At 44.1% G+C, this 69,626-nt stretch overlaps 3 protein-coding genes and 1 long non-coding RNA gene across 5 annotated transcripts; all 4 read left to right on the top strand.

Moving 5' to 3' along the window:
• The first annotated feature begins 24,485 nt into the window (after positions 1–24,485).
• LOC142034139 (uncharacterized) lies at positions 24,486–26,119 on the top strand. The gene is made up of 4 exons (XR_012651472.1): positions 24,486–24,974; positions 25,542–25,676; positions 25,775–25,918; positions 26,008–26,119. It is a non-coding gene; the product is annotated as an uncharacterized LOC142034139 (long non-coding RNA).
• A 4,843-nt stretch (positions 26,120–30,962) lies between these two features.
• On the top strand, positions 30,963–39,256 carry LOC142034850 (uncharacterized). Its single transcript, XM_075036673.1, has 15 exons — positions 30,963–31,056; positions 31,956–32,072; positions 32,472–32,621; positions 33,467–33,682; positions 34,521–34,625; positions 34,717–34,861; positions 34,976–35,190; positions 35,275–35,374; positions 36,101–36,267; positions 36,447–36,680; positions 37,127–37,224; positions 37,878–38,055; positions 38,561–38,788; positions 39,001–39,096; positions 39,182–39,256. Exons 1-15 carry the CDS (start codon positions 30,963–30,965, stop codon positions 39,211–39,213), a joined length of 2,175 nt encoding a protein of 724 aa, XP_074892774.1. The 3' UTR covers positions 39,214–39,256.
• Positions 39,257–41,210: 1,954 nt separating this feature from the next.
• Positions 41,211–49,044, top strand: LOC142034849 (uncharacterized). Its single transcript, XM_075036672.1, has 11 exons — positions 41,211–41,260; positions 41,660–41,877; positions 42,439–42,690; positions 42,799–42,990; positions 44,836–44,979; positions 45,114–45,217; positions 45,679–45,896; positions 47,524–47,744; positions 47,940–48,086; positions 48,782–48,946; positions 48,989–49,044. Coding segments are annotated over exons 1-11 (1,719 nt in total). The 5' UTR covers positions 41,211–41,258.
• Positions 48,489–66,378, top strand: LOC142034135 (uncharacterized). Of its 2 annotated transcripts, XM_075034823.1 has the most exons (27): positions 48,489–48,526; positions 48,782–48,946; positions 49,183–49,334; positions 49,561–49,729; positions 49,985–50,093; positions 50,654–50,799; positions 51,173–51,298; positions 51,719–51,898; positions 52,076–52,300; positions 52,816–52,942; positions 53,272–53,471; positions 54,239–54,451; positions 55,407–55,552; positions 56,101–56,228; positions 57,108–57,240; positions 57,564–57,696; positions 58,184–58,336; positions 58,733–58,859; positions 59,066–59,277; positions 60,024–60,186; positions 60,584–60,666; positions 61,467–61,627; positions 61,857–61,998; positions 62,357–62,553; positions 62,652–62,730; positions 63,252–63,383; positions 65,747–66,378. In XM_075034823.1, the coding sequence occupies exons 5-27, from the start codon at positions 50,035–50,037 to the stop codon at positions 65,767–65,769; spliced, it is 3,288 nt and encodes a 1,095-aa protein (XP_074890924.1). In that variant the 5' UTR covers positions 48,489–48,526; positions 48,782–48,946; positions 49,183–49,334; positions 49,561–49,729; positions 49,985–50,034; the 3' UTR covers positions 65,770–66,378. The 2 variants fall into 2 exon arrangements, with proteins under 2 accessions (XP_074890924.1, XP_074890926.1); XM_075034825.1 differs by lacking the exons at positions 48,489–48,526; positions 48,782–48,946; positions 49,183–49,334; positions 49,561–49,729 and having other exon boundaries at positions 49,973–50,093.
• The last annotated feature ends 3,248 nt before the right edge of the window (positions 66,379–69,626 follow it).

Below are 69,626 nucleotides of genomic sequence, written 5' to 3'. Positions count from 1 at the left end.
CATTAGCTTGGTTTGGTAGCTAAGCACTGGCCCTGTTTCTCTGGGTTCATTTTCTGAAGAGTTTACAATCCAATCATTCTGTTGAAGCAAGAAGCAGTAGTGCTAAGTCAACATCAACGGTTACATTTTTGTCTATTTATTTACTTTTTAGCAATGCACAATACACATTTGTTAAGCTACCTCCCCGTATGCTTTCCAGCAATGTTGTACCAGTGGAGACTTCAGAAGGCAGTGTTAGCTTTTTGGTGTGATTTCTGATGTCCTTTTTGACAACAAATCTCTGTGTGGTGTTAATGAGGCTTGGGATGTGGAATACACAGAGAGTTACCATTGCTGCTGGGCACAATTGGAAGTGAAGGGTTATGGGCAACAGAGATGAAAAGGGACTTAACCTTTCCTGTACCCTTCTCTCTAAGGACAATACAAAGAAATAAGAGGTCTTCAGCTGTGTCTCACCAGAGTATAATTTTCATTAATTGCAGTATAATTATGTAATCACTTTAACAAATGCTGCCTGAATCTTTTTGGGCTGCAGCTATCTACGGTGGCACCACCAGAAATATATCCTGTGATGAAGCAGGCTTTACGAAAATTTGGAAGCATTGTCTGCCCTGTGACGATATCCAGGGATAGCCCTGGGCTGTGTTTCTTAAGTGTGTGCTCACCAGAAAAAATCAAAAGCTGTGGGAGAGTATGCTGAGGCGAGGGTTGGTCTGTTCCTGCCCAGTTGCTTTGACTCATCTCATAATACAAGCATTTTCTGCTACCCTTGTCAAAGACAGGGTAGTGGGATAAATGCTCTGACCTGGCATACAACAGTTATCAAAGTGTTTCAAGTTTGATTTGAGGTAGGTCAGGAGACAATTATCTACTCAACAGGCATAGGTACAGAGCAGACCAAGCACCTCTTACCTGTTTGGGAGAAATTAATTACTATGTTTTTATCAATGTTTTTCACTTAAGCTATGAGCATCTGTGGTTAACACAACTTTTCCCAGCTGAGCCTCTTTGCATGAGTGCCTTTGTCTATCTTTGCTGCCTCTGACACTCTGTGGTTGTACTTGAGTGCTGTAAGGTTTGTTTGATGCAGCGACTTTTTGTTATTTGTTGTTAGTCCCACCAGTCTCTTTCAAAGTTGAATTTAACATAAGCAGTTTTGATATTGGGTGTTTGCAGTGTTGTGTGATTTCTTAGACTTGTAGAAATCTGGGAATGTTTTGCTGTTGATTTCTCTGGACCCAGGATTACTCCCTTGTTTCCTGTCTCCCCACCTATTCCTGCTGCTGCTTTACACTCCCCTAATCCATTGGCCATCTATGCCGTGTCTGCTGGAGATGACTGGGAAAAACTGTACTGCATCTTAATCTAAACTTGTCTGAAGATCTTTCTGGTTTTCTGTGTCATACCACTTAATTTGTTTCTCTCTGTAGGTTTATTGCCTTTATAAATTCAGCATTTAACTTGGTAAGCTTGGTAGGGATAAAGTTTAGCATATAAAGCTATGGTGTAATTTTATACTGCTATTTTACTGTTGCTGTTTCTTGCAGAAGGGGAAAAACTTTCAGTTACCTGGGAAGGATGGCTCACTGTTGTGCATGTGTTGGCACCCTAGCTGTGAGGGTGCTTGCATATTTTTAACGTGTCGCTGAACTTGGTTGTCCCATATTAAACCCCCTATTTTTTGTTGTCAGTGCTCAACTTGCTCTAGGACTTTAGAACAGGAAAATAGTCTCTGTATTACTGCAGCATCTCTCAGTGTATTTGTAGGTTTTGTACTGGCAAGTGTTGTTTTGTCATATTCAGCCACGTCTTTCTCTCTGAGGTGTTAAAAGATCATTGGGACGCATGTATAGGGGAGCACTACAGCAGCCCATAAGCCTGTGGTGAATGCATGTGGTTCACAGGTATCATTAGAAGGGACTTGTGAGGTTGTTTTTTTTTATGAGGTGCATATGTATGCATGCGTATATATATATATATATGCATGCACGAAAGATGTAGCCCTGACTTTGCAGCTCTAAAAGTGGAATTGTAATGTATTACTCTGCAGACTTCCGAGTAGCACTATCTTTGTAATAATAATGAAAAAAGGAAAAAAAGAAAGGGGGAAACGGATGGGAGGAGGCACCACCCTTAGCCCTCACTGTCATTCCTGCCCTTTTATAAGACCAAGTGGTGGCTTTAAGTTGAAACATACTTGCTGTTTCTGTAAAAGCAGAAGTTTCTTGGTTCAAAGTCATGGATCTTTTTCTTTTGCGTTGAATAGAAATCTCTATAAGCTGTTGGTCCTATTAAAAGTTATATCTATACAAATAAGTAACAAAACTATTCCCAATGTGATTTCTAACTCCCACCTCCCCCAGTTTTGAGTTTTCTGTGCTTCCTTTCCCCCCTTCCCCTAGAAAGATTTTCTGTAGGTAAAATGAGATGTGCAGTTTTGGGTATTTGCATGTTTTTCGTTTAGAAAATGGACGTTTTATCAGGTTTGATGGCTGAGGAAAATTGCCTGTGTGGAAATGGTAACTAATTTCAGCGTGACTGATGGTAGCTGTCTGCAAGGTTCCAGGTTGTTCCCATCCCTTCTGGTGCATTCACCACAAGAGGGCAATCTTCCTGCCCTAAGGTAGGTAGTGCTGCTGCTTCTAAGACACCGGGGAGTTTATTACTATTGGCAGTGAGCTGAGCAGAACGGTTTTTTTTGGTGTTCAAATCAAGAAGAACAGCGCCTTCCTGTTTTGTGAAGGACTACTAATATTACAGGGCTGACTGGTTTCTTTAGGACTGACCAAACAGTTCAAGAAAAATAGGAGCCTTTTCAAACACAGTCAGGTCTGCTGAAGCAATAGTAAAGTCATTGGTGGAGGGAAGATGAGTGTGTCAGTTCTGGAAGCTAAGCTATTTTGTATCCCAGAGGAATGAATATGCTGATACTTGGTAGGCCTCCAACGCCTGCAACCCAGAAAAGGACGTGCCTATTTATTTTCCTTGTTGGAGTCGTCTTCTCGTTTCTGTGCATTGCGTCCAACAGCCTAGATTTATAATTCAATCTGTGTCTATTTGTTTCTTGACAGAAGAGGATGAAATAATAGCGAGGCTCTGTTTTCTTTATAGCTAAGAATAGGTAGCTATGGCTTACCGTCAGTGTAAACTGTACAGGGTTTTGTGACGTTTCAGATGAATGATGCTACTGCTACATGAAAGTAAATCGCAGTGTCCTGGAGTGACTCCCAGGTTATTCTGCTGTTCTTGCAGCAGTTCATTTCTATAGCAGTGGACTTAGAGAAGTACATCAGGCCAGATTCTTCTTTTTTGCTATCACCAGGAGTTACTGTGGCAGAGGCAGTGGAAGTGGTCATATTCAAAATTGGTGCAGATCTAGTGGATGTTAGAACCTCTTTTGAGAGTTTTAGAGTTCAGAATTGGGAAGCCTCAACAGCTGCATGCTTATTCTAGTGGGGTGCATGACATACAGCAAATCACTGACCCACTCAGAGCTCCAGTTCAGCTGATCAAAGGAAGGACCATCTTTGAGCACAAGGTCAGTATTTCATCCCTCAAATGAGACTGCAGTTAAATAGCAGATCCTTCTTTGCCTTACTCTAGTATGTGCCACAGGGGTGAATTTGACGTGTGAGTTACCTCTGCATAAATCTGATAATTCCATAATTAATTAGGTAACTGGAAACGAGACAAAGTGAATCTAACTGTTTTTCTTATCTTTTCTGCATTCTATTGCGTCTTCCATCTTTTCTGAACTTTCTGAAGTACAAGGGACAAGCAGGTCGAAAGTGGGAAGAAAATTAAAAGCGCTTGGCCTGGTGCCTGCCTTTACACTGTGTTGATTAGGTTTTAATTGGCAATTCTTGTCTGTAATATAAGATAATTGCAGAGATTTCTAGGAATTGTTTGTAGAATAGGAAGAAACAGACATATCTGAGTTCTACTGGAGGAGTTTAATTAAAGACTTTATAAAGTGCAACAGATGGTGCTTTGCTAGTTAAGACGACAGGCGTGAGGTCTCTTTGCAGACATTCAGCCATGATGGTTAGAGCTTCTGCTCCCTGCTGGCTAGAGGTGCTCTGACGTAATCTTCCATTAGGGGACTTGAACAATTCCAAAATAACATGCACTTTATGTTCTGGTCCAAAGTGTGAAGATCGTTCTTCAGAAAGTGAAGTTAGGCAGCCATAGAGTGAAATTCCTTGTGTGTGTGGCAGGACTACCCTTCCCAACAGGAGCTTTGCTTTCACTGACCTCTGCAGTTGTCCTCGACTCCCTTCTGAAAGGCTTGCAGAAGTGAGAAGGCACATCAGTAGGTGTACAGTGTGTAGACACTCCAGTGGCATGGAGGAAGAAGGATCTATTTGGTTTTCAGACAGCAGTGCTCCCCAATAAGTTCGTGTTAGCCAACAACCAACCTTGGACTGGCTCCTGGACTGGAATTATGTCAGTGTGAAACTTGGAACACAGAAGAGCATCCCCCCCACCCCCCTCCTAGTGCCAGTAATCAAACCATTTCCAAAGCCCTCATTGGTCTCTGGCTTCTAGGAAGTTATAGGGAAAGTGGAACAAAGAGAGGGTACTGTAACTTACAGAGAAAAAATATCTTATCTTTGTAGTCTTTATTGGAGCAGGTACTGAACCTTGTGTTTTTCATGTTACTTCTAAAAGCATGAGAGTATGTTGAAAAAGAAAAATTCTGTTCTGAAGTTGCACATTCGTGAAATGGTTTCACGATACAATCTGATTGTTTACTATTGCAGTAGAATTATGATTTCTGTTTGCTCCTTAGCTAGTGGATAGTGGATGATACAAAGGAGAATCCTGTTTTATGAAGAGTTCATCTCAGTTTTTAAATTCCAGGAAGAACCTAAAATTGCAGAACAAATAGCTGGCAACCAGGGAATATTTCACCTAGATGTTAAAGAAAAAGAAGAAATTTGTGACCATGCGGGGTCCTTTTCATGGGGTCATCTTGTTGAGCAGCCAGACAGATCTGCAAGATGATAAGTATACTTTCAAGGTCCCTGCCTAGCAGATGCTTGAAAGGTATACATTATCTCATGTTTAAATGAGTTTTCTCACTTTTTAGCATCAGTAATGCTGCAGGGGAGTTTCCATGGGATTAACTCTTTGGCCATCTTTTCTTTCTGCAGTTCGGTGTTCATTTCACTTCAGGCTGTATTGGAAAGTGATTACCTGGAAGGGATTTGGTTACACTGGGCTTCAACAAAGGCAACACCAGATGCTCAAGAAACATTTTAAACATTCTGAGCTTTTTTTTTTTTTTAAAAAAAGAACTGTTTACTAGCCCCTATGGCTAATGCTTGGAGTTGGCTGATTTTGCTGTGTAGCCTTAGGATTTGCCTGAGAGGTGAGTGGGTAACTTTCTCATAGAGCCAGACTTCTTTTTTGGCTTGGTTTGGTTTTGGTTTTTTGTAATTAGTGCTGATACTGTTACCTTCTAAAAGCTATAAGATGTTAGAGATGGCAGTTTTTTAGCTCGTTCTGGTCATAAACTGATGAGTGTGGTTGCCTTTCTTTCAAAAGCACAGTCTTTTTTAGGAATTTATTCAGGGGAGAAGACAAGTAGAGAAGGGGTTGCATTCACCAGGAGGTTTTAATTTTCTAACGACAGAAAAAAAAGTGCATCAGTGTTTTCAGGTAACAATAATAATATCGGGGTGCTTATTTGAGTGTGGAACAGATGGGAAAAAAAAGCCTGGAACTCTGCTCTCCGCATGCTCATTTTTTGTTGCTCTGACACAGGCACACAGAGAAGCCCTTCGTGAGGAACTGCATGTGAAATCCTTGCAGTTACCATAGTGAAGCTCACTTTTTTAAAAAAAAAAAAAAAGGAATTTATTAGGATAGTGGTGTACTAGAATCTACATCTGATACGCTTGCAAAATGAAAGTAAGAAAAGCAAAAAGGGAAAGAGTAACTCGGCGTTTGTTCTATTCTTTAAGTTCAATTTCAGGTACCTTACTCTTTGTCAAGTATTTATCACCTTTCTCTTATAGAACATGATGTGAAGAGACTTCCTAAAGAGGGATGGGTAAAATTGCCTTTCCTGTGTAGCCTTGATAACTGAAATAGAGAAAGAAGAAGTATCTTGGTTGAGATTACACAGCAGTACAGTACCTCCTTCATCTCTTGGCTCTTTCCATCACACTGTGCTGTTTGCACTCTCTTGAAAACTTAGGTCTTCAACTTTCTGGTAAACAAAATGTGACCTTTTCAAACGATGATAAAGACATGGAAAAGGCTCTCTGCTACCTACAGAGGGTAGTTGGTTTAGTTTGATAAAGCATCTGAAATTGGGATTTCCCCCAGAATATTGTGCTCATAATATTTACCTAGAAATCTTAAAGGAACAGATTTTCATTCTGGAAGAGAGATCTTTCTTTAATTTCAACCACCAAAACTTAAGAATTAATGTGATAAAGGACAGGGAAATAGCGTTGATGAATGGAAAACGCAGGAAGTCAGGTTTATTTCCACTTTTGGTGCACTCTGTGTGGCTTTGAGAAGTCAGCTAGTTCATGTAAGTGTAACAGGAATAATGATAACAAGGAGTTTATTTGAGTGTGGAACATGAGATTTTCTGATTCTTAACAAGACAGGCTTAGAATATTTCCAGTTTCTTTTTTGGTCACTACACTGCTGGGATGCTGTGTCCCATTCATAAACACCACTTCTCTATAAAGGCAAAGCATTGTTCTTAATAGTAAAAATTATTGTATTAATAGTACTAGTGCTATTAACACCAGTGACAAAATTGTGCAGATACTACATTATGGTGTAATAATAACTGGATGTTTAACTTGGAGTCTTGAATTTTTGTTCATTGTACCTTAAATTTATTTCTTTTGCTTTCTTTTAGGGACCTCTTCCCTCTCACCAGATTGCAGCATAGACTGCCAGACCCACTGTCTCATAGACTGCAGACAGGGACATTACTACGCAGCTGGCAACTGCTTGGAATGTCCAACGGGTTTCTAGTAAGCCTCCTTCCTTCCCTTCTCCTCAGCAATTACACTCCTGCAATAAGAAAGTTAAACATTTGGGACATCATTTTTACGTTCAGAATATCCTGAGAGCTATCCAGTAATGCAGATCAGGAGGTGGGGCACAAAGCGTAGTGCCAGTCCCTTATAGATGAGTATTCAGCTGACCAGGAAAAACACTACCTTTGTCTTAAAATGCCATCCGGGGCTCTCTGCAGCAATTGACACTCACAGTTCCCCTCGAAGTCAACAGGAGAGATTCTTCTTCAGCACAACAGTCTCAGTAAAATGTGTGACATTCTCTGTGGGCAATGTACAAAACCCCATTCCCTTTAAGATTGCTTAGGACAGATTTTCTGTAGCATGTCTTTTGTGTAGTGTGTATTTGGGAGGGGCAGGAACGTTATGTGTATTTTAGCAGCAGCAAAAATTAGGCTGATTTTCAGCTCAGAGGAAAGAACACAAGGTGTCTTTGGCCCCCAGTGCAGGGAATCTTCCCCTGGAAAATTCATTCTGTGTCCTGGCTACTTACTTACTGATGTGCCAGTCAGAAAATGTGATGAAAGCTGGGCACAGAATGATAACCTGAGAACAGAGAAGGCTGGGTACAAAGAACAGTGAGTTGCAGGGGGTAGGTGGTTGCTTTCCAGAGGTGCTGAACCCAGCACACAGACTGCCAGCCGGCCTGGCTGTGTTGCAAGCAAGACCTCAGTGAGCCATTTTTGGTTGGAAGGCTGTCCTAAACTCTGGTGTATCATCGCCGGCATGCTCTGTCTTCCTCAGAAGAAAATCATTAAGACGTCTTTCTCTGCCACACATGGCTCACTTTAAATGAAAGTAGAAATGGTCATTGTGGAGTTTTCAGACACAATCTCAAACCAGATTAAGATGGGTTTTGTACAAACTGTCTTGAACCCTAAGGTCAGGTTGCCACATCTTCTACTGCAAATTCTGTCCTTGTGTGTGCAATCCAAGTGATGCACCTTGAGCTCCTATATATGTGTTAGCACCCTCAGGTTCTGGAGGGATCTGATCTGAATCCGTGCTTTTGTGGCTCTGGAGGGGTCTGATGGGAATCTGTGCTTTTGTGGCTAAAAGCATTTGTTTGAGCAGTTGGTGAGGGGGATGTTCCTGTATCTACACAACACCCATGCTGGCTGGTAGGGGCTGGAATTCCCAGAGAAGTGGAAAAATTTAATTTTTTAACTTCGCTATTTTTGATCCAGTTGCCCTGGGGGTCAAGCAGCCCCAAGGAAATGCCCACTGGGAACAGCCAATGAACTTACTGCTCAAGCAGACATCACAGCTTGCCAGGTAAGCTGAAGGACGGGGAAGAGATCAAGGATGTGAAGTAGTACTTTTTGCCTCTACTCCCATGTATTTTGAATCATCTGATTTCAGGCTTCTTTGCAGATTTTGTAGTCTGCTTTGGAATTTTTCAGGAAATCCCTGCATTGAGTTTGGCTCTGATTTGGCTCAGAGAAGGCAGGTTGTCCCTCCAGGTAGACAGCAAGCAGCACTCCCTCCATGCATTGTTTGTGCCGCTCACAGTAAAAAGCGTATGTTGGGACCGCTCAAGAGTACGTAGGCCAGATTTTGAAAACGTTCCAACATCCTTTCTTTCTGTCACTTGGGCTGAGGATGTCTAAAACTGCAGTTTTACATTATTCATACAAAGAATATGTTTCTGTGGATCTGATGCTCTTTGTGATCTCACTGCAGGTTTGTCCCAATGGCTATCTCAGCCTAGAGAGTGGAGCTGGGTGCCGTGCGTGTCCAGATGGCTACTCATGCGATCCACATAGTGGTGTGCAGAGGAGCTGTGGTCCTGGTCAGTATTCGCTGGAGGGAGAGTTGGAGTGTCAGGAATGTCCAGAGAGATATGTCTGCCCAGATGGACGGAGCAGACAGGTACTGAATGAGTGTGTTACTCTCCAAGGGCAAATTTTCATTCTTCTGGACAGGCAGGACCTGAACATGAACGTGTTGTCAAAAGAAGACAGGCTTCCCTGGTTTAATAGTAGGATACAAACCTTTCTTCATCAAAGAAAAGCATTCAAAACACTTCAGTGGTACAGTAGATCTAAGACCTTCCACAAGTGGCCTGTATTAAGAGAAATAAATATTTCTCATCTAAACTCTGAGAATGTTAGCGCTCAGGTTATCTGCCACCACTAAAACCCTCAGGACTCAAAGAAGCTTGGAGTTTGAAGTACCATTTTTGCTTCTAGAAATTGTCCCTGGAGAATAGAGCTGAAGAAGTGCTGGGAAGGCAGGAGAGGGCAGAGAAGGAGGAAGCATGAGATAGAATGCAGTACTGGGCTTTTTCCTGACTTGGGTCTGCCTGGGACACAGCTTTGGGCAGCAATGGCCATCAGACCTTCTGGTGGTATGAATTTGTGTTTCTTCCCCTTAGCGTTGTTTGGCCGGTCAGCAGCCAAATCCAAGCCGCACTCATTGTGTAACCTGTGCTCCTGGTTCTTTCTCAACTGAAGACACTCTGCTATGCCAGCCCTGCCCAGCAGGTAAGTACGTCTCACAAGCATCTTCTGTAGTCATTAAAACATAGAACTTAAGGTGGCTGAAATGACACTTTTCTCTGGTAAAACTTAGCTGGCAGTATTGGAACAGAGATAGGCTCCTTGTGTCACAGTAAAACTGGAGGTTAAAAAATAATTCCTGAGATAAAGCAGATGCCATTCTGAAGAGTTCATGAAAAGCAGAGAATGAAAATGAGAGAAGACTGAGAATCACAGTTGGTTTTGATAGTCATCGCACTTGCTGGATTTATGGGTGAGGTCCAGCTGATACAGCCTTGGGACATAAACTACTATGTCCAAATGTGCAAGTGTTGCTGAGTAATGAGGGAAGCTTTTCTTCCTCTTCCCACACAGAAAGCAGCTCTCTCGCGCTGTGATTTTTAACTGATCATCTGTAAAATTGATTCACGCACAGTTATAGCTTTCTCCACTTTAGGACCTTGATTCACTGGCCATCACAAATACCCATTTATATTGGGTGCTGTAGGCATTAGGAATCAAATAAGTGCACGCTGTGGTTTTCTTACCCAATTTCTCTTTGTGCTTGATACTCTCAAAGAACTCCAAATAAGCCCACGTTTAGGAATTTGCAGTGTGTTGTCTTTGGGGCTGTCACAAATTCCTCACTGAGATGCTGATGCAGAATTAGGGAGCAGGGGAACAGACTAGGAGGGACTAGGGTTTTGTTGCAAAACAATTAACTTTTGAAATTGACAGGTATGGAATGTCATTTCATGTGATTAATTAGCCAAAAACATCCATCAAAGGAAGTGATGGAGTAACTTGGGAAGCCACCTTAAGGTACATTCTGTGAGTGTTTGCTATTTGGGAACAATCCCAATACAAGAACCCAAACCTTTGTATTTGCCCAGGCGGTAACCTGCCACTCTTCAGCGAGAGTGCAGGTGAAGGTGTTCTAGTACTGAATGGCCGCTTGGTATAGTTTCCCCATAGAGAGTTTTCTGCAGCATTAAAATCCTGGCATGTGCCTTATACATCCCAGAGAATGAGTATAAGCCTAGTGAGGATTTGGTAGCCCAAGGTTAGCTTTCCGTTGCACTTGTTTCCTGTGATAAAATGTGGTGCTTTGTTATCCCTCTGAGGCCCCCTGGGTGAACTCTTTTCCATTCTTTAATACAGTACTTGGTAATAGGGAAAGTTTGGTGCTGCAGGTAGGAGCAATATTACCAATAATTCCCTCCACACTCCCTCAGACTTTAATTCACGTTTTTTAGCCCACCTGAACCCTAGCAAAAACGCCTTATAGGGCATGGTGTAGCTGTCAATTTGTAAAAGGATGTGTAATGTCACTACAGGAATGCAGTTTGCAAGCTGCAGTCCTACCAAGCTTTTCTCTCTCCTGTAAGCCCTGTACTGCATGTGAAGATGAACTATTTAATGAACAGCTCCAGGTGCCTCCTGCAGAGTCACTAAACTCAGTAACTTGATTCTTATGTCTGTAATTAGAATCCCTCTTACTAAATAATGAAGAGTTCCTGTACTCTGGGTACCTTATGCATTGTCCAGTAGAAGGAGAAACGGAGTACCTAAAAAGAGATCATGCCTAGACCATGATCTCAGTAGTTTCAATCCAGTTATAATACATAGGTGAGAGAATAGAACAGAGAATTTCTCTTATTTCCAGTGCCTGGGTTTAGGTATGAATAGCAAATAATTTTTCTCTTGCAAGGTCAGTCACACATGGGAAGTAATGGTGGTTTTGTGGATGTTTATCATATTACACTTACTATTTGCTGTGCTCTGTAGAGGGCTGGGGAACTAATTGAGGCTCCGTAAAAAAAAAATAAAAAAATCAGGAAACACTGGCTTTTTTGCACTTAAGCAAGTATTTATAAATTGTACTTACCAAATGCTTGAACCAGTGAACAGACACGGGCGTGTTACAGCATGGAGTTTAGAATGACAGATTTGCTACTGTATTATTATTTTTTATAGTGCAAGATCAGCCAAAAGCTGCAGTCAGGTTTCACCTCCATCAACCACAAAACCTGGAGAGAGCAAGTGAAAATCTCCAAGTAGATGATCAACAGGTTAAATATATGCAGAGTATCTCATGCTGAAATTCAATGCTTCCATGTTAAAATTAGTCCCTCTTGTGTTCTTAAGTATGAATAAGTTATCCAGCCCAACTGCAGAGCCCTTAGATGATAAGAAGTTTGAATACCATCACAAGCAGGAGAGGCTTGAGAATTCCCAGCATTCTTTTTCACAGTTTGACTGACTTTAATTATATATAATCTGTGTACTTAGTATTGCGTGCGTGTGAATGAAGCATCATTGCTATGCTGATACATAGCAATATATTTCAACACAGCAGTGGCAATTCCATGCCACACAGTTAAATCTTGCCCGCCCCCCCCCCCCCGTCACTCTTCAAATATCCATCTGGAGTTTAGTAAACCACTTGATAATCAAGTTCTACAAAATCTTAACTTGGAAAGAATAATTAATTCTAGCTGGATAGGAGCATTTCATTGCTAAATGTACAACTGGCAGAAGAATTTTAAGATGGTGTATGGAATTGGGGAGGCCAGTGTGGTCCTTAAAGCAGTAGCAGGAATACTTTTGGCTCATCTTTTAAACCCCATGATCTTGAAGAGAGCAGAAGAATTGGAGTAGCAAGAGAGAACAATTAACTCTTAACAATGCTAACTAATAAAACTAACTTGGATATTTAGCTTGAAATTTCATTGTATGTTTTGAATTTAAAAACGCCGTGACACATTAAACATTTGAATTTTCTCTGCCAGCTCAGTTTTACAAAACGAAGAAACAATTTTAGATGGGAAATTCATGAGAATTTATTTTTCAAATCTTGTCAGAATTTCCAAAGCTGAAAGATTTGGGCTATCTGTAACGTGGTGATTTTAAATAAAGTGACCTGCTGTTTTCTTCCGTTGATTATGTCCAGGCATCTCTGCTTATATTGCAGAACCAAGGAATTTATAGTCTTCACAGCACCTTTGTTTGTATTCCTGAAATGAAAATGTTTTTGGAAAAAAACCCCAGTCAATCATTTAAATGACAGCCTTCAACAAACAAGAGCTGACTGAAATGCTATGGAAATTCTAGATCTCAAGGAAAATGTTTATTCAAAATTAAGCAAACCCAGAAAAAAATGTAAAATTCCATAATGTGCCCCCCCTTTTTCTTTTTTTTTTTTTTTTTTTGCAACTTACCAGAAATGCTTAAAATGATTTGCAAACTTGAATATTTGAAGTTTGAAAATGTTACTGACTTTCAGAACTTTGTTTTCATTTTCTGTTGGTTAGCTTTAGTAGAAAGCAATGCTCCTGGACTTCTGCCCTGTGTTTCTTCAGCTTTGTGTTTTCTCAGTGTAAACACAGCAAAACCCTTTGACTGTCTAATGCAGCGACCTTTTGAAAGTTCAAGTGCTTTAAACATCACAAAATGTCTTTTCTGGAGCAGGTTCCCTTGCTTCTTCCGGATAGCCCTTGGCCCCAGTGCAGGACAATTTAGTTGCTGACATATATTGACTTAGTGAGTAAAAGGTTTGGAGTTGGAGGGACAGACAGACATGAATGGGTGAGGCTTATCCATCTTCTGACTTCACCTATTACTTGATTTTGCTCACTGCTGTGAAAGACTTTTTTGAAACACAGCCTACTAGAATGGCCTCCTCTCCGTTCCTTTAAATGATTCTGGCATCTTACTACCATTAGGTATAAAACACTGTTAACGTGTAAGTAAAGAAAGTGCACTTACCGGCCAGCCATCCTATGCAGGTTCTAGGCTGTTTTCATCAGTAGTGGACCAGCTTACCAGGGACCTTCCTGGATTTTGCTGCTTTTGAGCACACAAAGCTTAAACAGCCTCTGGGAAACTGTGTAGTGCTGTATTGCCTAACACCTGTTTTATTTTAGGACACTACTACCATCTTAGCTTTGCCTTGAGCTTGTGCTAATAAATCCTTTTTAATTGGACAGTGTCTTAGCCTAGACTGAGTAGCATGCTGACACAACTGGTTCTCCTGTTCTTACTTTGGAGGTGGTTTGTATCCTGCCGGATCAGAGCACATTCATGTCTGCCTTCAGGGTGCAAGGTTCATACACCCTGATATGATTTAGCCAGCAAATACTTGTCCTTTCCCATTTGTCCCCACAACACACACACACGTCAGCATGCAAGAGACCCATCACCACTCTAAGTCCAAGTTGTCCAGAATGTCATTTCTGAACCAGATGTTGTTTTCTTCTTCTCCATAGGTCACTTCTGTTCCAATGGCCTTGCAGTCCCTCCATGCGCAGCAGGGAGTTTCAAGCCCAAAGAGGGACTTCGTACACCCAGCAGCAGCTCCTCATGCTTGCCAGGTCTGTACCATGAAAGATCTTCGTTTTGGATGGGGGGGGGTAATAATTCTCACTGTAAATCACATTAAGTACATTCTCACGAAGGGGCTGGCAGTTACAGTACTTATTTACTAGTCTCTGGCTCGGGCAGTACTAGAGCTGGATGAAAGGAACACCTGTGGAATCTCCTATGAGTCACCAGACTTGTGTTGAAGCATTCAGGAGTTACAAAGCTGTTGCATCCAGAGGTGCTTACTATCCACTTATTTCATTGGGACCGCCTTTATGGGTATGGACCCTGGTATTTAGATATCTGCCCTACGCAGAGATTTCAAAGAAGTTGCAATGGAGGGAAAAGGTGGTTACTGTACTTTCGGTAGAAGGAAAGAAAGTCAAGGAGCAATTTGAAATTATGCGCTAAAGTCATCCAACCGGTCAGTTGTGAAGCCGAAGTCAGCAACTGGCCTGTTGTTAAAGCTTAAGGAAGAAACTTTTTATGATGAGGGTGGTGATACACTGGCACAGGTTGCCCAGAGAGAGGTGGTAGATGCCCCATTCCTGGAAACATTCAAGGTCAGGTTGGACGGGGCTCTGAGCAACCTGATCTAGTTGAAGATATCCCTGCTCATTGCAGGGGGGTTTGGACTAGATGACCCTTAAAGGTCCCTTCCAACCCAGACAGTTCTATGATTCTTATTCAGTGCGTCAGCTTTGCACGCGAGACACTTCTTAGCACTATTAGTCAACTTTGAGGAGATGTGCTATGCTGTAACACAGTCTCATTTTCAAGCTCTTTTACGAGTGGAACAGAAGAGTAACATAATTAAAGTAAGTTGACCATACATATTCTCTTTGGGAAAGGGGTTCTTTATTTGTATGTGTTTGAATCAATCACAATAGTCCCTGGCCCGCTTTTGCAGCAAGGGGAAATTGGGTTACAGATTAGGCAAAACTTTTTTTATTATAACAGTAAAAAAGCACTGGAATTTATACTTTCAGAAGCTGTAGAAGCCCTGCCCTTAAGAGTTTTTCAAGTGCTAAGTAGATGAAGCAGCGTGTAATGTTCTGAAATGCATGCAAGGAGGTAGGCACAAGGCTTCCACAGATTTCCAGCTCTATTTTCTGTGATGTTTCCTTCTAAATATTTTTGGTTTGGTTTGGTTTTCTAAATCAGTAGAACTTTGTTTTGCATGTGGTAGGGCTGAGTCACACTAATGATTGGGAAACCTGTTGGAAGTGACTAGATTTTGCAATTTAGTAATGGATAAAATAATTTAAAAGGACATAATAATAGAGCTTTGCTAAAGTCTTCTCTGCTGCTAAATCTTTGCTTAGACAGGGAGAGGGAAGACCTGGCTTTCTGCTACAGTAATCACATGTTGCTGAGGCTAGCTCTACGTGTTTTTGAACATTTCCGATATCTCCGTGTGTGTCTGTGGTATAAAAAAATGCCTCTGTCTTCTTAACAGTGTTACACAAATGGGAAAATAGAGTCAGGGGCAGATTCAGGGAATGAGCTCAGTTCACTAAAGTAAATTTTGGCCCAAGTCTGGAACGTTTTATCCAGGGTCACAAATCACCAGGTGCACTGCTGGGAGCAGAAACCTAGAGCTCAGTTGCTCAGTCCCCCTTTACATCTACTGGGCTCTTCCCCTCAGAGAGGTAAATGTGCTAAGAAAATAATTATCTCCTTCAAATCAAGCCATACATTTTTCTATTTGATCATTTCTTTTCTAGCGAATGACTCAGCTGCTAAAGCGTCTTGACTGTTGAATGATTTTTTTACTCACCAGCTAAGTCTAGGAAATTGCTGCTTTCCACCCACTTCTGAAATTAAAACCAGAAGTGCATTTACATGGTGCAGCAAGGAGCAAACCTCACATCTCATCAAGACAGCAAAATTCCAAGAGACAGGGCCAGCGGCACCTGAACAAATGCTGTAGAAGCTGCAAAGTAAATTAGAGTTTAAAAACTCTTTCAGTTTAATAATGTAAGCTGTTACGCTATGCCTGTACTACTTTATATAATGATGTTGTCAACTCTCCTAAGGAACACTTGGCAAAGGTAGGACAACGCCTGCTGCAAAATAGGCAGGGGACACGTGAATAAATGGTGACAAGCCATAACATATTTCAAGTGTACTACCATGAGGGAGATACGGCTCGTGTGGTATTAGCCTGTGTCCACCATCTGCACTACAGCGTGTGAAGTGTGACATACTTACCCCTCAGTGAAACCAACTTTGCCTGCATCACATCTATTGCACAGCAAGTACATGGACTAGCCTGGTCCTGCAGAATAGATAATATGCTGTAAATCTGTGCCCTCATTGATCCGCTATAAAGCGTCCAGGCAGCCATGCTATTAAGTCCGTTCTGAACTCCAAAGGGAAGCATCATCTCCAGAAAGTCAGGCAAGAACTGGAAATTTTATGTCCCTATAGTCAAGTCACATAGATTCTGGTTATATAAAATGCCAGTCCCGCTGGATTTGCTGGGGGTGCAAATCCACATCATGAAGCTTTTGACAGCATAAGGCAATTTTTAAAGAGTCCCACAACTCCATGAGGTTGCAGCCCCCCTCAGGTGTGTTGATTCAATTGCTGTGCTCAGAGCTGTGGAATTTTATAGTTTTGGGAAATTCAAATCTTGTTGTGCTGAGGTTTTTGAACCTTGTGTTCATCCATGCCATGTGCAGTAAATGTAAGGGGAAAATAATAAGCTTTTTCTGAAGGGTGGGAATGAGCAACTGGGTGGAAGGCAGGGGGAGAGATGACCTTTAAACTTGCTTTGCACTCTGAGGAATCCTAATCTGGACCTGCACCTTCAATCCGTGGAGAGGAAAGCCTAGTAGATTTTAATAAATCCTGATCATTCTGAGGGTGCTGTAAGGCTCTATTCCAGCCTGCAGAGGCACATACACACTAGTGTATGCCTGAGCCTTGCCTTGACAAGCATTTGGAAGGGAGCCAGGGGTTCAACCTGGAAGTACTCCAGGGAGCCATTATCAGCAGCCAGAGTTTTCCCTTCTTCCTGAATTGCTCTATTTGCTTTGTGCTGTTGAAAGGCCTGACTCGGGAGGATAGCAGCTTCTCCTGGGCTAAATTTGTGTTTCCTTTTCACCAAGTTAAATGTTTGGGGACATTTTGTAATGAAATACACTCTCTGAACGTGGTAACGCCAGTAAGGTATTGTTGTTTTATTATGTATTGATGTTACTAGTGTTCCTTTAAGTTACAATGCAAGCATCTTTTGTTTAACACGCGGGATTTTAGAGACGATCACGGCTCGAACTGGTTGTCATTCAAGCAGGTATCCATGTGTTTGTACTGAGAATATCTCCAGTCTGCGAAACCCGTTCATCTCTCTTTGTATTCAGAATGCAAACGTGGAAACAGCTCAGCTTTCATGGAAACCCCAGGCTCTCTTTACAACTGAGGCCTAAGCATCGTGATTATTAAACATACCTGCATCTGAGTGTGTTTTAAGGCTGATACTTTTGTTTATTTTTTAATGTATCTCATTCCTTGTATTATCAGCTCAGAGCACAGTCCAGATGGCGTTACTGCTTCCGTGAGCCACTCAACCCCAGTAACATTCAGCTAATCCAATACCACCACCTTCTGGCTTTGGAGTAACTTTATTGTTGGTATGAATGAATCTCCATCATACTTTCTTGCTGTAGGTGAAAGCAAAGGAATCATATTTCATAGGACCCTCTGTTTTGTCAGCAGGTCACGCTCCCTTTGGGACCTTAAATGTCTTCTCTCTCTTTAGGAATTGGATTGTGTTTGAAGTGCCCTGCTGGGTATTTCTGTCCTGCTGGAGCAAGTTATCCAGTCCCATGCCAGCCAGGTACATACAACCCTCTCCAAGGACAGGATGAAGCTGCTGATTGCAGAGCCTGCCCAGCAGGGAGAGCTTGTACTCAGGCTGGCTTAGCCCAGCCTGATGCAGAGTGCTTACCAGGGTAAGCCTTGTTGTTTTCTGTGCTTCTATCTATGTCTGTGCATATATTTCACCTCCGTTGTTTTTGCTTTGTGCATAGGGCTGTGCAGGTGGCATCCTTTGCTATGTCAAGATTTTATTGCAGTTTCTGGTAAATCAGTGTGGCATAGACTGTTCTGGTGGAAGGCACTGCTGCCTGCTATTGCGACAGGATAGGTGGTAAAAAGAGACAAGAATGAAGCTGGGCCACACGTCCCATGGTTATGAACAAAGTGACCTGGCTAAATAACCTGCTTTTCTTTTGGTGAAAAATGTATGACACAACTAGTCCACTTACAGTGTTTCATTTTTGGTATTTCTGCATTATCAGTTTTCAGTTACATTGCTGTCAGCCACAGCATCAAGTGCTTCAGCTTTTTCCCAGCTGCAGCATTCATCCTAATATTCTGGTAGGGCACAGAGTTTGTCTCCCTCTTGCATCAAAACATTTGTCCCAGCTAGCCTGCTGTGTTCTGTTAGGTATGTGTGCCCAGCGGGGTCATCCAGCCCTCATTTTCCCAGCAACGCCTGTCCTCCAGGAACGTTTGGCAATGACTTCAGCCTCTTTGATAAGTCCCAGTGTGAAACGTGCCCCGCTGGATTTGTCTGTGTGAGAGGTAGGTGGCTTTATGACAAAGTGAACTGTGTTCTTTGGTACCCCTTATCACAGAGCCCACTATTAAGTACTAGAGTAGGTCAATGAGTTATCACAATGATGGTAAATGGGCAGAAGTTGCCCTGCAGAAACTGCTGTGCCCACTGGACAAGTTGATTTTAATTGTACTCCGGAATTTCCTCTTTATGCCACCCATGATTACTGTTTTAACTTCATGACCTGGAAGCAGCCAGTTTTTACAGTCTTCAAAGTTTTTAGCTTATTGGTGGCTTCTTCACTTTAATGTCTATGCTAGCTTTGGGCAGGGGCACCATGCAGGATACTCGAGTTGAAGAATAATTGTTTTAGTAACCGATTCTGTGATAGAGCCTCTCATCGACAGAGGAAGTAATTATCGTTATTAAGGTACAAAGGCACAAAATGAGGAGAAGACTTAACTTGAGGTTATCCAGCAGTGCTGAAAACAGAATGAGGGAACTGGATTGTGTGAAGCCAGTATGGTACATATTAGCCTACATTGCTTCTCTTAAATTTGTCATTGTGTTTACAGGAACAGGTGGGAAACAGAAGCCTCCCACTCCATGCCCAGTTGGCCACTACTGCCCACCAGGCACAAAGCACCCAATGCAGCACAAGTGTGCCCCAGGCACCTGGAGCAATAGGACAAGCCTGACCTCGGAAGATGAGTGCTTTCCGTGCCCCGCCGGCTGGTTTTGTGTAGGAGGAGCCCCTGTCCCTACTGGGATGTGCAGCTCAGGGCACTACTGCCCTCAAGGTAGGCAGCTTTTTGCAGGAATGAAGGAGGTTTAGTTTATTTCTGTCTTCGGAAACTTTATCAGCGTATTTTTTGCATCGAAGTATTTCATTGTGGAGCTGGATAGCAAACTGTCCATTCTGTATAGTCATACTTTAAATCTATACTGTTTGAACTGAGCATGTTGGTGCCATTATTTTTTTTCCCCTTAATTTGCAAAGAATTAGAATGCACAATCAAGTGTCTGGTACAAGCACAATTCTAAATTTGAAACTTTCTGCAAAGATTCTGCAGTATGTACTAAATTATGATATTTTGCTGTTGTTCTCAGAGCTGTGAGCAGTCATTTTTATATATATGAATATGTATTTACATGTAACTCATGTAAATACTTAATAGCAATGAAGAACAGGGGGCCTTATTGCCTTCTGTCTTCAAGGCTGTATTAAGAGTTAGCATGGTTCTCTCCTCTTTTTTTGGAAAGGTACGTGGAGGGGCACACAGTACCCCTGCCCTGCAGGAACTTACAGTACCAGGGTGGGAAATGGCGGAGTGGAAGATTGCGCTGCCTGCCCCACAGGAGCTTTCTGCACCAGTGGGACCTCCAAGCCAGTTCTATGTCCGGTGTAAGTACACTACACGTGCTGCAGTAGTTGTGCAGGTACAAAAGAAAATATTTCTACACAGCATTTTGGAACACTTGTGATTTTAAGTAATACCTTTCTGCACCAGAAATGTTAGTGAGTTCCTTTCACCTTGCTTGTTACTGGGTGGTCCAGGCAAGTTTTTTCTGAATCGGGCAGTTTCTTGGCTCCAGAAACAGATTTCCTCTATACCAAAGGCTGAGAATGCAGACTAGAGGTGCACTGTCCTTTTCTTGGTCACTTTGCTGCTGTTTGTGACTCTCCCTTCTGCTGTATTTTCTCCTGCAGAGGAACTTATCGCATGGAACTTGGCGCAAAAGTGGCTGCAGACTGCACCCCTTGTCCTGGAGGGTATTACTGTCCTGAGCTTGGCACTGTTACTCCGCAAACATGTGGTGCTGGCAACTTTTCAGTAAGTAGCAATAATTTTATCCTGTCATCTGTTCAGTGTAAGGACTGAATTTTGGCAGAAAAGGGAGCTTCAAGGGGAGGTTGAGGCTTTGAGTGCCTCGGAGAAGGAGCCCATCTCCTTGCATGATGAGTCTGAGTGTTTGGGGTGATTGTGTACTGTGTGTCAAATAATATCAGCCACCTGTGCTGACCTTACAAGTAAGGAGTGAAAGCGCTGGTCCAGAGAAGTCACTGAGAATATTCCTATGCAATCAGGTTTGGAGCTGCTCCAGACGTGATGCTAGAAGTATTTATCACATGTGCAATACTGCTCCTGCTGTTATTCCCACACCAGAGGCTTGCCGTAGCACTCTAAGTACATCTGTCACGTGTCTGGCCGTGGGCAGTTGGGTAGATATTTTGGGTTTTCGTGATGTATTTTACCCTGGCAGAAAGCAGACGCCTGTATTTAATTCCTGCTCAAAATGAAGTATTTGATTGCAATGGAGCTAAACTAGCACTTGGCTTTGGAAGGTAAAACAACAAGATGGAGCTACAGAGGGGAACAGTGATGGCACAACTATTCTCACAAGCAGGTGCTAAGGCCTGTTTCTTTTTTATTTGCCCCCAAACTGTAATGAATAATTCTAGTGGTAGTGGACTGTTTTGTTTACTGATAGGGTCTGCTGTAGAGTTGGTTGCATTCGTTTCCTTTGTTTTGTGCCTCAACACAGCTTGCCAAATGTGCAAGGATTCTTTTGCTCTCTAGAAGTGGAACTATGTGCCTTTCATGTTGTAGGACCAAGGTTCAGCTTCCTGCTTGCCATGTCTTGTTGGACATTACTGTGCTAGTGAGAACACTAGCCGGGAAGTGATGCTCCTCGCTATGATTTGCCCAGCGGGTCTCCTGTGCCCAGAAGGACAGGCAGTTGTTCCTGATGCCAGTGCAAATGCCTGCCCAAGAGGATACTACTGTCCCCAGGGAGATACTGTAAGTGAATCTGCTTTGGTCCTTGGGATTCACTGTTCTCTCATCAAGTCAGCTGTACGGTTACAGTCTGTACTGGGATTAGGCTTGCTAGGGGAGCCTTTCCTAATAATTTTTTTTTACTGATTTCTGTACTCTTTTGGTGTTCGCAGATCTTAGCAGTATTTGCCCTACATAAAACTGTTCATAATATTGGGATAATGTTTTCTGAGATGGTGTATTCAATACAGAGGATTGGATCCGTGTTCTATTATACCATCTTGTCAGCATTCACACCAGATTGCTAGTGTTGCTTTTCAGTGTTTGTTCCCAGTTACGGGGAATGATTATTTTCACAGCTTCAGCTTCTGGGTGTTTGCCTTGTGGGATGCAGCAGTCATATTAGTATGTTGAAGACCCTTTTTTCTATTTCATTTCAAGGGCTTGCATGCTAAGCCTTGCCCCAGCGGGACCTATGGTGAGCAGAAGGGTCTAAGCAGTGCTGATGAATGCTTACTGTGCCCTGCAGGGAAGTACTGCTACAGAGATGGGATTGAGCCTCTAGGAATTCCCCACCCTGTAAGTATAGCCCAGATTCTCCTGCCTTCCTCCCCCCCCCACCCCCCCCACCCCGTCAAAGGCTGCAATTGTTAATGGAGCAAGCTTAATGCATGTTTTCTGTCTTTACTTTGCCTTCTGGCTATCAGTGCAGGCTATGAAAGAGAGTTCAAAGGTCAGGAGTTGGTGCTGCTCTGTCTCTAATGAGTTTTGGGATCTTTCATTGCGATTGTCTTGTCTCTGGAAAGAGTGAACTCTTCAAATATTAATAGCTGTTAAAAAAAGAGGCCTCTATTAAGAGTAAAAAATACAGTTGGATTCTCTTTCACTTGGATGAATCCACACTTTTATTTAAGAATAAGGTAATAACTCTTATCCCAGTTACAGCTCTTCCAAGCGCAGAAGAGCATCTTCTGTTCCCAGACCATCTTCTGCGCAACTGTATAGGCAACATGTAGGACCTGTCTCAATGACAAGATTTTACCTTAAAAAAATCTCACCTAAAATAATTATCCTACATGGTCAAAATTTTACTGGTAAGACTGTGAATTCCCTTCCTTCCCTTCTTTTCTGCTCTATTTTCTTGCAGTAAAAAAAAATGCCAGGTTATTCATATTGTCGATGAAGCTTGTATCTTTTTGTGTTGAATCTTAACAGATTCCTCTTCTCTGCTCCAAAGAAGACAAAGCCATGCCTGTGTATTTTGCTTTCCAGACAGGGGATTGTCCACCCGGCTACAACTGTCCTCCAGGGACTGGATTCCCTTTCTCCTTCCCCTGTATGCCAGGCTTCTTCTGGGATAATTCCAGTGTAGAGGGTGAAGATGCTTGCAAACCATGTCCACCTGGGTACTACTGTGACTCTCTTGCCATGTTGGAGCCCAAACCTTGCCCAGCAGTAAGTTGTTCTTTCGCGGCTATCCGATGGAAGCAGCTGGTCTGTGGGAGTCTATTTAATAGAAGAGCCTTAAATGCTGTATTAAGCTGGCTTTGTTTTGCAGGGCTTTTACTGTGTCGAAGGCAGCTCTAAACCTGAACCCTGCCCAGAGGGTACATACAGTAAAAAGAAGGGGCTGTCTGGACCCTCGGAGTGCAGCCCCTGTGGCCGTGGTTTCTACTGTGCTGCTCCAGGACAGACTGGGCCAAGTGGTCCCTGTGAGGCTGGATTCTACTGCCAGGGCAGGGCCCTGACTCCAGTAAGTAACGTGGCAAGGTTTTCTTCTCCTTATCTAATTGTGCTCCACTGCGGGGTTTTTTTTCCTACTGTGGTGCTTTTTGTCAACCCAGTGACTTCCAAAGTCGCAATTTTGTACTGCTCACGCTCAAATTTATGGCATAAGGACCGCTCGTGCTGCCCTCAAAGGGAGTGTAACCACATCATATTTTTCCCTCTCAACACTAATGCCCCCTTAATTAAAAATGCAGCCAGGTGAAAAGTTCAGTGGGTGTGAATCGCAGTGGGGTTGCTAGTGTAACAATGTCATCCATATTTATTCTTTTTGCGTTTGCTACATTTCCCTTAAGTAGGTATTGTCTGTTTTCTGTACAACAGAGTATGTCTCTTGTTTTAGTTTTCTTTATTGCTTTGGGCCCAAATCAGTATGATGCCTTTAAATATTTTAACCCCATTTACTCCTTTTTTTTTTTTAATGATGCCTTTTCCAATTTCAGTTGCCCACAGATGGCGTGACAGGAAACATGTGCCCTGCTGGGGCATACTGCCCACCCGGCTCTCCCTCACCTATCCCCTGTCCTCCAGGAACTTACAGCAACGTGAGTGGGTTGAGAAGCCTCCATGGGTGCTTGGACTGCCCACCTGGGTGAGTATCATCTTTGGAGAATACGGCTCAGTTCTGTCTAATTGCAAAGGGATTGTTCAACCCCCAAGTTTGTTGCCAGAGCAGCCCATCCTTACCTTCAACCCTCTTACAGAGGAGTTTCCTCTGTTCCCAAGGCCCTAGTACAAATGCACAACCTGCGTTCTCCATGGCTACATACCTGTATCAGTAGATTTACAATAAGGAATTTGGATTGTCTGAGTTGTCCCCCAGTTTTTACTGTTCACTGGCTTCTGTCAAGACTCATTATGTCTGTAGTGCAGGATGGCTTGACCTAGCAGCTCTTGCTTAAACGTCCTCATTAATACTGATGGGGTAGTCCTTTTTATGTTACCAGATAATATAATTCACCACCTTGTTGCGTTCCTTTTAATGACACAAAATTAGACATCTGATTCTGAAGGAAAAGGTATGGATAGTGGTGGCTTTCACCTGTCCATGAGTGTGCATTGAGTATGTGCAGCTTGTTAAGGCCAGCAAGGGACAGTCTGGCTTTCACATGATCATATCTTCATGCTGGCATGACAAATGGTGTGTGCAAGATCATCTGGGGCTTAGTGGCACAAAACTTGTAATTTTTATTCTTTACTGTGAAGAAGGAGATCAGCTGGGTTGGAGTCATAGATCTCCATGCGGTGGAATCCAAAGCTCTGAGAGAATCCACATTCAAAAAACTGTCTCTTTTTTTTACTTTTACTTCAATCTGTTTTCCCAGGAGAAGTAGGCAGGAAAACAGAGCAAGAGACTGCTCTGGAATTCATATTCTGTCTGGAAGTTGGAGGGAATGACATCAAAGTTCCTTCCTTTATATACATTTTTTAGCCCAAAGTTGCAGAGAAGGTTTGAAGAAAACCAACATTTGAGTGTTTGTGTGATCTTTATTCAGAAGTATATGCAGAAGCCACTCCCTGATTGTAGAGGGGAGAATTCTTCCCAGGATAAAGCTACTGAACCTGAGAGGTTATGGTCTTTAAAAAGCGTGTGTGAGAAGTGATGCATATCCTCTGTAACTCCCTTTCGAGGCCTATAAGCAAACAGGAACCATGTCTCTAAGATTCCAGGTAGACTGCAGGGATTTTTTTTTATTTTTTTTTTTTTTTTATATTGGGACTGTGCTATCGAGTGACAAAAGGAACTATTGCTACCCAAAGTTTTTGTTTTTCCTCACATAGCCTGTATTGTGATGGGACAAGTAACCAAGCTCCCTCGGGACCATGTGAACCTGGCTACTTCTGTACAGGTGGTGCCAAAAGCGCTCTTCAGCAAGTGGTGATGGAGGGGCATTATTCCTTAACAGGAGCTTTCAAGCCAGAGCCATGTCCTCTTGGCAGCTTCCAGCCTGTAAGTATGTTAGTATACACTGTGTAATATACCTGTGAGGTCATCAGAGCCCCTGGAAGCTGTAAAGTGTGTGAATAGAAATTCATGAGGTGTTTGCAAGTGGTCAGCTTAAAAAAATGAGGGACTTGGGTTTTATCCGAAGTTGGGTGATCACCATCTCCTTTGTGGAACTCTATGCAGAGCTGGAAAGGTTTGGGTTAGGACATCAGATCCATCAGTCCAGCACTCCTGTTTATAGCTCATTTGGCAGTTTTTCTTCAGTTTTCTTGCATAGTGCATATTTAGAAGTGGGCTGAGGAGGCTTTAGCCTAGCATAGGTGAATTAACACGTGTGTGTGCCTTACTGCTGTATTAGATTGGGCCTGAGCCTGCCACTTCTTTAGTGGTGCAAGGTGCTGTTTGGATACCACAAATCTGTTGCATTTGGACTGCAGTTCATTTGCTTCAGGGTGTTTATTTTGTGGTAGGAAGTCTCTGGGAGTTGGTAGAATGTGCAAAGTTTATTTATTCACATGGTAAGCAGTAATACCCCACATCTGCAAGGTTCTTTCTATGTTCCCTCGTTAGGGTCGTGGTCAGTCTCTTTGTAGGGACTGTCCAGAGGGTACATTCTGCAATGAGCCAGGCCTGGCTGCACCCCAGGATTGTCCCAAAGGGCATTTTTGCTTGCCTGGAAGTTCCTTGCCTCTCCCGTGTCCAGCGGTAAGAATCAAATATGGACTTGTTTTTCAAGTAGTAGTTTTCAGCAGGCTTCCAATCCCTTGGCAGGGGGCATTCACTGGTTCTCTCTCTTTGTGCAGGGAACTTACACAGATGTAGTCAGGGCAGGTTCATGCAAGCCCTGCCCAGCAGGCATGTACTGCAGCGCGGCTGGTCTGACTGAGCCAGAAGGATATTGCCAGCCAGGATATTACTGCATTCAAGGTTCCAGCACCTCCTCACCTGTGAGTACTGAGTAACTTGCATTGCTTCAGACCTTTTGGCACTACAAAAGCTTTCATAAACCATATTAATTTTATTTTCCCTGCTTCAGATGGGGCTTCCATTTGGAGATCTTTGCCCACAAGGACATTATTGCCCTGCTGGCACAACACACCCAAAAGAGATGCCGTGCCCTGCTGGGACCTGGAACGGACAGAGAGGAGCCCAGGATGCCACTTGGTGTCTGCCTTGTGCCCCTGGGTTTTTCTGCAATATGTCTGGCCAAGGTGCTCCTGCAGGACTTTGTGCACAAGGTGAGACAAAGCCAGAGCTTCTTTAGCTACTCAGAAATTCAGGGTTTTTTGAATGGGAGACAGGACTCAAGTGCTTTCTGCTTTAAGGCTATTACTGCACAGGAAGAACAAAGACTGCAAAGCCGGAGGATGGTATCACTGGAGATCTCTGTCCTCAAGGACATTTCTGCCCTGCAGGCTCAGCAGCACCTTCTCCCTGCCCCAGTGGAGAATACAGTAATGCAACAGGTCAGGCACTGGATCTTTACAACTTCAGTGTGACTTGGGGGAGATAGAAACACAGATCGTGTTTTTTGTCTGTATCCAAGAACGTCTTGATAGCTGGTGGCCATTATGAGCATCAGTATTTTCAGGGGGGCAGTAGAGAAAGGGTTTGGAGGTGTGGGGGGAGTAGTTCGTTTTGGTTTTTTTCCTGGTGTCACATGGGGAATGTATTTCACCCCTGCAGCACCTCACGTATTAAGATTGTAGTAGTGACAGTGCACAGAAAGCTAGTAAGCAGTTAACCCGATTTCCTTGCCGTTCTGCCTGCCACCTAATGGTGAGATGTGGAGGTTACTGGCACTCTGGGGTTGCTGAAGGGGAGTTGAGAAGTTTGCTGAATCAAATGCTCCTGGGAGAAGGTGCATGTTTGAAGGCCAGTTATAGCAGGAGGGCTTACATAGCTTTATTTCGATTTCTGCTTCTTTAAGTGCACAATCAGGCAGTTGCGCACATGGTATTTTTCTTCCACTTCATTACATGGTTCCTTTTAATTCCTGTATTTCCTTCACAGGTCAAGACAAATGCTTCCCTTGTCCTGCTGGGTTTCACTGTTCAAAAGGACTGAGGCGTCGCTGTCCTCCTGGCTTCTATTGCCCTCAGAAAACTGGAATCGGTTTTTATCCATGTCCCCCTGGGACTTACAACCCCTCTTATGGACTCAGCCAGGCAGAGAGGTGTCAGCAGTGCCCTGCAGGTGAGAAAATGACCGAGTGCTCTGATTGTTCATGTAGGGCAGTGTCTAAGAGGGTGATCTCTCTGTGTATCTCTTTCCCCAATCCACTGATGCGTGTTTCACCTCTAGGAAATGCAAACGTGAAAATACACAGTCAAAGGAGGTTCCCTGTCCCACTGGTAGTGTCCTCCAGTGAGCCACAGGTTTTTTTGACACTCTGCACAAGACTTTGGTTTACACTCAGGATTTCCCAGAGTAGAGCATGATCTGAATTGGAATGCGGTTTTGTCCCAGTTGTGCTGATGCTGAAGGATTGGCGCTCTCAGCGTCTTCCCCTTTGCCTTCCAATCAGTGCATGTAGTACAGCAGCTCTCCTGTTTTTTCTCCCAGTTTACTGATACTCTTTTCCCTCTGTGGTCTTCCAGGAATGTTCTGTGGAGAATGGGGATTATCATCTCCAAGTGGTCCCTGCTGGCCAGGATTCTTCTGCACAGCAGGTATTGAATGTAGCGTTCACAGGGCAAAAAGTGAAAAAGTAGGAGGCTGTGGCCCTTTAGGAATTGTTTTTCGCACATTCTTTGTGTAATCTCTGCCTAGCTTTTATTGCAGAGAGTGCCAGGATAGTTCTGAGGAATGAAACTATGTGATAAGGTTATACTCAGTCACATTAGAAGTTTCTCTAGTCAAATACCTGCTTTCTGAGGCTAGTAGAAGGACTTAGGGTAACGTACAAGAAGTAGACTCAAGCAAGTTGTTACCATAGGAATTTGACTGTTCTGAGCAAGTTTTCTGGCAGCTTTCAGCTGGTGTTTAATATAAGGGTTTGTATTTGTAGGGACAAAGGACTGCAGGCAGATGGGAAGGTAGTGGCAACTTCATTCAGTCCTGCACAGTATTCAGTAGCACTGAATTTTCTCTGTGCTGCATGCTGTAACTGTGCTGCTGAGGATTAGTGTTTGATACATTTCATAGAAACACGGGACCTGAGTTTAGGTAATTTAATAAGGATCCTGATGCTTAATTTACTTCTAAGTAACTTCCTATGCCCTTGCAATTATTAAGAGAAGCCTGAAATGAGAGTAAACTGCAGGAGCCAAAACCCACACAAATCCCAATTTTATAGATGCCTAGTGCTCTGTTTTTGACTGTTTGGATTTGGCAGTTCATCCCTTCCTCAAGATTTCTTTCAGGTCTTTACCAATTTCTGTGCTCTGTGCAGGGCAGTTGTCATGAATGTTTTACCAAGATCAAGTCCAAATTTAAGATACCTTTGGATGCAGTCCAATTTAAAGGAAATGCTTTCAGCTAACTTTGAGTGTTGTTTGCCACACCAGTGAAAGCGGAGTTTGCATTAAAAACAGGAAGTCTTTTTTGTTTCTAACTTTCTATTTGCCAGCTAGCACGTAAGCCCAGAGACTGCTCTGAAACAGCAGTCAACTCTACTGTGATCAGCATGCAGATCCGTGCTTTGCAGTGCAGTTGACAGGCCTTTGAACTTCGTAGATGCTCTCCATATTCTCATATAAATAAAATAGCATCTGTACGTACTGGCCCCTTCAACAAACAGATGATTCTGGGTTTAGCATGGGAGATGGGCACTTGGGATCACCAACTTTTGGTCCCGGTTGCAGCAGTGGGAACTCATGTGAGCTGTTCTCTTTTGGGTATCAGTTTTCCTGGCTATACGTTAGAGATTGACGATACATGCCGGAGGAGGATTTTGTGAGGTATAGTTAAAGCTCACATTCTTGTAGGGCCCTAGAGGAAATTGTGTAATGTGTGGTCATCGTCTCCTTCCTCACTAACAGCCCAGCTTTCAGAGCAGTAAGTCTGTGGCAAAATAAAGTAAAAAGGCAAGCCATCCAAATGGTTCTATTCCCCTACGGTATTTGCTGTTAATTATTCCATTGTGCTATAGATTTTTTGTTTTATTGTCATAAGTAACAATCACCTATTCTCTTTTTTCAGCTATGGAAATGTTTCTTTAGGTGTGGGGGACAGACTTGCCTATGAATAGCAATCCATATCATTCAGGATACCTTTGGTCTCTCTTCCTTGTGCAGGAGCAAGTGTCCCAAACCCTAATGGAGCCACAAACACGAGCACTGGTGGCCCATGCCCACCTGGACACTTCTGCCCAGCTGGTACAAGTATCCCACAGCAATGCCCTGTGGGCACTTACTCAGACAGGTAAGCTTCTTGGTTCTGCTGATGCTAGTTTTCATTGTCCTTTTCTTTCCTTCTTAGTCCTTTAAGCAACAAAGTGCAGCTCAGTAAGGCTCATTAGACACATCTTTGCATTGATCATAAAAGCTTCGTGGTTGTTTTCACTTGGCCAGAGGTATAGGCATCAGTGGTCTACCTGCTGAACTTGCACGCTTGCCAACAGAAAGCCTGCTTATGTCCCTCACCAGGCTCTACAACTGGCAGGACTCCAGCTGCACAGTGTGTCCATCTGGCTATTACTGCAGCTCTGCTGGCCTCACGGCACCCTCAGGCCCCTGCTCAGCTGGGTACTACTGCCTCTCTGGAGCTTCCTCGCCATCACCACCTGGTGAGCTGCGCTGGGTGGATGTCAGTGTCTTTATCTGCCTGTGTCCAATAATTAGGGGTTTTGGCAACAGGTAGCTTTAAAAAATGCCACCTTTTTTCCCCCCCGGTACTCCTGCCCCTGCCACTTCTCTCAGTCATGCAGGCCCCCATATTAATTTTGTTTTGAAGCATTTGTACCAATGCATACACATGCCAAGAGTGAAGAAGCAGTTGGTCCACCAGTCTGTGTTATCGAATGAGATACTTGCATTGAACACTGGGAAAGTTATGGGTGCCTCCTTGTAATGGACATAGCCTGATTGCTCCTTGTCGTTTTATTGTGTCTCAGAAATTATAATCTCCAGGGAAGAGTTCCAAGTCCCCAGTGGACGATTCCATATTCTCCAGAATTCCTGTTATATGTAGCGTGTTTAGAAAGCTGAACTGTTAAATGTGGTTCGTTGTGGCTTTGCCTGTGAAGCAAGGAGGGAGGAGACATGGTGACACCGCACTGAATAATTCCAAAGCTGGGATATGGTGGTCATTCTAGTTACTGTGTTGAGCATCCTCTTGATCTGTCTTCTGGGATCTCAGAGAAGACAAGATCCTCATCAGTGGGTTGTTAGCTCCCTTTACTGGCATTGTCTTTCCCTCAGCAGCTCCCTTTTATTGGCCATGTCTCTTCTTTCTGTGTCCTAGATATGTGGGAGAAAGGAGGCCCTTGCCCCGTGAGCCACTTCTGCCCAGAAGGAACGAGCTTTCCCTTACCCTGCCTTGCAGGCACTTACAACAACCTCACCAGACAAGCTGCGTGCTTCCCTTGTGCTGCAGGCTACTATTGCCCAGAAAATACCACCAGCTACAGTATGAATCCTTGCCCAGCTGGCTTCTACTGCCCCAAAGGTGAGATGGGCCCAGGGGACGAGGCAATCCATTGGCCAGGCTGAAACATCCTTCTTCTTAAAGGCAAGAAATGTTCTCTGTGAACAAAAACGATTAAGTGTCAGTCTGGTCCTTCATGGGAAAAAAAGACCCCAATCTTTTTAACCTCCTCACAGGCAAGCTAAACAGTGCCCAGAGACTGCCTTGGTCATGAAGGGCAAGCTGTGCACTGTGGAGACAAGCAATGAGAGAAACTGGCAAAGATGACGTGAAGTGATACAGCAGGATTAATAGCCAAGATAGTGTTTATAGTCCATGAAAGATTCTTGTTCTCTTTATTCCAAAGGAACCAGGTTTGCTACTGAGTTTCCCTGTCCCCGGGGCTACTATAACCCTGATCCCATGACACAGAGCTTGGATAGCTGCTTGCCCTGTCCACCTGGGCACTACTGTGGGAAGGAGAACTTGACAGCTGCCTCAGGCAAGTGTGATGCAGGTGAGTCTGAATCTGTTTGGCTGTTGTATTGCACAGCACTTGGGGGCAGTATGTTTGGGAGGCTGATGCTTATATCCTGCAGCTTTTGCCACAGCTTTTCCAGTCTGTTAGCTTGATTCGCTTGCATGATAATTTCTGGGGCTCTATCATTGCTAGAGCTTCTCAGTCATGTTTTCTGTTCTCAGGTTGGTTTTGCATCTCAGCTGCTTGGACCTCACAGCCTTTTGATCTGGATAACTACACCAATGCCAACTGCCTCTGTCCAGCCACTGCCACTGGAGGGAAGTGCATAGCTGGTTTCTATTGCCCCAAAGGAAGCCCAGAGCCTCTTCCTTGCCCTCCAGGTTTTTACTGCAATGCCTCAGGTTAGTTTCTTTGGAGGAGAGAAGTGATCTGTTTTGAGGGGAGTTAAATTAAAGGCATTGTGTGGACGAGGAAACGCTTGCTATTTAAGAACTCATTAGAGGACCCTAAAGCTAAGTTCTGCTTCTAGGTGATAAACCTGACTTTGCCCAGCATTTGCTGTGTGACCCTGAGTTGAGTCACTTTGCCTCTGTGGCCATGTTCCCATCTTCAGAGGACCGGTATGAACACATGTCATTGTAGGTTCCCAGACATGGAGGATCCAGGTCTCCTGTCAGACTCCACTGTATTCTCTGCATCTGCAGACTCTGGGATGCTGCCTGCTGCTTCATTTTCTCCTACTCTTTTTCTGTCCTTTCGGTATTCTTTCAGTGTGTTAAATAGGAGCTTCTTTTACCTTGATACTTCCGTAGAGCTGTAATGGTGCTTGCAAGATGCCTTTGGTGTCTCCCAGAGGGAGGCTGTGAGTGATTTTTTTCCTGCTTTTCTCCCTTTGTCTTAGTGCTTTGAGTGCCGTTATCCTCTCTTTCTTCCAGGTCTGTCTGTCCCCAGTGGGGAGTGTACTGCTGGGTTTTACTGCAAAGGCGGAGCAGCTCTCCCTAAACCAACAGATGGCGTGACTGGGAATATCTGCCCTGTGGGGACTTACTGCAGTAAGTATCCAGCATCAATCAGGACTAAAAATTTCATTTCACATAATAGTCATATAGTATCTGAAACACTGATGGGTGATTTTTGAGAGCGTGGTTGCCAGCTTGCTAGGGTCTGACCATAGTGCCCGAAGTGCCACGTTCTTCCCCTGGCCTGTTCTTTGAAAGTGGTAAGTGACATATTTGTCTCAATGTCTAAACTCGTCTGTCTTTAGAATGAGAATTAAATGGAGCCAATTATGTCTGTCCTCTCCCATGCAGCACTGTTTGATCTATGAGTGAAAAATAAGGCTTCACCAATACTGTTTCCACGTTGCTGTGCATTCGTCCAACCCCTGAATGCAGCAATCTCATTCATTCTTTTATTGTTCCTTTCTCTCTGTCTTGCTTCTGTTCTCACAGCTGCAGCATCAGCAGAACCCAAGCTCTGCCCAGCTGGCACCTTTTCCAGCCTTCTAGGGAGGACAACACTTAGTGAGTGCCAGCCTTGCCCCTCTGGCTTCTATTGCGAGGTACCTGGCCTCAGTGCACCAACTGGGGAGTGCTGGGAAGGTAAGTTGTGAATAAACTGCACTGCAGATTGAGCATGTTCTCTGAGGACATGCTCAAGGAGCATGTATTTTTGTGTATTGGGCAAGTTCAAAATCCATGTCTTTCTGGGAGTCACTGTTTTAGAGTGGAAAAGTCATTTCCCTGCTGGGAGATCTGACAGAAGTCAGGTGCTGTAGGCTGTACAGGCATCCGGAAAACAAGAGTCACATTTTTCACAATATCCAAATGTTCTTGTGTGCATCCCTCACACAAGAGATGGCTTCTTATTATTGACTCTTGAGCCTTCCTATGGATGAAACTTTAAGAGACTTGCTGCCTACCTTGGTGGTTTCCTTCTCTTGACTGGAGAAGGAATAATTTCTGGCTCTGTGTGAAAAGGCCATTAGAGCTTAAAGCAATTCAGATGTGAAAGCAGAAATGGTAACGTCTGCGTATTCTGAACAATTAAAATATTGGCAAGGGAAAACTCTTTTCAGTGGGAAAACTTTATTTGAAGGGTCTCAGTAACTGAAGGGAAACAGAAAGATCAATGCTGTGTCCCTAAGTGTTTTTTCCTGTGCCACCTGTAAGTCTTGTCCTGTATTCTGGGGACCACTGGGTGGTAAATTTCCTTCTAAAGAGTGCAGCAAGTGGAAAGCTTTGATGTGTATTTGTCCCAGCAGCAGTGTGATTCAGATCAACAGTAATTTAAGGTCAGCAGTAGATCTTTTTTTTTTTTTTTTTTGAGCGGCCAGTGAGGTCTTTTGTATGCCTGGCAGAACCTGTTCTCTTCTCATGAGCAGCACCTCAATAGCTAGTATCTCTCAGTGACTAATTTAGCTTTGTTTCCTCTGTCTTCACTGCAGGCTATTACTGTGACAACCAGCAAGGGCCAGTTACTGATTTTACCCTTTACCCATGCCCACAAGGGTTTTACTGCCCACCAGGGACTAACAGGAGCACTCAGTACAGCTGCCCTGCAGGAACATTTGGACCAAGGCAAAAACTGAAAACTATCAAGGAATGTCAAAGATGCCCACCAGGAAAATACTGTGAATTTTCTGGACTTGTTGCCCCAACAGGTATATTGCTGTTCTGAGCCTATTCGTTACTGGTAGAGAGTCATGTCAGTAGCTGATGGCTAGTGCCAGGGATTGGAGTTAGGACTCTAGGGTTCTGATCTCAGCTAAGGTGAACTGTCCTGTTTTACTTGTCAAGAACTTCCTGAAAAAGAAAAAGATTCAGTTCTTGCTTAGAAAAAAAGAGAGAAAGACTGCAGAAACTACCTCATCAGAAAATCCAGTGGGGAGTTTTCCAGTGTCAAACCCGTCTGGCGTTCTTTTTAGAATTAGTTTGTTTTTTCAGCTTAGTTCCCAAAGAACTAATTATTTCACGTAATTGATGTGCATCTGATTAGGCTTAGCAGAGAAAGAGCAGGCAAAATACCCAGCAATTATATCTCTCCTTTTTTTTTTTCCAAGATTCTTTTTTCACATTGGCGCTGATGATTTTTTGTTGCTCCTTGTCCTGTATAGATAAAGGCCCTAATTCATCAAAGCACTTCAATAAAATTCTTAATGTTTCAGGCTTCACTTAAGGATGTGTTGAATATGTGCACAAGGAGAAATGTACGCTTAAGTACTTGCCCAAATGTGGAGGCAGTGCTTGGTCAGAGCTAAGTAAAGTGCTTCCCTACCTAGGAACAGTCAGTTTGGCATCTGCTACCAATTTTGCACTCCTTACAGTTACAAGCAGCTCCTCTGCTTCATGACCGTTACATTACAGATTTGCAGACTGGCAGTGGCTCTGCATGATGGCATAGCAAATGAGTGTACTTCAGTGTGTGTTGTGAAATTTGTGTTTATGTGCCTATGATTTTAATATAGTCATGTATTTTGTATATGTTGTTCTATTTTCTAGGAGATTGTGCTGAGGGATTTTGGTGCAAAAGTGGTGCCCGAGTAAGAAACCCCCAAGATGGAGAATCAGGACTGCCTTGTCCTCCTGGTCATTATTGTCCTGAAGGTAGGGTGCTTTGCTAGCGCATAACTTTTCTCTAATTCACGGAAAGTGTGAGGTGGCATTTCCTCACTCTGGTGCTCTTGATTTTTGCCAGGTGCACCACTTCCATTACAGTGCCCTCCTGGCACATGGACTGGCAGTGAAGGCAGTAGGAGTTTGCAGGAGTGCTGGCCTTGCCCTGGGGGATATTACTGCAATAGCTCTGGGCAAAGGGCCCCCTCAGGACACTGCAGCCCAGGGTAAGTAGATGAGTGAACACGTTTATGTACTCTGTTGAAAGAAGAGGTGTTCTATAAGGGGCCTCCTTTACCCTTTTGAAATAGAGAGTTATGTTCCCATATTCACGGCTGCAGGTACTACTGCATCACTAGGGCCCGGACCCCAACACCCACTGATGGCCTCTCAGGAGCTCCATGTCCAGTCCGTCATTTTTGTCCTCTTGGATCCAGGAGTCCAGTGCCATGCCCCCCTGGTTCCTACATGCCACACATCCATGGAGAGAAGTGCCATGCTTGCCCAGAGGGTGAATACTGTGTCTCTGGTGAGAAGCCACAGCCGTGTCCCCAGGGTGAGTTAAGGTCCTACTTAAACATCAGTTTTGTCTTTGATTTTTCTAAAGACTGCTGATTCTGATCTGTTATTTCTTTTCCAGGGTATTTCTGTCCCAAGGGCACAGCTCTTCCAATTGCTTGTCCAGCAGGGTCCTATAACCCGTCACAAAGGCAAGCCAGCTGCCTCCCCTGTCCTAAAGGGTAAGAGTTGAGACAGTGAGCTTAGCATTGTACCTATGAGTAAGGGACTACTGGAAATAATTGTTTATTCAGTCATCGTGGAGCAGTGTGTGGTGGGAAGATGAGTTATTTTAGCACTGAAAAGCACTTGTCTCTGTGAGAAAACAGCGCACCTATTGAGCTCTGTTTAGCAACACTGTACAGTTGATTATGGGACCAGGCAAAGTCCTAAACCCAGGTACAATTACACTGGAAGGGAATTTAGATCAGAAGGCTATTCTGAGCTAGGAAACCATTGGCACCGTAAACTTTTTCCATGTCTGAAGCAATAGATGGTTTCCTTGGCAACAGGCTGGCATAGGCCTGTTGAAGGGGAAGAGGATCTTGTATATCACCTGATGCTGACTGGCTTTTCCTTGGGGGATTCATCTCCAATTACTGACTGAATTTGACCTTGATTAACTTTTACAAGTTGATGAGTCACAGCCTGGATGTGTTATGACTCAAGTTAAGAAAATTATGTCTCTGTGGCTTTTGCAATTATGCCATCAATTTGGCATAGGAGGAGACAAGTAAGAATGTAGTAATACGCATGAGTAGGTCTCTTGCGGTCATTACAGCACAGTGCTGCAGCTACATTAGACTTAGCTAGCCCCACCATAAAGTTATTTGGGCATTCGTGGATAGAATATTGCTAGAAAATTTCTTTTTTTTTATTCTTCCTTTTTTTAAATCTCTTTGGACCAGGTTCTTCTGCCCCCAAAATTCCTCTTCCTTTTTGGAGAATAACTGCTCAGCTGGCCATTACTGCCCTACTGGTACTGCTTCTGCAACTCAGTTCCCATGTCCTAAGGGGACTTACAACCCACAGACTGGAAGCAGCCTGATGTCTCACTGCACCCCCTGTGACCCAGGTAAACAGCAAATAAGCATGTCTCAGGATGGTGGCAGGAGAATGTATGAAAATGTACATTTGAGTGTTCTTGAGCTTCAGTGGTTCAGTGGGCGAATTGTGTAAGTATGTAGCTTCCTCTCTGAAGTACCTTTCTGTTTTTTTTCTGACAGTACTAATGGCATTGCTTTGCTTTCTCAGGGCATTACTGTGCATTTGCGGGGCAATCACGTGTTACAGGACCCTGTTTGGCTGGGTTCTACTGCAGCGGAGGTGTTTCTAGTCCAACACCTACAGATGGTCTTCTGGGGAACACTTGCCCGAAGGGAACTTACTGTCCTATGGGCTCTGCCTTTCCACAGCTATGTCCTCCTGGTTATTATAGCAACTCAACTGGGAATACTGGGATCGAGGACTGTCTCCTTTGTGATGCAGGTACAATATTGAAAGAAAGGAATAATGAGATTCTAGCCAGACACTAGTTTTTCTAGGGCTCCTGAGAAACCTTGTGGTTCTAGAGCACGCAATCATGAACAACTGCTTTCTTGGAGAGAGATGTTACGTGGAGCATAGACTAAATCTGCCACTTTTCCATGCAGGAGGATACTCACAGTGAAGTGCAAACTTCTGTGCTGTGAGCTTTCCTTTCCACCCTTTCTCTATATGCTTTCGTACTTAAGAGGTGATATAAGGAGTGCTCTTTGTTCAGGCCTGTAAGCTCTGTACTTGTAGCTGCTCTCAGTGAAAGCATCTCCAGGACAATAGATGTGGGGACAGCAAACATGATACTTCAGTGATTATTGCCTCATTACATACTTGCTGTTGTTTGTCTCGTGTGACCAATATCATTATGGTCCTTTTGTGGTCTCTCTTAATTTCAGGGTATTTCTGCAATGGGACTGGACTTGTGTCTCCAACTGGATTATGTGAGGCTGGATTCTACTGTAGTGGAGGAACCATTTCTCCTAAACTTCCCACGGTAAGCTGTGCTTGTGATGTAAGTAATGTAAAATGTCATATCTGTGGAACTGAAGACCATAAGGTCACCTTAGTTCTTTTGCCCTGTATTAAACTCTCCCTTACTACATTACCTTCTGTATCAGGTACTTCTGGTTTATTGATAGTGGAAGGGGCTAGAGAGACCAAAATATACTTGGCCTCCTTCCAGCTTTTACATCTCAAAGCTGACCAAAAATAGTTCTATCTTTGCATATTGAAGCTGCAAAACAGAGTGGAATGCCGTATCAGATTAAAATTACAGATGTTGGGAGTGCATGAGTTTGATTAGAATACTGCATCTGTCAGCCCTCCTCCTAGGCAAAATACAATAAAAAATTTTTAAGATGATAACTCCACAAGATACTGGTTTTATACCGCAGCTCTGTACGGAGTATGAATGAAGAAAGGGTGGTGCTATCTTCCAAATGGCCAGCCCAGCAAGATTTGTCAGGCACAGAATTCTGATTCCTTATTTTGGAAAAGGATAGATGTGCAGCCTTAAAGACTGAGGGTTGAGCACAGTATTTCATACTACATGTCTCATTCTCTTCACCTTTAGAATCTGACATAGATCTTTTTGCAAGGCCACCCTTTTGAGTTTGTAGACGGTAACTATGGTGTTTTTCTTCGAAGACAACAGTCAGTGGTGGACCATGTCCACCTGGACATTACTGCGTGGTGGGGAGCAGCAGAGCCCAGCCATGCCCTGCAGGGAGTTATAGCCCATCTTGGAGTATGGCACAGTGTCTGGAGTGCCCAGAAGGCTTTTACTGCACAGCTGCTTCCACGAACTACACAGACTGCCCTGCAGGTGAGTGTGATTGCACCTACCCACTCATTCTGGTAAATTTTGCTTAAGGGACCATCAGATGCCCCTACAGCTATTTGGAGTAGATTTGTCATTGGACTGGGTTGCGTGAGCCACAAATCTCTTCCACTGGATGGATCAATGACCTTGGTCAAAGTACTTAAGCTCTTTGGGATTCAGTTCCTGTCTGCATGTGGAAAATCGTAAATGGAGCAAACAGTTTTGACAGTAGACCTTTATCACACACTTAAAGATCTTCACATTTTAAAAGTACATGGTATTAAAACTATTGCTAATCCTCAGGCCTGGTCAGCTTCATTTCATGCACCCAATGTGACATAGTTATCGGAGAGTAGTGATAAATTGTAAGGTGGACCCACCGTAATAGCTTGGGATCAGTCCTTCTCAGAAGGAGATGAAGGGAATGCTATGTGTGCAGGTTGGGGGTTCTTCTTAGGCTATTACCAGCATGTGTTAACCTTTATGAAACCTGTCTTTTCTTTCCTAGGTCACTATTGCCCCAGGAATACAGAATTTGCCACACAGTATCCCTGTCCCCCTGGAACCTACAGTGAAGCTTTAAATATCTGGGATGCTTCCAAGTGCCAGCTATGTCCTCCTGGAAGCGTCTGTTCCAAGCCAGGCCTAGCAAGACCAGATGGACTATGCATGCCTGGATGGTTTTGTCCACCTGGATCCACGTCAAGCAAACCAGTGTTTCCTGGAAATTACTCTGGTATGAAGGGGAATGGTAAAGCGTGATGATTATTATTATTGAGGAGGTGGTATTGCAGTCACCTAAAGGACCCAGCCAGGTTCAGGATGGCTTACTTTCCCTTTTTACTTTCCTTAATTCAGTGCTCTTGTTCTGTTCTTCCTGAGCTCTTTAGATAAGATACAGTGCTTGCAATTCTTATGTTTCAACTCAGTCTGTGTCTTTTCCATTAGCAGGCATGGCAGCTTCAGCTTCTGGACCTGTTGGATTGTGCCAAGCAGGAACCTTTTGTCCTGCTGGTTCATTTCTTCCTCTTCCCTGCACTCCAGGTAGGAGAAGAGTCTTTCTCTCTGCACAGGTTTTTTGGGTTGGATTGGGTTTTTTGTACATATGTACTCTTTTCCCTTTTGCCAGGATCAGTAGGCAATCCCAGGCTTGTGCTGTGACTGTTTGGTTCTGGTGTTTCTTAAACGATGGCCTTGCTTCTGCCCCCTGCGCCAGGTTTGTACTGTGCAACTGCAGAGCTCGCAGCTCCATCAGGTCCCTGTGAGGCTGGCTTCTACTGCACGGGGGGCTCCACGCTCCCAAACCCTATGGATGGAGCAGTGGGGAACATTTGTCCTCGAGGCCACTTTTGTCCTGCAGGGAGTTCTTCTCCATCTCCATGTCCCCCAGGTAGGTTTGGTGGCAGCTGCTACACGCTATCATTTGTCTTCCCAGCATCCAGTGAGCTGCTGAGCTTGCCTGGGTCTGTGCCATTCTTCTGCCAGCCCCTTGTTTCCTTTTGCTGAAGCATGCCTTTGTGTTCCCCAGAGGACAGCTGCTATCAGCACGAAGGCTTAGCCTCTAATCCAGTGCTGTTGTATTGGAAACATCAGTCCTAAATGTGCATTCAGACAGTAATTGCAAAACTTCCCCTGGAGCCTCTGTCTGTGGTCTACATGCTGCTGTGCAGCTGTGGTGGGGGGGATGCTCTTTGCTGAGCCCTGCTGAAGGAGACTTCACGCAGCCAAGCACGTATAAAAGCCTCTGCCACCCTCCCTGCATGGTGAGAGCTGTCCTTTAACATCATCGTTCATTAATGAAGGATTAAGTTGAATGAGAAAGACTGTGGAACATTTGTTTCTTTCCTGGGTTAAATCTGTAGTTACGTAAAGCATGTGATTGCACTGCTCAGTCCAGACTAGAAATAAATAGGAATTCACCTCAGCCAGTACTCAAGACCAACCTCATACAGACCCTTCTTATAGGAAGACTGTCATCTACTCTCCTAAGGGAGTGCTGGGGACCGTACTCTCTTTGAATTCCTTCCAGCCAGCATCCTTTTGGCATCTACTGCAAGACGCGGCTGGGGCTACTCTAGCTAGAAAGTTACTGCGTAAGCAGCTTGTGCTTCTATCCGTAGCTGCTTCCAGCAGGGTATAGGATGATGTGAGAATGTGCTTTTGGTGGCTTTTTATTTTCAGGCTCCTTTTTGGCTCATCGTGGTGGCCAGTCACCACAGGATTGCCAGGCTTGCTTCCCAGGGTGGTTCTGTTCTCAGCATGGCCAGAGCTCCCCGGAGGGCTTGTGTAAAGGAGGATGGTTTTGCCCAGAGGGCTCTGTGTCAGCCCAGCATTCAGGTAGGCAATCTTAGGGGTTATTCTTTACCTACTGGAGCTGCAGTGGCAAGATGATCTTAAAATCTGACTTTACTTACAGTTTCAAGTTACGTTTAGAAATGACTAGCGATTTAGATGGAATAATTTTTGGAAAACATTTTTTAAAGTAACACAGGTCAAGTAGTGGGTAATTGTGTGTAAATATAGTAGAAAATATAGGGGATTTTACCAAGGCAAAAAAAAAAAGCTGAAAAATATCCCAAGAGGAGTTTATTCCTTGTGATATTTTCGCCTTTGATAGAAAGAGCTACAGAGAGAGAGGTTATATGCAATTGTCTATCCTCCCTTTCATAAGGATGATGACGTAGGGATAAGTGTAACTCAAATCCTGATGTATTAGAAACATACAGGTGGCTCTGTGAAAAAGAAGTTAGTGAACCATGTGACAGTGCAGAGAGGCTGCAGCCTCTTCAGCTTTCTGGGAGCTGTTAAGGGCAACATGTCTGCATGGCTGTTCAATTGAAAGCCTAGTTCAGTGATACGTGAAGTTGGTGTTCGGAGTGCAGTGCATGGGTCTGCACTGCTCAAATCTGTGTTTAGTAATGCTTTTAACAAAACCAGGGTGGGGTTTTTTTCCTTATAAACCTTTTATCTTATTAAATTTTCCAGTTCTACATTTGTGGTGATGCTTCCCCTAATGGCACTATAAAGCTGTTCAGGACATAAGCAGAGCAGTGATGTTAGAAGTGTATTTCTTTTTTTTGCTCCTAGACTATTTGTGTCCTGTGGGTCACTATTGCCCCACTGGCAGCCCAGAGCCCATACCCTGTCCCTCTGGAAAATATCAGGACCAGGCTGGTAAAAGCCAGTGTGAAATATGCCCAGCAGGAATGTAAGTGAAATGGATTTGCTCCTTCCTCTGGATGCTTTCCTTAGGAATTAGCATGTGTATTTCCCTCTGTCTTAGGCAGATCTGTGTGTTGTAGCCTTTGATACACAAGGCTGGTTTTCTTGTTTCTGTTTCCATATTGCCTTTCCCTTTACTGTGTCATTTTCTGTACTGCAACCCGTGTATCGTAGAAAATCCGTCCTGGTAGGTCTGTCTGCTGGGATGGACAAAATGGTTGTGATGGGTTGCATCTTAGCTCTCCAGTTGTTTCCTTTCAAGTAATTTGTTTTCTGTTTTCTGTGTAGTCTTAGAATGTCACTGTTGCACAGAAAAAGTTTCTTAGTCTCTGGCAGAATAGAGGGAGAGCATGGGTTGAGGCAAGACTTGGGGTTTTTTTGGTAGGTTCTGTGCCCCAAAAGGCCACCGAGGTGATCTCCAAGAAAACTTCTCACGTGGCGTGGTCAAACCAATAGAATGTCCAGCAGGATATTTCTGCCTGTCGGGAACAAAAGCTGCCAATCAGTACCCGTGCCCGGAGGGCACCTACAGTAACCAAACTGGACTGGGAAATCCCAGGGAATGCAAGCCTTGTCCTGGAGGCAAATTTTGTGCCAGTGCAGGTAGGAGTCATGTATGGATCAAATACAATCCTAGGCTGTTTTGTATCTAGGAGAGTCAAAAAGATCCACCAATGGGTCAAGTGTTCTTCTGTATGCAGTTCATATGACTTTTAAGTAGTATTTGTAATGATCTCTGGGACTTCTTGGGTAGAGATTCTTTGTGCTCAGTTTTAAAGATTTTTACAAACTATCTTTTGTAAGTTTAATTAAAGAGGCAGATTATGGTGCTTTTGTTTTAGCAGAGATGATGAAACCAAAAGCCGAACAGCTTGGGTTCTAGGATTCATTCATTCTTGGTTGTCTCTTGGTGGAAAGACCAGTACCGATCAGCCCTTTCTGTAAAGGTGATCTAGAAAGCTGTTTAGACCTTTTGCTGTCTGGTAATCAGTTGTGTAAATAAATGTGGAGATCGTAGATTGAACTTTTAAGTAACAGAGCTAGTCACAGGCCAGTAGACTCTGAAGTCATTGTGATGACAAGGTTTGTCTAGCTGGTTTAGTCCAGAAGCTGTGATTTATGTAATGCCACTGGCTTATTTCACTTTATGCTTCTTTTCGTTAGGACTCTCGTCCCCAAGCGGTCCCTGTTTGCCTGGGTATTACTGCACTTCAAAGGCACGTATACCCAATCCTGTTAACGATGAGGCAGGCAACCTTTGCCCAGCAGGCCATTACTGCCCACCAGGTAGCAGCAAGCCAGAGCTATGTCCCACTGGCACGTTTTTACCTCAGTCTGGGATGGTTTACCGTAATGCCTGTTTGCCCTGCCCTGGGGGGAAGTTCTGCCAAGGAGAAGGCCTGGCCAGTGTTTCTGGTGTGTATTGCATGCATCTAACTAACATCTTTTTTGTCTCCCAGTTTGGATTTTTTTTTAATGTTTCCTGGTTGCTTAAACAAATGCTGAAGTTTTTCTTTCTTGCAGGAGCATGTTACGCTGGGTATTTCTGTGGTCTTGGATCCACACAGCCAGATCATAATCACTGCCCCCCTGGCTTCTACTGTCCTGAAGGCTCTGAATCCCCAATCCCATGCAGCCCTGGAAGCTTCAACTCTGATAGTGGGAAATGGCAGTCAACAGACTGTCAGCTCTGCCCAGCTGGATACTTCTGCAACGGTGAGTTTCTGCTGGTGTATTTGGTAACTGGGGGGTTACGCAATGTGAGTCAAGATAGACACTCACTACAGCTTTATTTCTTACGAGCTTGTCCTTAGCAAATATAGGAGGAACAAACTCAATAAGTGTCACACATCATCTTTTGTTAGTGATGGTTTCTGCAGGCTGTACACTAAGTATAAATGCCCTGAATCATTTGTCTTCCAAAACTCCTGTTGTGTTCTCGGTAGCAGTCTCCGGTCATACATAAACACTTCCTGCTTGCTATTACACCTTTCTTCCTTGGCTCAGCCACCTCTTCTAGATGTCTTTTATGGTTTTGGCCTCTCGGGGAAACAAAATATCCTGGCAAACAGGCACTTGGTACTGGCTAGCAGCCAGGGTCTCTGCTCTGAGACAGCTGCTCCTTCTCGGAGGTTCTCACCATCTGTCTGTACAAGATGTTTATTTGCTCCCCCCAACACTGAAATATTTGTGGTCACACTGACAGTAACAGATTCACCCATCACCTTCTGTGAGACAAAGAGGCTTTTCCTTTCTCAGGTGAGGAACTGAAGCAACAGGGAGGAAATGACTGAGCTAATATGAGTTTATAGGAGAGCTGGAACCACGACTGAGAGACTCAGAATCACACCTGAGCATTTTAATTGGAAGCCTATGTTTCCCCCAGGCATATAATTAAGAACTGACTTTCCTGTGCGATAAGATGTTCTTTATTTGAGGCTGAACTTCAGAGAATAGGTACTTTCTGACACACCTTACAGGTATATGATGAAGCATTTCATGATTCCAGCAGATAAGGGTTTCCATTGTCTTTGTTCTGGTAAAGAAAAAGGAAAGGCTTTGCTTTTGTTGTTGCAAGGCTGGGCAAAACCACTTCTGAAGGACCATGTTCTGCAGGCAACTACTGCTCACCTGGCCAGACTTCAGTTTCTCCCTTTCCCTATCGCTGTCCACGAGCCTTTTACTGCCCCATGGGATCTGCTTTTCCTATACCCTGTAAGCATGGGACGTACCAGTCACAGGAGAGGAAGGACTTTCGTGACCTCCGCCCAGCAGGACTCTTCTGTGAACAGCCTAACAAAAGTGAGGAGTCTGGATGGGGCTGTGTATTGCAATAAAAAGAGATTCCATGTCACTAAGGGCTGAGTCTTCCTGTTAGACTTAGTGGAATAAAAAAGGATTTTGAATGCTGTAGCTTCCTTTCTTCTGTTAAGGTTCTACTAAGTCAGTATTACATAAATTGGATTGGACAGGCAGGTGCATCAGTTTCTGCCAAGAATGGAAGTCAAAACACATTTCAAAGAATATGAGGCTGTAGGTGAACAAGTAGGCTGAAGCCAAATCTTTCTCCTATCTGAGGAAAGAAACTCCATGCCCAGGACAATATAAGTAACAAAGATATCCCTGTGTGGTAGCTCATGCATGCAACAAAAAAATGCAAAAAATACAGCTTGCACGAGTGTGCTTGAACTCCCTAGATGGGATTACTCTAATAAAACTGTAGACAGCTCCTTTGTAGACATCCGAATCTGAGCTAGTTTTCTGTACTCCCTTTGTAGTCAATGAAGAGAGAGAGGCACTTCAGAGGTGCAATTTATTTTTCTCATTTTTAGATGTCTGCCTTAGGATGAGATGAAATGCAGTTCCTCTGGAAGTGCTGTTTCTCTCCAATTACTGCAATGGGAATCTGAGCAACTAAATCAGAAGTACACACAATGAATCCCATGTCCTGGGTCTGGCTAAACTAATGGGGGAGGAAGGCTGACTACGTTGATAGAGAACGACATTGCCTGTCACCTCTTGTAATATCTCCTGATCAAGGTGCTATTCTTTGTATTCTAGGTTCACATACTCCTGAGCTGTGCCCTGCTGGGTACTTCTGCCTGCCAGGTACCAACTTCAGTACAGAGCATCCATGTCCAAAGGGTACCTTTGGCCCCAGGACTGGCACCACTAGCGAGTCTGACTGTGAGCCCTGCCCAGCAGGTAAGTAGGGACTTGGCACAAGAAACCCAGGAGGCATACATGGGAAGGTTCAGGAAAATCCTTCATGTTATTGACTCCTGCACTGATCTTCTGTGCAGGCCCTCACACTGAGATTGCTTTCCTGTTCATTTTAGGCATGTATTGTTCAGCACCAGGTCTATCACAGCCTTCTGGATTTTGCAGTTCAGGTTACCATTGTGCCAAGGGAGCCATCAGCCCAGCCCCCTTCAAACACAGGGTGAGTGAGTGCCGGGCAGCAGGACAGTAAACCTAGTGACAAGGAATGGTCTGTCACAATCTTGTAGCTTCTGGTGTAACATTTTCCAAGCATTACTGCTCTCTATGGGGTTGCTCGTGCCTTTTACTGCTGCCCTTGAAAGCTCCTCAGATGTAGTGATGTGCTGCTCTTAATGTCTGCTGGAATATGTTGCTGCCTACTAATAAATTCTGTCCAGACCTCCGTTTCTGTAGATTGCACTGGAGCATGCTGTCTAATATCTCCTCCAAAAGGTGGCATCAGCCACGCCTCAGCAGCCAGTGCCCTTTTTATGCCAGCCGTGGTCTTTGTTTAGTTTCAGCGGCAGCAAACTTGTAGGACTCAGCTCCTATGTGCCCTTTCCAGAACCTGGCTGTGTAGTACATTGTGCTAAATCTTCTTTCAAGAACACTTTTTCTCTGCTCTGTATTTTTCTGATACAGGTGGAATCTTCCAGCCTTGGTCTGCCTGGTAATGACATCTGTCCTGTAGGGCATTTCTGCCCCAGCGGTACAGGGTATCCTGTGCCCTGTCCTCCTGGATCCTTCTCTACCATTGTGGGCCTGGAGGCAGAGGAACAGTGCCAGCCCTGCCCAGCCGGACGGTATTGCAGTGGGGCAGGACTGTCTGATCTGGCCCAGACATCGCTGTGTAACGCCGGGTGCGGTGAGACAGTTGCTTGTTAGTGGCAAAATTAGCCGTCAGGATTGCTATAGGTTATAGTAGAGGGACATCCAAACTAAAGATACCGGGCCTGAATGTCTCTTGTCGAATGCCTTGTGTGCAAATATTTATACTCAAGATTGATTAAACCACAACGACTTTTGTTCTTAGCCCTTCCGGTCAGCTACACAGCATCTACTTGGTGATCTCAGTAGATGTTTCAGAGCCATTCCTTTTCCCTTATGTTTGCGTGACATTCTGTCCCAGCCTTATATATGGTTTTTCGCTATTTTCACTGTAGGTTTAGTGTATTACAAATCGCTTATTTAGCCTCATAATCACACTTGCTGAAAATTCGACCTGGGCATCCTTTTCCTCTTCTGTGTTTTATCTCTTTTCCCACAAGGTGGTGCAATAACCAGAGACAAGGTAACATTTCTAGCCTTCATAATGTAAGCAGAAAAGTGCTGTTAGCTGTACTTGTCCATTTCATGAGTATGCCTTGTAGTAAGAAGCTAAAGAAGCTCAGTTTATTTTGTCTGTGAAAGAGAATTTTAGAAGTGATTTCACTGTAGTGTAATGAGATTTTGTGGGGAAAGATTTCTGATAGCAGGTGAAGAAAACCACAACGAAATTTGGCTAGAAGTTGAAGCTGAACTTAGAATACAAGCAAGGGCTGCATTTGGAATGACTAAAAATAATTACCCAGGAATTCTGTTTCCGTGGCTATAATAGGGATTTGCACTTCTCAGTTGAATTTTAGAGCCTTCCCAAAAATTCCTTTAACCCTAGAAAGATTTTTAGCCTGCCTGCAACAGTATTGGCTAAGGTTTTCTGGGCTGAGTGATAATGATTATTACATGATTATAAATGACTCTCAACTTCCAAAATCTGTCCAACAGGGTACAGTTTGTGCTTTGCCCAGGCTGCTTTTCAACACCTGTACCATGTAGCATCCATCACTTCTCATAGCCCGTTCAGTCCTAAATAGATCTTGCTTCCAGGCAAAAGAACACAGCTTTGCTGTTCTTTTGTTCAGTGCTGCTCCTTTTGCACTCAGTATTTTGCCTTAAGGACTAGGAATTGTTTCTTCTTCAGAAACTACATCATTTGAATCCTTGTCTACAGCATGCAATGGGACCATGGCTCCCACTTCTTTGTTGCTCAGCTCTTAACCGTAATAGATTTTATATTTCTTCATCTTGTTGGCAGAGTGTTGGGAGGGAAGTGGTAAAGAGAAGATTCAATGTTAGAACTATATGGCGTGAAAACAGAAGCCTACAAGAAGATTGGGGACAAAAGGAGACTAAGCAAAGACAGCAGGAACTGAACGCTTGGGCCCTGTACTTTGAAGTAAAAAAACACTTTAGTTTTCAAAGGCTTTTCCTTCCAGAATGAGAACGCTTTCCAGTCAGCTTAGTGCAAAAAAGCCATTTGCTGGGATTTCCAGGTGGGCACTATATTCCAGATGATGGGGAAAACTTGTTAGCAAAACTGAAACAAACTGCATTTTCAAGGGTTTGTTAATGTGCTGACCGTTGGTTTTTGATTAGTGCCTCCCCCACCTATTGCCTCTAAACAGGGCTGTCAGCTCACTGTTTCAGGTCTGGATTTTCTCTCTACAGCTATGTTTGCCTGGGAGGAAACTCTGCTCCCTGCCCTTCTGATGGGATTCACGGATACAGATGTCCCAGCGGCTTCTACTGTCCTGCGGGCACTGGGGTCGAACTGCCCTGTGAGCCTGGCACATTCAGCCCTGTGCCTGGGGCAAGCGTCTGCCTCCCTTGCCCGGCTGGTACAGCCTGCAGCAATGCTGCCACTGTTGAGCCGCTCGGCTGCCCCAGAGGTGAGCAATACACGTGTGCAGCAAAACCCCTAATATACAAGTGGGAAGAGATATGATGGATGTCTGTACAACTCTTTCTGGCTGAGCCATAGTAGTGGTTCACTCCAGGGGATGGTATTAGAGCAAGCTCAGTGTCCCCACCTCTTTCTCCTTCCTTTTTTGAGCGGTGTCTCATTCATCTCTCTCAATGTACAGGTTACTATTGTCCAGTTGGGACGGCTGTCCCCCTGCCATGCCCCGAGGGGACACTGAACACCTTGGAGGGGGCGTTTGCCCCCACTGCCTGCAGGCTGTGCCCAGTGGGGAGGTACTGCAGAGGAGATGCTAACTGGGAACCTGATGGTGAGTTTTTGGTTAATAACAGACCACCTGCAACAGAGGGGTTGGAGATTCAGGGCTGGAGGATGTAAGGAAGTAGAAAACATATCTCAGTGAACAGAGGTCGTAAAGGCTATTGGAGGGCACCCTTCTTTCCTAGGTCTGTGCCTATCAGTCATTTCTTTTCTCTGTTTCATTCTTTTAATGGAGCATTTGTCTTGGATGTTATTTTTATGTTAGGGCATTGCTTTCCTTGTCTCCCTTAGTTTTTTCTGCTTTCTCTTTCTTTGCTTTTAACCCTTTTATTGCTCTTGTTTCTGTCCTCCTAAATCCTTCCCCTCTTGTTTAAGCTCAGAGTAATTGTCACTGGGCCAAAATGCAAAGGTTGGACACGTGAAAAGAAGACAGGCAGAACTCCTTCCACAGAAAACAAAATATGAGGAACCAGTTAGAGATTTGAAAAGGTAAGCAAATGCCAGATGAGGTCAGTGCAAGTAAAGGAAGGAAGTGATAGAGGCCAAAGATTGAAGAGAAGGAGGGAAGGCAAACAAAAGGTGAACGGCCCAGGATATCAGCAGTGATAAAACAGGACAAGGATGGGCTTCCAGCTTATGTTCTCTGAGTTATCTGCCTACTTCTGAGGGTTAGAGGAGGTGCCTCTTCACTGACCATGGTACCATGGGCTGGTAATTGCCACCCTCTCTGTTCTCCCATGGCAGGTCTGTGTTCAGCTGGGTACTACTGTGAAGGAGGAGCCACTGATGCCATTCCACGTGGGACATCTGCGTTCCCACTTAATGGGCCCTGCCCACTTGGGCACTATTGTCCAGAGGGTACTCATTTCCCAATTGCCTGCCCAGTGGGGACCCTGAACAATGCCACAGGTGAGTGTGACTTCACCCACAGGTTTCTCCTGTGGTCCACAGCAATGGGGGACTTCATTGCTGGCAGCCGTGGTGAGGGGGTGCCCCTTGGTCACTGAGGGGTAGTGGTACCCTCAGCCAGGCCTGATGGTGGCAATGTGTTAGCAGTTCAAGTAAGTGCTGATGATGCTGTGACTGTAGTGGGTGTACTTTCATCTCCCTCTCTTGCTGGCCTTGACTTTTGGCTTCCTCCTCAGGTGGTACCTCCCCAGAGAGCTGTGTGCCATGCTATCCTGGGTCTTTCTGTGCTAGCGTTGGTTTGAGTTCTCCAACAGGACCTTGTACTGAGGGGTTTTACTGCCCAGCAAACTTCAGCACCGTCAGCCCCACAGCGTTCCTCTGCCCTAAGGTACTGCTTAGTGACAGCTGGGCAGTGAAAGGGGTGGGTCTTAGCTCTGGGCAGGAGGTGTCCGTTTTCCGCAGTGGCAAAGGGTCACATGTGCCTGATCGAAATGTTGATTATATCTGCATGGAGTGTTGCCCTAGGCTTTGGTAATTCTGGGATTCACCCTTTACACAGACCCTAAGTTTGCCAACATCTCCATGCAATCCTCTTCTTTCTCTGTCATTGCCAGGGTCACTTCTGCCAGTCAGGGACAGCTCACCCAACACCATGCCCTGCTGGGGAATACCAGCCAGCCAGGGGCTCTGCATCCTGCATTCCATGCCAGAGAGGATTCTACTGCCAGGAGGTGGTGGCAGGAGACCCCAAGCGCTGCCCACCACATTCTTACTGTCCTACAGGTCCACTGAAACTTGCATACCTGCTATGCCAAGGATTCAAATGTTGTGTGCCTCACTGTGATCCTAGAGTTGTACAAACCTAATGTGTGTCTTCCTGTAGGCCGGCTGATGAGGAGGTGGCAATGAGCAAATATGGCATAGTTGCTGCCTTGCTTTCTGGGAGTCATTTTTTATGCTCTGATACGCTTCTAGAGTCTTGTCAGATCACAACAGTCTTCCTAGGGTTTTTTATTGTCTCTGTGATCTCCCTTTCAGGCACACGGGTTCCTCTCACGTGTCCTGAAGGCACCTTCACTCCTGCAAATATGACTGGCCTCTGGAATGAGAAGGAATGCCTGCCTTGCTTACCTGGTCACTACTGCAGGTTATGATTCATTTCAATCTGGCATTTTTTCACTTTGTCTTAAGCAGTTTGGCATCCTTGTTTTGTGCTGATAAATCGATGCTAAGTTCCTCCCAGCTTTTCTACCACAACTCTGTCATTCAAGGAAAGAAATATAATCTTAGATACAGCTTTTGGTTACAGAGGTGTTGGATCTGTGAATTTTGGGAGGCATCTCAAAGCAGTCTGACGTCATTGTCACGATACAAAGAAGCATCTGAAGGAGACAGTGGGTAGCATTTGTGAAAATGTGGAAGTAATCCAGAAAGTCCAACCCAGTGGAAAGTCATCCACAATTTCATCTGAAGCAATTTGTCCATGTTCACGGAATTTGAACTCAAAAGTGCCTGGCTCGCTCTAGTAATCTGCATGTTTTTATAAGTGGAGAAAATGGGTCTATTTTCTGTCTCATATCAGTATAAGAAGTTCTTATTTTTTGTTGCAGACTTCACAGAGTTCATTGCATCAATACTTGCTCTGCTTCTGCACCAAATCGTTAGTAGTACTTTGTATATAAATTCTGACTGTCCTCTCTGCTCCAGGCATGGACAGCTGGAGGGGAAGTGTGCTGCTGGATACTTCTGCCTTGCTGGGAGCTCTCAATCTACTCCACAGGGCCACAGCTTTTCCTGGCGCATCCTGTCTGGGTGCCGCTGGGGTCAGGTGTGTGCAGGGCTGTGCCCTGCAGGTAAGTGAGAATCTCAATAGTGTTTAAGGTATAGAATATTGACTTGCTTCTAAACAATTGGAGAGCGTCTGTTATCTTGTGTAATATATTATGGTCACTTCTTTGAAGTTGTCATTGCTCATTGGTTTTCTCTGGTTTTATATCGTCAGAACAAAGAGGTGTGCTGGACCAAAAGGCCACCTTGAATTTATGGTGCTAGGCTGCTAGTCCAGCAAAGTTTGAAGGCTGTTGGTTTGGCTCTCTACATGCAGAGCAGCATCCCAACAGCTGTGTAGATGTTTATTCTACAACAACAGAAGGGTCTTGCTGACTAATTTTTGCCATTGGAGGGCTTCATATTTTACATTCATCTCTTTCCCGTCCATTTCTGTAGGATTCTACTGCCTGGAGGGATCTGAGGTACCTATACCGTGTCCTGCCAATACTATTAGAGATGTTCCAGGGGCTGCAAAGAGAGAAGACTGCCTGCCCTGTCCACCAGGCCACTGGTGCAAAGCAGGTTGGAACTTGGGGGTAAAGAGCGAGGGGAGGGAGTGGGAGTTGCTTTTCAAGAGAGTTGTATGTATCCCTGAGTCTGGTGAGGCTACCTTTGATACCAGATAGTGCATTGTGGAACAGTCCTTGCAGTAGGACACATGCTCTAGTCATAAGTTCTAGTGTCTGCAGAGAAGAGAGACATTTAACACTGTTAATATAATGTGCTGTTCCAACAAACATTGGAAATGTAGGACAGCCTGGGATCACAACCAGCCTCCAAATATCCCTGTGTGCTATCTGTGAGAAGAGAGGCTTGGATTGTGGAGGTGGGTTGTATACATGTGTACAGTAGTTTAGGAAGGACCCAGGGAGGATAGAGAAGAAAGGTGTTCCAATTACAATGAAAAGATGACTCTTTAAAGCCCTGCTTTCTGCTTGTTAGGGGATTCAGAGGCCTACCTGTGTCCATCAGGACACTATTGCTTCAGAGGCAATGGCAGCGACCACAGCAGTCTCCTGGCACCTCAGAAATGCCCTCCACAAACTTACCGCAAGCACCCAGGAGCTCAGAGCCTGACAGATTGCCAGCCATGTCCTCCAGGCTATCACTGCCCTTTATCAGGTAAGTGCCAGGTGAAAGCAAGCCCTTTCTCACCCTCTAGAGCTGATTACAAAACTTCCTGAGATGAGATAGGGAAAGGGAGAGATAATTCATGTTCGCAGCAAGCTAAGAGCCCTTCTCTGGAATCCCTCCTGGCCATTCAGCCTCCCTTTCTTCATTCATTTCTTTTCCTAACAGGTCTGACCAGGTTTGAGGATTATCCGTGCCCCCCTGGATACTGGTGCCCTGGGAAAGGGGATGCTTTCCTTTGTCCAGCTGGCACTTCCAGGATCCAGCCTGGTGCAAAATCATTGGAAGAGTGTGATCCCTGCTCACCTGGATACTATTGCCCGGATCCAGCACAGACAGGGCTGCCTAACACCCAAGGAGTACCTTGTAAACCTGGCTATGAATGCCCAGCAGGTGACATGAGCGTGCTCCTTTGTTTTCTTTATTTCCAGCCATTTCTGAGTCTAGATGGCTGAACGGTGCACCGCAGGCACAGCCACAGCGTTTAGCAGTGACTAGACATATTTTTGCAGTAGACCTCCTAGGACATGGTCACTGACGGAGTGGCTTTAAAGTGGATTTATTACCCCGAATCCTTTTCCTGGCTGTTGGCCTTTGAATTCTCATCTCCCGTTTCTCAGCTCTCCCTTCCTGTTCTCCTTTAGCTGAGGTTTCCCAAAGGAAGTGGTCTGGTCCTAGAAAAGAAGCAGATATCTTTCATCATCTAGAGCTAGGCATTCAGGTGTTAGCATTCCATGTTAAATAGCAAACTGGTTCCCAACACATCTGGCCTCTCTGTGAGCAAGAGGAAAAGTGCAGTGTTTAGGGACAGTCACACTTAATAAGCCCCCTTGCTGACTGTCTCCCCAACACACACACTCTTGTTCTGGGAATGTCACATAATTACTGTTTCCCCTTTTTTCCACCAGGTTCAGTAAATCCTAAGCCTTGCAGGCCTGGCCTATACTGTGGTGCTCGCACAGCTGTGCCTTCCATGTGCCCTGCTGGGTATTACTGTCCCGAAGGATCGTCGACATACAATAGCCCTGAGCAGCTGTGAGTACCTAGCATGTTTGGTGCAGCCAGCTTTAAGTTTCTAAAAAATCTGAGTATTGGGAAGTGTGTCTGTGATAAAACCCGAGTTAATGCTTCAACCACGGTCTTTGTGCATTGTGCAAAAGCTAAGGTATCTTTGTAATTACAGTTACAGATTTGGTGACTGCTAAGACTGAGGGTGATTTATGATTTCTACTAGTTAGCTTGAGCTTAGGACCAGATGAGAACCATTTTTAATTTTGCCTTCAGTTTGCACTGGTCATTGAATCCAGAAATCAAAACATTTCCAGAGACTTTCTTCCCTCTTCCTGCCTTGTTTTGCCTTCCAGGTGTGTGTTTCCCTACTACTGTCCCCCAGGCACTGCTCATCCACTGCCTTGTGAAGGAGGGTACATGGCCCTCAGCTTGCCTGGTCTGAGGGATTCATTTGAGAAATTCTGCAGAATCTGCGATGGAGGCAGCTATCGTAGTGCCTCTCTCATCACGGCACCCTGTCAGCCCTGCCCAGCAGGCTTCATCTGCCCACAAGGTAAATGGAGCTGCCGTGGAGGAGTGGGGCAAGAAGTAGCATCTTAAATTGTAATGAGAAAGTTTTAAGTTCTACGTGGGCAAAGTTCTTAATGCTCTACAGTTACAAATCCCTGGTGAGGGCTGTCACATTAGTTTGTGGAGTATTTGTTTGTGGTGGGTTGTTAGAAGAGTTTAGAGAAATGGGTCAAGAGTGGTTTGGATATTGGTGTCCTGTCTCTCAGGGGATGACCTGCCAAGCCCTTGCGAGCCATGTTTTCTCTAATTTTGTGGCTTAGCTGAGAGGCTCAGAGTTAATGTATTACAAGAAGTAGAAGAGTGAACCTAGGGGTTCAAAGTTTGCTGTGCGACAGCCACTGCTGCTTGCAACCTGCTGGGTTAGGTGCAGGAGGAATAGCTTTACAAGCATTTGAAAGTCTCTATTGGCTGGGATCCTATGTTGAGTTCACTGACGTGTTAGCTCCTGCCATATACCATGGAGGAGATCATGTCTACCCACTCTTGTCATTGGATTTGTCCAGTGAAATAACTGGGACACAAGAATCAAGATTTGTATTTAAATATAAGTAAAATAAATTGAAAAATGTTTAATGTTGATTAACTTTATGTATGCATACGTGTGTATTTATATATATTTGTATTTATAGACATATATATAGGCATGTGTACTTGTATTGCTGGAATAAATAAGTGCTCTCTGCCTATCTCTTAGCACTTGCTTGGGTCCTTAAGCAGTGTCTGTGTCTAACAGCTTATCACTTTCTCTAGGCAGTGAGAGTTACCACAAGAAGCCATGCCCTAGTGGCTATTACTGCCCTCCCCTGGCATCTGCCCCTCTGCCCTGTCCCCCGGGGACCTATGGGAGCAGCAACTTTGCAAAGCGTATAGAGGATTGCCAGGCCTGTCCTGCCAACACCTTCAACCACCTTCCTGCTCAGCCTGCCTGTTTCCCCTGTGGCAGCTCTTCTTCCTCTCAGCCTGGTGAGTTGCTGTTTGTGAGGGAAACTTTTCACCTCTGTTATGAGAAAGACTAAAAAGGAAATCACCTAGAAATGTGATTCCCCCATATGGTTTCATGACAGACCACAAGTCCCACGTGATGGGATCCTCATGATGCTGTTTGTGCTATCAATGCCTGGCTGCTCTTTCTCTGTCCCACCCAGAAGGAGCATTCAATATTCAAAGCTGTCTTTTGTTCTCTTGTGCTCTGTTAGCAGAGGGGATTTGAATTCATCTTCTTCAAAGGAAGGAAGAGATGAGATGAGCAGCCCTACTAATTCTTGCTCTATCATTGCTTTGAAAGCAGTGGAGTTTCACCAAGAGTACTTTTACCCTGAATTGGGGAGCTTGCATTAAATGTAGGTGTGCTTTTGAGCCAAAACTGGGCACTGTAAACATGTCCAGCTTGGGCTAAGATAAAGTGGGAAAAGGCTAGAAAACTGGAAGGTAGGTGGCTAAGCACAGCAGAGAGTGCATATGCTTTATTCAGTGTACTGTGCAGTACTGTACCAGCATTTCAAATCAAGTGGATTTGAGAGTGTTGAGGCTCAAGAGAGGGGCTTGGCAACCTTGATTGACTGGGTCCTTACCCTATCCGGTGGCTTAATGTACAAGTTAATGGAGTGCTTGTCAAAACGCCACTGTGGCAAATGACCAGCTGGGCCTTTTCGCATCTCTTGTTAAATGAGCACTTCAGGATATGATCTAATGATTGTGTTGGTGGAGGAAAAGTCAGGCTGGCTCCAGCTGGCTTTCCTGTTGGCTTCACTCTGCTGTGCTAGCGGGGCAGCAGACTCCAGGAGTGTCACTAAAATGAGCAGTGTGATTTGGCCAGAGCATTATTCAACACAGGAACTGCTGCTTTTTGGTGAGCGCAGTTTTTTCCAACTATATTCTCTACCATGATTACCACTCTAAATCCAACCTTTTCTCTAAGGTGCTGCCAGCTGTACCTGCCATGGGTTGAACCGGGCTTTCCAGCAGTCAGATGCCTCCTGTATCTGCCAGGCAGGTTACATTTACTATGATGAGAGAGGCAAGAAAGACCCTGACAGCAACAGCAATCAGGACTGCCGACCTCAGGTAAAGTTTGGCTTCAGAACAAAGTTGTTGCATGACATGCAGGAGAAGGAAAGTAGTTCAGTGCTTTAGGCCCTCTCTCAGGGTGTGTACGTGCATGCAATCTGAGCTTAGTTCTCTGGGCTTCTGCAGACACAAGCAAGTCCTTTAGCTGTTTTGTTTGAGACCCTTGCCCCTTCCTTGTAGGATATTGGTATTGTCATCTTTACCAAAATCTTGTGAAGCGAAATTCATAACGGCTGCAGGCAAAAGATACTTCCATACTACAGCAATGGGGAGCAGCCAAGTGTCTCAGATGATAGATGCAGGAATATAAGCCTCCATATGGAGTTCTTCATTAGACCAGCTTGAGGAATTTGGATGGGAAGTGAAAGTGTTGTGATCTTTCTTCCACACTTTCCAAGTTGTCTTTTAATGGACCTCGTTGGATTACCTTTACGTTGAATGTCAGCAGTGTGGGTGGGGGAGGAAGATAATTTTGTCTGCTGCATCTTGGTTGAAGTGCTAGAGCTTGTCTGGTTTCACACATTGGATGAGTGTTGTTCTTTCAGGTGGATGAGCTCTGCGCTCCTGGAGAGGTCCGTCTAGCATCTACGCGCCAGTGTGTTTTTCCTGAGCGATATGACTGTTCTCCTTCTTGTGGGCCTGCAGGTGGAGAGATTAATGCAGAGCTGGGCATGTAAGTCTCAACCCAGCCTCTTCTTAAGAAGTACTTCACAATTAGTTCTGAGTGGCTGAGTTACTGATCCCATGAAGTCATTCCAGGACAGGGCTGTGGGAGGTGTTTTTGAGAAATTTTCCATTGCTGGAGTTCCTTTCTGTGGAGATACCAGCCTTCAGTCCACATTCATTGGCCTCGTTCCTCTACCTGGAGAGTACGTCTGTGTTTTCAACATTACCTGGTGATTTTGTATGCTTGGGTGGAGACACCAGAATGAGCACTGAGTGACAACGTGAGGGTGAACAGAGCTCACGTTTTCTGAGGTAGACTTTTTCTGTGTACCTCAGGTTGAGCCCTCCCTGAAGTGGATGATCCCTCTATTAGATTTAGACCAGAACTGAGGAAATGGATCCTCATTCCTGCGCCCCTCACCTTCAATGCTGACTAAAACATTGAAGCTAGTTCTTGTCATATGATACTACTTTTTTCTCTTTGTGAACAAACTTCTGTATTGCAAAATCTTCTCCCGACATGGATTGCACAGAAATGTAGTGTGTTAAAATGGTACTCTGTTGCTTTCACCCATTTTCTTAAAGCAGAACTTTAGGGAGGGATGTATAATATTCTGTTACAGGACCGAAGTTCATCTCTATTAGACACCAAGAGAAGCCTCTTATAGAGCGGGGTATCGCGTTTTGGCCTTTCCCATGCACCGAATAGCAGACAGAGTACTGGATGAGATGGTCTGTGAATTTGCTCTATCCTGTTTTACATGGATATAGAGTAGGCCCACTCATTGTGTAGGTTGTAAGATACTGGGGCTAGCCTGACCATCAGTATGTTGTAGCTGTTTGCTCAGAGATCACGAGTGATTGAGACCTTTTGTCCGCTTTATAGATGTCACTGCAAGCAGTACGTCTCTTCTGAGGAGCTCTGTGACCAACTGTGTTTGCAGAGAGCCCCACGGATCTCCTTGGGATTTGGTATCAATAGAGAGCTGCTTCTGATGATAAACGAAGGAGAAGTGAGGGTAAGTATGGAGTGAGGGAATGCTTTCCCAGCATGCAAGTCTGACCTTATAGACTACAGTTAGGTAAAGGGACTCTTGGGGGCTGAGGTTATAGAAGGGTACAAAACCATGAGCAGAGAGGAGAGACTCAGTATGTCTCGTTGCCCAGAGTACTGATCAGGCAGCAGGTTGGTGTATTACTGAGAAATGATAGTTCCTGAATGGTGGGGATAAAACCTCACTAGAGCAGTCTTGTACAGCCAAAGGTAAGGTTGATCACAAACCAGGGTCTGAGTCCAGGGTTGATTGTATCAGTGATCAGTGTTCTCCTCTGCTTTTAATAGGAAGTGGCAAACATTCTAGGCCCAGACGAACATGTGAAGAAAAGTCAGCGAGTGCATTTGGTTCTGTTTAGTCCCAGTGGAGTGCTAGGTTTCATTGTCTCCAGCACAGATGTTCTGGATGCATTTCTCACGGGTAAGGCTTGCGAACCCCTGAGAGTGAACCTAAGTTCCAGCCAGACTAAGCCATTCATTTCCTTTCAAGTTGGCACAGCAAGCAGACAGCAGGTTGGCACAGAGGGAATTGATTGTCAGACATTTCAAACTATTTACAAAGTAGGGAAAGATCTCGTGCTATCTGGGAGTAAACAATGGGGACCTGCACTGGCTGCACAGTTAGCTCCCTGGGTACACGTCAAATAAAGATTGTAGGATGATTTTGGCCTTCCAAGGAACTAGAAGGAAACTCAGTTTGGAGGCAAATCTGTTGGCAAGTGCATGCTGGCTCCTAATTCCAGTCGCTCCACATTTATGGTAGTGTGACTGAGAGCAGAATTTGGCCTTGTGAGATGTAACTGCCCACAGACACAAAATATATAGTCCTTCATTGCCAAGGGTTAGGTGTTTTCACATGCTGCTCTTTTTGCAGAATTAATTTTGTTTTGTTCTGTTGCCTGTGGCAGGAGATTTTTCATCACATCAATTGCTGCAGAAAGGTCATCGAGTCCAGAGGACTTCCTCCAAAGACATCCATGCCTTGCCCCTTGTTCCTAACCCAGTAGTATGTTTGGAAGCAGGAGACACGATCCTTTTCCAGCTTAGCATCAATTCTCACAGTGAGTGGTTTTGGGTCTGTGTGCTCTTTGCAGATATATGTGTCTAGACCCGTTTAGAGCAATGACTCCACATTTGGTAGTACCGCATGTATGAGCACTCTCCTTCACCTCCCTGTCTTACTTACCCTCAGAGGATTCCAGAACTGTAGTCTAGGCTCTGCCAGTGACTGACCTGGTGTTTTTTACTTTTAGACTGGATTTCTGTAGAATAGAGGTAAAATTTTTCCTCTGTTAGAAGATGAAAGCCTTTCTTGAGCAGTACTGCATACCTCAAATAAGTTGACACTGCATAGCCCTATAAAAGAAATGCAGTTACATAGTTCTTTGCCAGACCAGTGTCAGCTATCCTAACCGAAGTGGGTCAAAGTTGCTGACACTGTGGTGAACTGTTCCCAGATCGTGCATCCAGCTATTACCCTGTTTATCAGAAGCAGCATCTATATAACAGCAACCCAAGCTGGGATTTTGGACCCTTCCGAAGGCTAGACCACCTCGTCCAGGAGACTCACCTCAACATCTCCTGGTAATATCTGGCGTGATTAACAGTGCATGTGTTATGGGCAGGACCTGAGAGCGAGTCTTTCACAGAATCAGTAGGTCCTTGGAAGTGAGCAGTATGTGAAAATGCCAAAATTTGGTGTGTTCAAGTCCATGTATTTAACCATCATTACAGCTGGAGGCTAAAGAAAACTTGGATCAACCAGCACCTTCCTTATTTCTCCCTTCTAGGTTTGCCCATGTTTTCCTGGAGTCTGGGACATATGTTTTCAGGGATAGGACCATTCAGGAACACTTCTTGATTGTGACTGTGAATGAAGCAAATGTGGGCTGTGACCCCAGAGATGTATCCTTCCAGCCCTCTTCTCTGTTCCAGCTGGCCAGACATGGTGTTTTGAAGCAACGGGATCTGAACGTGGCTCCTAACTGGGCTGCTATCACAGGTACAGCCAAAACACTGTGATACCTACCTTGAACCTTGATGCTTAGCCATGACCTTTCTTGTACCTCTTCAGGTGTGTTTAAACAAGCATTATTATTTTTTTTAATACCATAAAACCACTGGCTTTGTCAGCTTTAATCCTTTTCTCCTGTGGACATTCCCTTCCCAAAGCTCACTGCTCTCTAGCCAAGAACCTTCCTGTGTAGGAGCTGAAGGGGGAAGAGAGGGAAGGAGCAGTTGTGTTTCTCTCCACACCCTGCTTGAGGAATTCAAGTAATTGAGGGCTTTGCTTTCCTTGGCTTGAAAGCAGAAAATGCTAGTGTGTTTCTGTGACAAACTAAAGTGAAATTAAATGCAGAATTTAAAAGTTCACTAAAGGCTAAACACAAGGGCAGTTAAGGTCTTTCCTCAAAGCCATACCTCTGTGTAAGTGCTGTGTACATACCAGTGCTTCGTCCATCAGTGAGAGGACAGTAAAGCAACAGGAATGAAAGTGTGGCTTGCAAGCGTGATCCTTGATCCTGTCACGTTCAGCTACCAGTGCTGAAAGCATTTTTCCTCCTTGCCTGCATGCACCAGATTAGCAAGGGGAGAAGCAGAAGCCCATGTAATGAATACAAAAGTTGCCAAATATTGGTTTTGTGTGGGAGGGAGAGCATTTAGTAAAGTGTAAAAGGGAGACTGTGGTATTGATACACACTGCTTCCTATGTTTCTTACTTTATGCCATCCCTCTTGGCTTCCCCAGTGGTCCTTTTTGTTCTGGGCCTCCTGATTGTGGTGCTGACAACCCTGGCTGTAGTGCTCCAGCCTGCTGTCCCTAACATTAGCCCCCTGAAGAGCTGGAAGCCACGATGGAGGAGCCTGGGCGAGCCGCACATCCCGCCAGAGTACGTCCTCCTTAAAGACAGGTAAACCACCTTTTCATGGTAGGTACCAGGAGCTCAGACCTTGATAATACAAAAGCATGTCCTATTGCAATTACTGACTCAGTCCCTGATGCTGGACTTCTTGCCAGCTTTATGGTACACTGAGTTTCTAGCTGCACAGGGAGTTTCTTGGTATTACCCAGGAGCTCCCCAGCAGTATTCCATCTGTCTTCCAGTATAGTGTAAAACAGCTCTGTTGTGTCATCTGCATAGAGTATTATTGTCTGAATTACCTGACCTAGGCTTCCCCTGCATGTTTTGACTTCAAAATCCAGACAAGAAACTTGTTCTTCTGCTTGAACTAGGCTTGTAATAATGCACTATCTAATTTTACTGAGAAAAATGAGATGTTCTTCACCCCTTCTGTCATTCCATCTAGCCTTCAATTCTATCAGACGGTTGGTCCTCATGCTTCTGGAGAAGATGCTGGCTTCACAGAGAAAGGAGCTGTGCATAGTGCAGGTGAAGTGCGGTGCCAAACCCAGGTGTTCTCCCATTGGCTTCTTCCCACTCACTCCCCATTCTGTTGTCTTCTGTTAACTCTCTACTATGAAATTTTGTACCTGCTCACTCAGAAATTTATGCACGCGCTTGAGGTCATGCAGTCACTTTGGCTGCTATGCACTCGCATGTTTGCGCACATTTACACACACACACGTGTGCGTGCATACCACATGCACTTCTACGCTATGTTCATTTTATCTCTCCAGTTGGGGAGTGTAACCTCCTGTCGTTGGAATGCGTTAGTGTTTTTTTCCTTAGGAATTAGGAAGTAAGTGGCCAGCCCTGAAACGTCCTTTAAAACAGTAGTGGGTTCAAATGACTAATGAAGAAAATAAAGATCTTTAAAAATGTTTTCTTGGGTTCTCCTGTTGGTCATTCTATTCTCTGAAGGCCCATGACTCATGGGCCTTGTTTGCCTTCTGGGAATGACCTCTTTCTGGGAATTTCAGGATGTTCACAGGGTAGAGTAAGTCCAGAACCCAGCAGATGGCACCATCTAGTGATGCCAAGAACTGCTTACAGACAAGTAGCACCCTGACAGTTTACTGGGCAAGTTAGGAGTTGATAGTAACGCTCTGTCATCTTCCCCCTCACTAAGGAACGAGACCTTCTCTTACATCTGTTGCCTCAACCATTTTCCTTCTTCACAGTACACAAAATGCTTTTGCATCCTATGGACAGGCAATGCCCCTTCTGGGAAATAAATTAGAATAGACTTGTGGCCAGCAGTTAAGTGTGAAACTTACCTTGTATTTCAGAAGAACATTTTGCACGGAGGGTTCTGGAGGATTTCAGTGTTCGCACCCTATACGATAAGCTGGAAGACCAGAATTTGCACCTGGCATCTCAGCTGGCAAAGCACAGGATGGATGTGTTGGTGTTTTACAACAGAATCAGCCAGCAGATTCAAAGTCTCATGGTCAGTGGGAAGAAACAGTTGAGGGAAGGGAGTCTTGTAACTGTGAAATTTGTAAGATAAGTGATTCCCCTGAAGTGGCAGTTTACTGAGGGATAGGTCTTACTCCTATTGGTGCCTTATTTTGGCATGAAATAGTTACACTAATCTCTGTTTTGATATGAGAGGCAGAGTGTGGAATGGGTGAGTTGTGAGGTTTTCAGAATATAATACTACTGCTTTCTGTAAACAGGACGTGGTGCAAGCACTGGACTCTGAAGGCCTGAAAATCTTTGCCAGGCAAAGGATTTGTGGGCATAAACCTGCAGACAGCAGCTGGGCAGCAGTGGGCGTTGAACAATGTGATGAATGCTGTAGCAACAACTTCCAAGCAGGTGAGAGCACCAGAGTGCAGAGCAAGAGAGAAGCGGAGTGTAAGGGTAGCGTCAGTGGACCAGTTAAAAAAAAGCATGGGTTATACACACGAGAAAAGATCCCACAAGATCGTGTCTTCCAGTCGTCTTGTAGTTCTGTAAGAGCTGACAGCCTGTCTGCATGTGAGTTCCATGAGAAGACAGGTCTGTCAGCTTAGGAACGGGTAAGCACAGAGTTGTTTGGAAATGTTACAGCATGAGGCATCTTGGAACCATCTTGTGGAATTTCCAAAGAAAGGTTCCTGCTCTTGGTTTTACTCTGGAGATCATTACGGTTCTTCATGTGGTTCTGTAGAAGTCCATTTAAATTGCTTGTCAGGTTCATTAGGTGCTCCGTGGCGAGAGGCAACACAGTTAATGAAAGCTCTGGAAATGCTGCTTGGGAATGCTCTATACAAGAATGTAGCTGTAAAACGAGAGATGGAGCAGAAGGTCCAAGGACAGAATGTGGTGACAGTTGTACCCTCACTGGACAGCCTAGCCAGTGGAAGTAAATCAGAAGTAGTCAAAGGGCAGGTGAGCTGCAGGTGTCTGTTGCTGGGCTATCTCTCACCTTTCTGCTAGTTTTTCCACTTGCCCATTTCTTTAACTCTTGGGCCCTTTTTATCCCACAGGATCATGAGCTGCCACAGCAATATGAGCTCTTCAGTAGGAAAGATGCTTTCTTCAGCTTCCCTGGACATGAAGAACATGGTAAGGGCAGCGACTTGGTTGTGGGTGCCGTGGGTACTTTTCAGCAATCACAGTAGAAGGCTGAGTCAGTGAAGTCAAGGTTAAGAGAGAGTATATATGTTTGCTAACAGAGCAAATGTATAATTACTTACTCCCGTTTATGCTATCTCTTACTTTCACATAAATTTTTTTTTGCTGAGGTGGACAATTGAAATTTTTCCAGTTCAGGAAAGCCACTTCTGCCTCCTCTATTCTTCTGTAAGAGGGAAGTCAAGGAGCTTTTGTCCCTGCAGACCCTTTACAGCTACTGGTGACTACCTGTAGGGAAGAGATTAGGTGTTACTATACTATTAAATGCTAATGTGGGGAGGTCAGGAAAATTCTGTACCATCAGTTCTGTGATCCTCACAGGCTCTGGGTAGCATTCTCTCTGCTCAGCACAGTATTTCCTTGTGGCAGCATGTATGTTGCAGTCATCCAGACATGAAGAGCCTCTTCTTCCTTTAGGCTTAAAAGTGCCCCCCCGTTTTCTTCGCGTTTAGATCTCCAGTTGGCTTATCTGACTGAGTTGGAGGTGGAGGGCCTGATAGCAGCTTCCCCCCTTGCCAAGACTCTGTGTGAGATCAAGCAAGCTTTGGTGAATCTGCAGCAACCTTCAGACCTTGTTAATACAGGTAACGGATCTTAGCCTGTATTGCAGTTTCTGTTTCCCTATAGTGGATAGGATATGAGATTACAAAATGTGGCGAGAGAAGTTGTCTCTCATCTTTGGTGCCTTGGTAAAACACACACACAAATGTCTGCTGTTGAGCTGCAGGTCATTAAAAAGAAGTCACCAGAAGGCCAATAAGCAGACCAAAGTGCTTGACTAATTCACACGTGTAGACTTGTTTCCTTCTTTTCTCAGCAGGTATTTACACAAATGGAGGATTTTTGCTTCTTATGAATTCATTTGTTAGAGCTTTTCTGTTCATCACAAAAGGTTTCCAGGGAAAATGTTGTAATACAGCCAAGATCTGTGATCTTAGGAAGCAATTTACCAGCAAGAGAGTAAGGCAGCTGGTTCTCTTCATGTGTACTGGTTTATAGTAGTAAATAAACAAAGAGTTAAAATAAGCAGGATGTCTTCTGAACAGAGTGTTTTCCTCAAGCTGTTGCTGAATTTTTAGACTGTGATGCTTAGAGTTTGAAATTATTAATGGTGTGGTTTTGATGTAATTATGGGTGGATCGTTTGCATTATTTTGAAATTGAGATACAAAGAGCTTTGCAAGGGCCTGAATGTGCTATCAACGTGCACTATGTAGCTTGCCACATACTCTAGAGTCACTGAGTCAGCGTATAGTGCTGGCAGTAGATCCTGCCCTGTTTTTTTGCCCATTGGACTAGGCTGCCGTAGTGGTGGCATAGCAATCCCTTGCTGCTGTCCACTGATGCTCTGCCTTTGTTTTGAGTTTCTGTAACAGACAGCAAACATCAAACAGGCGTGGGGAGCTCAGCCCTCTTCTGAGCTGCTGGATTCTTGGGCCACAAAGAGGGATGAAGCTCTGCTGCTGGAAATAAAGAGGAGCTGCATTGCTTAGAGGGTTGAAGAGACAGAAGCAGAAGTATTTCACCTTCTGCAAAGTAAAATAGCCACCAGCTCATTTTCTTGAGGAACGTAGCTTATCCTTGGCAATGGCTAAATGTGGATTATGGGAGGAGGGTATGTGTGCCTGTGGACAGAGCTGCAGTACCTGAAGTATCAGAATAGCTAAGTATTTAGTTAGAGATGTACTTGGTAGAATATGTAATGGATAATCCATATTCTGTTTGCTTAACCTGGTTGAAATACTTTCACACTTGCCTTGGATTATCAATAACTTGTAGGCTTGAGAAGGAAGCTGAGATTCTTGACGTTGTTTAATAATTTTATAGTTTTCATTGTTAAGTCAGTAAAGCAGAAAACACATGAGGCCACAGCTGGCATAAGAGCCCGTACTTATCAATGCATTTTATGTAGCCTTTATGATCTTGGATACAAAGGATATTTGTGAGGGTTTTTCAAGTACAGTTTAGAGCCATACTTCTAAGCCTTGCCCAGCATCTCTATGTTGCCTGTGCATGTTTTCAATATACTCATGTTGATTTCTGTAAGGTCTGCTGGTAGAGACCTTGAAGGTCTCTAGAGATGTGATTTTTTGAGCAAAGAGTACACTTAAACTATTCCCTGTAGTGGTGACTGCAGGGATCAATATAGCAGCTGGTGACCAGTGCTCTGGGAGCCTGATGTTGAAACTGAAAATATCCTTCGTACCATTCTTATTCTTTTGGCCTGTCTGCATGATGCCAAGAGAGCCTGGCTGTGAAATGGCCTTTGCTTCTGTGGAACAGGAGCAGAATCAGAACACTTGCTCTCTCTCTTTCTGCGCAATATTCCTTAGTTCCAGGTGAAGTACAGCAATGTAAAATCTCTTGACTATGAGCCAGCACAGTTCCTTGGCAACCTCCACAGGTAGGCTTCAGCCAAGCGTTTCCAACAGCAAAGCCTATTCTCTTCTCACTGCAATATTGACTGAATTGCTTATGTGTGAAGAGGTCTGTGAACCCACTCCTTCCCAGTTCCTAGACGCAAATCTGTGTTTACTCCTCCTGCCTTTGCATAACCATAGTGGGTATTAAGAGAGTGAGACTTCAGTGCCCAGGAGCCAAGACAGAAGCTCTCGGTTTTGCTTCCAGTAACTGGCGTCTCTGGTGGATCCAGAGGAACTGCAAGGTCTTTTGCCTTCATCTACTCATTTTGGTGGTTCCCCATTTTCTGAGCTTGCTCCCCAAACCAAAACACTTGTTTTGGTTCCTTTGCAATTTCACCTTGGGAGAATTTAGGTACTTGCTGACACTCTGAAGGGACTTTGGGGAAAATGGGACGATTTTAGGAAGCAAAACATACCTACAGGCAAACACTACAAAACACCTGTAGGTCACTTTCTGTGATTGCCTGTCCTAGAATATAGTAGTGAAAAAACTGTCATTGCTCTCCATGTTGCTTTCTTTTTCAGGTTATCAGCAGGTATGTTTATAACAGTACTACACAGAGATAAGCGTCTTCAGTGATTGCTGCCTCTAATATCCACAGGGAAACATCATACTGAGACAGGTGATAAAAGTTCTCTGTGACTTGTGGTTCCAGGTTACGTTTGTAAAAGGCAGGGTGGAAGGCACTAGTAAATAAAACTTGTCAAATTTTTCATTGTAACAGTTTTCGAATTCAAACAATTTTTTGTTTTAGAGCAAAACAAAGATATTTGTATGGAATTTTGCTAGACGTTTTCTTTTTTCTCCACTGTGGTTTTCTTAACAAGTACACTTCAGTTATAAGTAAACATTTTTGAGTTTCAGAATGTTTTGTGTCTTTTTTTCCCATAGAACCAAAGAATATAAATAAAAAGACCAGAGTTTCACACAATGTTTCTTTTCATACTCTGTTAATAGTTCCTTGGAAAGAACAAATAAAAAGAGGATTGGTGCAACCATTGTTTTTGTTCTACTTCTGAAGTATTTACTGTTGATAGCTCTTTTTCTAGTGGTCTATGGAATCTTCCAGGAGTCCAGTGCTGTCTGGAGTAGCTGTGAAGTCCCCTCACATTTGGGAGGGTGCCATTTACCTGAGACTGCTGATAAGAGTAATCAAGTGGAGGGTCACTTAATTTGAAATTTGGAGAAGGGTCACTGGGCTGTTGGTTTTTATTTGGTTGCTTTGACTTACGCCTCTCTTAACAGAAAATGAAAAGGCCCTTTTGAACATTCAGTGTAAATTTCAGCTTCTCTTCGAGAGCATCAAATACTGCTGTGGCTGTGAGAAGGAAGGTATGGTTGAGTTCCCTGAGAAGGAACCTCTTTGGTTTATGGCTGTGTGTGGTTCTGAGTTCTGAAATGAGCTGGGCGGTTTCTGCTGTGATTCTGTCTTCCAGCGTGAAACCATCGTCAAGCCTCCCAGTGTGTTAACAAAGCCAGATAATGTTCCTGATGGTGTTTGTTGCAGTTACTGAGGCTGCCCCGGCTGCACTCATTATCTTGGTTAATCCTTGCCTCTCATTATACATATACACAGATAGATACAGTGCTTTTAAATGCTGTTAGAAGAAAATGTCTAATGATATTTTCTTTAGATGGATATTTTCCAATGAGGATTTCATTACTATGTCAACGTGATGAAACATGCCAACAACCCAGATCTACTGGCAGATTCTTTGCAGGTTTTCACACTCAGTCCTTGAATACAGTCATGTTAACTAAGCCTGTCAAGTTGCCACTGATTAACAAAACTGTAATGGCTATCCATTGAATTCTCCCAGACATAGCAAGTGCAATGTATTATGAGGCAGCTTATCCCACAGCAGAAGAGGTTTGCGCTGAGTTTTATGACCTAGTTCTTGCCTTGACAAAAAGCATACGCATCAATGTAACTTGGCTGACTGACCACTAGGGTGAGAGGCAGATAATTATTTAGAGGTGGTCCTGAATCACCCAGACTTTGGGCTGTTTTTCAGATGTGGATTAACTTTTGCATAGCTGACACATGTCTTGAATTTAATTGCCATAGCTCTTAGTAGCTTCAGGCTATTGAACCCTGACCTAGACTTCTGTGTGTTACAGGTGAAATTGAATTTGCAGATGAGGATGGCCAGGTGAAGAATTTGCTCCAGAACCAAGATCATTATATGTTGCAGCTCCTGAGTGAGACAGAGTTTTGTGTACTACTCAAAGTCATAAGTATGTAAATTTGCAAATTTCTGTATTGTAGATGCTTTTATTTTCCTTTGTAGCTAAAGAAATACCCACACACAGGTGAAGGTTGAAAGTTAAAGAGTATTTTTGTTCTGGATTCCGAACTTGAGCCTCTGAGCATCCTTAGCTCCTCTCAGAGACAATAGGACCTAATGAAGTTGAACGCTTACTGAAGACAGAGCTAAGATACCAGAATTTGGACACCGAAATTAAGGCTGCTTTTGAAAATGGTGGAAGTCAGGATTGCCTTAGTGTAGGACAGAGATTTCCTGATGGTCCCAGTTCTACCTCCAGGAAATGTTCTTTTGAAAGTTTCTGGTTTTAATACTGTGCTTTTATCCCTCGCAGCACATGAAGGTTCCCAAGAAGCTGTTTTTACACCACGGCTGAAAGACCACAGTATTGTCACTCCAAAGTTCCTGGGTAGGTAGCCTGAAGTAGATGTTTCTGTAATCTTGTTTTCAAACATGAGAGGAGAGAATATCATATCAGCTGTGCTCTTAGGGGAGGAATAAAAGCCCGAAGAAAGGGTTTAATTTATAGTCAAAATGGGAAATCCTTATTTCTAGAACTAAGAAATTAAAACTAACTCATGAAGAAAATGCTTGTTAGTATCTTCCCATTGTGCGTGAAGTGCTGGAGTCATAGATGACATGGTGTGTACCATGGAGGTACAAGAATTACTTTTGATCTTATCAGCTACTTTTTCTCTTCTCTCTGCAGCTAGACTGGGGAAGTGGGAAGATTCAAGAGTGTCACCTACCAGAGTGAAATCCAGAAAATATGGCAAACAATCAATCTTGCTTTTGGAAGTTCCATCCACAGAAGGTGAGCCCCTGACCTGAATGAAATGAATGCTTACCCTTTCTTTGAGTCCCCAGCACCTATCCGTGAGCATATTGTGTTTCTACTGCACATAAAAGGAGTCATTCATCACAGGGCAACAAGAATGAAACTGTGGCTTCCCCTTCCAAAGAAACTGAGAAACTCTAATAAAGGCAAGTCAAAGGAGTTGCTCGATACTGAGTTTTGGAGGCTATCTTTATGCTTGTTGGTTTATTTCTTGATGAAAGAATTTGTTGGGTTATTTCCAGAAGCCTGAAATGGTAAATGGCTCATTTCTATGAGAAAAGTCTCACTGAGCTAGTTTATCAGTGAATCAGTTTGAAGCCAGGTACATGCTTAATAAATTTGCTAAATGAAGCCTTGATCCTTGCAGACACTGGGCTTGTATGGTGCATCACAGAAATTGGCAGAAGGACAAACTCCAGCCCCAGGTTGGTTCATCTTTAACTCAGTGGTTTTATTTCTGGAATTGTTGAAGTATTCAATTAACAAGTCCTTTAGTACTTTTATCTCAACTTTTATCTGACTGACTAGCTTCTGTAAATAACTTTATAACTCCTCAGGTGGGTTGTAATTCCATGGAATGGACCCTGTCCCATATTTCACATACCTGATGAATCAGTAGTCCTGCTGATTTGCTGTGCTAAGTACTTGTACGTATACAGCGCAATGAGAAACATATTAAAACCGTGTATAAAAACCTAGATAATCTTGTAAAAGCTATGGGTGAACCTTTCTTCTTCAAGGGTCCTCTTAAAAAAAAAAAAAGGCCTGTAAAACCTAATCAGCAAGAATATAACTTTTCTTTATACAACACCCAGTGGGACATTGACCTCAGATAAATTCAGTTTTAAAGTTGCCATGCTTGGTTTTATGCAACTCTTCTGTTGCTGATTGTATTTAGACGTAAACAAAAAGATTTCCAAAAATATATTTTCTAACAGTGGCCCCCAAATAAGATAAGGGCTGTTGGGACTCTCCAGTAAGATTCCCTACATGCTGGTGATCATGCAGTGAAATTCACCTGTGTCTGTCTATGTGAGAACTGTATGACAATCTTGGAAGGATTTAGCTGTTCATGTCATGGGAAAGTATCGTCTGTATTTTCTACAAAGAACCAATGCTAAGCCCATCTTGATCACCCAGCAATTCAAATTCCTACTCCTGGCTTTGAAAGTAAAAGCAGCAACTAATTTCTGTTAAATTCAAGGAGAAAATCTGTGCTTATGGAGACACTGTATTCCTCTGCTTCATATCCATTCAGTATAACGCCTGTTCTATGTGTGTAATTTTTTCTGACATATT

The sequence above is a fragment of the Buteo buteo genome, chromosome 9 (assembly GCF_964188355.1).
Source record: "Buteo buteo chromosome 9, bButBut1.hap1.1, whole genome shotgun sequence".
In the NCBI taxonomy this organism is placed as follows: Eukaryota; Metazoa; Chordata; class Aves; order Accipitriformes; family Accipitridae; genus Buteo; species Buteo buteo.
Note: the sequence above shows the minus strand (reverse complement) of the source record. Positions and strands in the feature narration are given on the sequence as shown.

Coding starts and splice junctions, on each gene's coding strand:
- LOC142034850 (XM_075036673.1), top strand. CDS start 30,963: ATGACACAGAGCTTGGATAGCTGCTTGCCCTGTCCACCTGGGCACTAC. Junction 31,057..31,955: donor CTCAGGCAAGTGTGATGCAG/GTGAGTCTGAAT, acceptor TCTTTCTTCCAG/GTCTGTCTGTCCCCAGTGGG. Junction 32,073..32,471: donor CCCTGTGGGGACTTACTGCA/GTAAGTATCCAG, acceptor CTGTTCTCACAG/CTGCAGCATCAGCAGAACCC.
- LOC142034849 (XM_075036672.1), top strand. Junction 47,745..47,939: donor GCCGCTCGGCTGCCCCAGAG/GTGAGCAATACA, acceptor CTCAATGTACAG/GTTACTATTGTCCAGTTGGG. Junction 48,087..48,781: donor TGCTAACTGGGAACCTGATG/GTGAGTTTTTGG, acceptor CTCCCATGGCAG/GTCTGTGTTCAGCTGGGTAC.
- LOC142034135 (XM_075034823.1), top strand. CDS start 50,035: ATGACTGGCCTCTGGAATGAGAAGGAATGCCTGCCTTGCTTACCTGGT. Junction 60,187..60,583: donor TACGTCCTCCTTAAAGACAG/GTAAACCACCTT, acceptor CATTCCATCTAG/CCTTCAATTCTATCAGACGG. Junction 62,554..62,651: donor CAGAAGTAGTCAAAGGGCAG/GTGAGCTGCAGG, acceptor TTTATCCCACAG/GATCATGAGCTGCCACAGCA.